Source organism: Pinus tabuliformis, chromosome J, assembly GCF_031772625.1.
Source record: "Pinus tabuliformis cultivar Carrire ecotype Pingquan chromosome J, CPIR1, whole genome shotgun sequence".
In the NCBI taxonomy this organism is placed as follows: Eukaryota; Viridiplantae; Streptophyta; class Pinopsida; order Pinales; family Pinaceae; genus Pinus; species Pinus tabuliformis.
Window position 1 is genome coordinate 1,338,322,873 of NC_142295.1, and position 72,089 is coordinate 1,338,394,961.

Genomic DNA, 72,089 nt, shown 5'->3' on the forward strand with positions numbered 1-72,089 from the left:
CGATAAGTACCTTGTGGATCTATTTTCGATCAGGTGCTCCAGATCTGGCATCCTGGTGAAGCTCAACCTTTGGAGACTGCACCCACATTGGCTCAGTCCTATGAAGAGAAAAATCTTCTTGAATTGATTAACAAGCATAGGATTTATAATTTCGGGCTTTGCTGTGAATTCCTTGGCAATTTTTCCAATCTACCCTTGTGAAATTCATATAGTAATATCCTGACTACGTTGAAGGGGGTGGGTTTCATTGTGTTGCATGTACCTAGTCATATTTGATTCAAAGAGATGGATGTTTAGGTAACAAAACCCCTCTTAGCTACAATTGGGGGTTAGAAACAAGGTTCTATTTTAAGGGATTACTTTGCCTATTTCTGTGTTCTATCTATATTGTAGTTAGTAGAAACCCCTTCCTAGTGTTGGCTACATTTAAATTTTCTTTGCAACTTAGAAATTTTGGGTCATCAAGGTTTCCCTTAAAGAGCTTAGAACAATACTTTATTCTTATTGCATGTCCAATATATTAATATGGGGCCACAATGATAGAGAAATGGAATTTGGATGAAGTCGGTGTTGTTATTTTCGAAAGAAAATGTGGTGGTTCTAAAGGTAGGTTTCTTCTCCTAAACAATGGTTGTCCTTAGCATTGTTGGAGTCTCTCTATGGGTGGCAAGGCTGGGGGTGGTGAGAGGGTATGTGCCCAAAGTTGGACTATAGAACGTGATTCTTTTTGGAATAAGGAATTACTAAGAGGGGGGAAATGGTGAATCAATAATTAAACTAATTTAAATTTTTAATACCAATTCTTATTTTCTCTTCTAACTTGGAAATCACCGATATGAGCATTCACAACTAAATACAGAAGAAACAAAGTAAGCCATTGATATGAACCCACACCATCAACATGAAAAATATACACACATGGACACAAGAATTTAACATGGAAACCCAAAAGTGAAGGAAGCACCAATTTCTTTGTTAATATGATGTAATCTAAGAACCTACTCAGTTACATCAATTTTTTTGTGAGAACTAACTCGCAGGAGGCATCAAACCCCTTCAAATCAACAGGCTGCCACTTTCCAAGAGGCACTGACCTCTTATGAATGCAAGCCACAACATGCTTCAACCAACTTTCATGTTTTAATTAGGGGAATTTTGAGGTCTAAAATGCCCCACCAAGAAAAATGTACAACCAAAATAAACTTTATAAGAACCAATAGGATTCAAGACGATGATGTCGACCATGGGGGATGATTCACCATTTTTTGGAGTAAAAAAGGTAAATAATAATAATAATAATAAAATAATAACACTACTTTTTCCACTCGTATTTTCAAATTATCTCCCTAAGGTTTTAATCACATTTCGATTGGGAATACCTGTTGGATGAAAAAATTATTTCCTCACCCAAGGAGTAGTAATGCTGCAAACTTTTGATGGACCTTGCTACATGAAAAATGAGAAATACATGAAAAATCTTATTGGAATCATGTTTTTTATCTATTTCTCATTTTTCGTGTAGTGGGGTCCATTGAAAGTATGCAACATGCATACTCCTTGGATGAGGAATCAAATTCTGCATCCAATGAGTGTTTCTTTTCAAAATTTGAGTAAACCCATAGTGAGATAAGTTGAAAAAATAGTTTTTTCTTTTTTCCCTCTAAAATTTGATGATCCAATCTAATATTATTTTATTATTTCCACTATTATTTTATAATTTCCTTGGGAGGCCCATTTTAGATTACAAAATTCCCCTAATTTTCATACAATTTTCAAACTAAGAAAATGGCTTCCACCTATCATAAAACACAAACAGCCCATTTTGTTGTCTCTTACAACTCATTCCTTTCTAGGCTGCATAGATTCTCTTACTTTCTCTCTTCTCTATAACTTCAACTCGGTAACACTCTCTTTTCTTAACACTTTATTGCGACCTCACACTTCTCACACATCTCAACCACCTACCCCACAACTCATACAACTTTGCACTATACAACTAGGTAGGCATAATTTTCCCAATTAACTATATCACCCCATACAATCCCACATTCTAGGCAATGGACTTTTACTAAGACAGGAAATTCAAATCCATCCATCGATTGCATTAGAGTACTTCAACTAAAATTAGAGCAATGCACAATAAATGAATTTAATTTCAAATAATGGTTCCTTCCACAAAACTAGTAACATTTATTTTTTTTCGTATGGCTCACATTGCTTGTTTAAATTGATTTACACAAATAACATGATCATTTACCATTCCATTCACTTTCTAAATAGTTGAAGGCCTACTTTATTAAATTTTGGTATGGTGTAGGGTGTACTATGTCTTTCGATACTCTCTTGAGAGGAAATGCTTCTTCTATTATGTACACTCCACAGGGCCTTGGGTCTTCATTAGCTACCTCACAACATTTCTTCCATTTAACACCAAATGGCACCAAGAGTACTTCATTTTTCATTCAAATATATTAGAGAGAAATCCCATCACTAAAATAATGTGCTCCGCCGAATCCATTGATTTGAAATCCTGATGGAAATTGATACTGGTTCATTACAGTTTAAAATGTGTTAGCATGTATTTAAAATCACCGTTAAGCAAAGCTCAACTTAAAATACATAGGAAACCTGAAAGGAAAATCAGCCACAAATAAAGAGAAATAACCAAAAAGATAAGATAAAATGGCACCAGCATGTTGATAACAGAGTTCAGCTAACCTCAATCGTACCTCTCCATGCCTGATATTTAATGGGGATGCCTTTTTATTCAAAAATTTAAAATCCTTCAAATGTGCATATAAAATTTCTTTAACTACAATCCAAACTGAATTTGTTGTGTTTTGCTCTGTCTCTAAATCCTATAGCAACTTTTAGATCTGAAAAAGGCTTCTTAATTTGTAGAGAACATCTCTCCAAAGTTTGGTTGTCTCGCTACCCCTGTTTGCATAAAAATCCACTTGTTGCATAAACATGCAACTCTTCCTCTTGTGGCACAATAGAAAGCTTTTATAATAAAATGTGAGAAGTCAGGGGATCAAATCCTGAACTCCTCGCCATGGTGGTGTGATAAGATACAATGCATATAATAATTTATTTTTACTTTTATGTGATATGGTTTATCATCATATCCATATTCTACTCCCATGTATCCTATCCCTCTGTATTAACCCCCACGTACCTAAATCCCAAAGCCCACGTTAAATTATGGTCTTGAATAAACCATGGAGATAAAAAATAAACTTTATAATATGGTATCACCACCGTATATTATGTTTCCATAAATATTAAACCATATGCAATGTATTAACCCGTTGACCTTGATTGTTTGTTGGAGGAGTTGAAGAGGAGTATGGATATCATGGTTCGAGCAATGATTAATATGTGCCACGTTAACATCCATCCACCATTGCATTGAAGGTATGGAAATGTTAGATACCATGGAGTCTCCAACAATGGTGGGCTCCATGTTTTTTTTTTTTATTACAATCCATATCATAACCAAAAAAATTATAATGAGTGAACATCCATCCACCATTGCATTGAAGGTATGGAAATGTTAGATACCATGGAGCCGCCAACAATGGTGGGCTCCACGTTTTTTCTTATGACAATCCATATCATAACCAAAAAAAATATAATGAGTGAACGTTATTTAACAAGCCACTAACGTAGCCAAATGGTAATTCATAGAGTTCGTTGGTGACAAGTCATGGAATTGAATCCCTCTGAGTTTGGTCGGTAACATAGAAAAAATCAACCAGTCCTATGAGGCCACATGTCACCCTCCGATAGGGCCACATGTTGCCTTGTCATTGGACCATATGCCCAAATCACAAGCTACCACTTGTCAACATCATATTCGTCCATCTTCTCCAATCGTTTTTTACCACTTGGAACCATCTTGTGATGGCATGTGGTGGCCTGGAATCATGAGTTGTGGAATGATGATCTGGAACTATGAGTTGACTTTGACCTATGGAACCATGTGTTGACCCTTTGATTATACCAATCGACTATGAATTTTTTGAGTTTTCCATGAAAACTTTGACTAAATTATTCATAATAAGCCAAACTTTTCCCATTCAAGTTCCATTAATATCATTCTTATGAGCTCTACACAATGACACTAGTTTTTCTTGATTTGGATGACTTTGAATTTTTTTCCATTAATCCATTTTGGATTAATTCAGCTCATTTCTTGATCATTTCAGATCATTCCTAATCATTCCTCCCCACTGGGACCTTTTGTACTGCCAAAATATTTTACTTGGTTTTGACGTTTAGACAATATTTCTCCACTTGTCCTATATGACCAAGCCATTTTGTCTTGTGCACTTGTCTCATCAAAATCCATTGTGAAACCACCATCACAACTAAAAACACATTGTTAGTTATTTGCATGTTTCCACATCTTTCTGTTTTTATTTCTTTCACCACCACCCATGTACAACACATTAATAGCGATAATAACAAAAAAGACACGAATTTTAACAAACCAATATGTTTACCCTTCTTCCCAGGTTTGCACGATAACACCTCATGTGACATTTTTATATCTCCTGAAACATAGCTTGGTCATATCTACGCGTTGCCACCATCTCGCTTTCTTGCTTCAGATCAACTTCTTTTCTCACTTTTGCAAACATGAGTGGTAAGATTTCACTTCTCATTCCCACTGCTAAAATATGAGTCTCATATTTGGACTCAAGTCCATGATTCTATTGTACTTTTCAATCCACTTCCTGATTTCTTTTTTGCTTTTTCTATCTTGGAACTGCTTAGGTTTTTTTTGAGGGTGTAGCTTCAAGCTATGTTCTCTATCATGACCATATGTATTCTAGTACGAGCAATATAGTCATAGATATTTTTTCTATTAAAAAAAACTTGCAATAATTTCTTCATACTTTTCATTCTCCCTCATGGTCATCATCTTCTTGTAGAAGTTTTTTCTCTTCGAGAACTTGGCAATGAAATGGTTAGATAAACCGGAAAAAGTGCATGATTTTCTATGCTATAAACTTTTCACATCATTAATCTTCCTAAAATGAAAAGGAATTCTTAAGAAAATAACTTTATTATACCTTGGATGATCATCTCTAGTGCATGCATGCCATGAATATTTTTTGTTCATTCTACCACATGACATCTCGCATCTCTTACTTCCATACGAATATTCTTTCTGATCTTCTTGCATGACTGTCGCATAGGAGGTATACATAATTTAATCTTGAGTGGCTAACACATATGACATCTTATCTGAATGTACATACATCTCATCATTTATGATTATATGAGGTATAGAAGAATTCTCTCCAGCTTTCTCTTTCTTGGACTTTTGTAGCTCGAGAAGCAATGTTCACTTCTCATTATTTGTGGCTTTGAGTAGTTTCTTGAGATCTGCATTTTCTAGTTAAAGATTGTGGTTAACATCCTCCAACTCTTGCATCCTTCCTCATTTCAAGATTTTATCCATATTAACTTTCATGAATCTTTCTTCACCCAGTGATCTTGCACACTTAAACCAAGCTATCAATAACCCACTCAGATGCCAATTGATCTGAAATCCCAATCAAATTTGATACTGTTTCATTAACTTTTAAAAGCTATTTGCATGTATTTAAAATCACTTTTAAATAAAGCTTAATTTAAAATATAGGAAACTTGAAAATAAAATTAGTAGCAAATAAAGAGAACTATTCAAACATATAAGAGAAAATGACACTAGCATGTTGATAACAGAGTTCAGCTATCGTCAAGCCTACCTCTTTGCGACCAGTCTATAATGGGGAGGCCTTTTTATTAAGAATTTTCAAAATCCATCAAATGTACATATAAAAATTCTTTAACGACAATCTAAATTATCTTTGTTGTGTTCTTCTCTGTCTCTAGATCTTGCAGCAAATTTTGGATCTGAAAAATGCTTCCTAGTTTTCCGAAAATGTCTCTCCAAAGTGTGGTTGTCTCACTGACCCTCTCTACATAAAACTCCACTTGCCACATAACTATACAACTCTTCCTCTTGTGGTGGAATGGAAAAAAATTATAATAAAATGTGAGAAGTCGTGGGATCAAATCCCAACCTCCTCACCATGGTGGTGTGATTGATCGAGGTGGATATTGGTGGCCACCTGCGAAGTCCACTTGGACCCCGACCATTGCTTCTTTCAAATTTTCAGTTTCCTTATTTGTAGCACAATTTACTATTTTTAGTAGTTTTTCAAGTCATGAACTTTTGGAGACGTTTTGAGGCCCTAAATGACATTTTTTGGGAAAACTGAGAGCAACATGGGTCCATGGACCGATGTTGCTCTTCCCAAAGTTGTAGTTCTCGGTTAGAACTTTCTAACAAGATACTATGCGCGTCAAATGAAGATCGTATGCCAAAGTTACGACCCTGAGAAGTTGATGTACCAATTTACCCAAACGGGGCCCACAATTTGGCATTTCATCTTATAGGGTTAGGTTTTTGGATGTTTAGGGTTTTCCATTGCTTCTCAACAATAAATAGGCCTTTGAGCCTCATTGTAACACAGTTCAGAGGCATGTAGTTGCCACATCTCTTCTTAGAGATAAGCTACCATCGCCCTAGCTGGTTTATTTCCATTACTTTTTGTAAGCATATTTCAATATTTTACATTAACAAAATGAAGTATTATTTCCACTGCATCTCTGTGTTTATGGTTATCTCTGTAATTTGTTGCATTTTTTTTAAATCTGGATCAGTGGTATCAGAGCGGTCTGCTTTTTCTCTGTTTTTCTTCGCATGTCCCCAACGAGGTCAGGATATAAGGAGTTAGGGCTTGAACTAGTCTAACCTTTGCAAGACCAACCTCGCAAATCCTGACATCCTCGCATGGCAGATGAAAAGAAAGATTAGGGGGCAAGAGATCCTATCAAAATCTTGCTCGAAGAATCCCTCGAGCGACAAAGGAATGTGATGATGGACAACTTTGCCCAGATCCTTCAGCGACTACCTAGGGGTAACACATTGGCTTCCAACAACTACTCTGGAAATGCCACACCATTTAAGGTACAAGTTAATTTTGAAAACCCCATATTCGAGGGTCAGATAGACAAAAATGTCATCGATAAATTATTAAATTTGCTAGAGAATTATTTTTTTGTTCATGATTTTCCTAGTTGGGAAAAGATTATTTTCGCTCTTCTCAAAGTAGGCCCCCACACCAAGGACTGGTGGGAAACCTACTACGAGCAGAAGGATGAAAGTACAGGATCACATTTTTTAGTCGCACCCACTTGGGATTCATTCCGGGATGCCATCAAGGAGTAGTACTACCCTGTCAAAAGCAATCAAGATCAATGCATAAGGTGGGCCATGCTACTGCAGGGAAGGGACCAAGACGTGTTGGATTTTACCAATATTTTCCATACCCTTCACAAAAAGTTGTGTATCAAGGATTCAAAGCAGCATTTGGTACTCAAATATCATAGCTTCTTGCACAAGTACATCCAGGAAGAAATAGAATTCATCAACATCCCCTCGCTCGACACAACATACCAATATGCCGTCAAAGGTCAAGAAAAATTTTAAACAGAAGAAGAAAGACTTTGGATCTGTGAATCTGAAGCAAGGGAAAGGTGCCCCCAAACCACAAAACAAAGGACAAAGCCAAGGCGGGGTGGCCAAAGACAACCCACCAAAGCTGCAACCAAAGAACAACTTCATTGAGCACATCCAACATATTCACTAACAGGTCCATGACATTTTGGAGAAATCAAATGCCAAGTACAAGTAGCGACATGATCAACATTGAATGCCACACAAGTTTCATGTTGTGTGTGGAGCATGATTGTTCAAATGTCTTTGTTTCAGCCGGATGTATACCCCAAGAAGTCTTGTACACCCCTCCACACGGGGGGGTGCAGGGGGGACTTTTCCCCCCCGCGGGGGTCTGGGGGGGCGATCCCCCCCAGCTGGGGGGTCTGGGGGCTAGAGGTCCCTCGGCGGGGGCTCGGGGGCAGCACCCCCAAAGCTAAAAACAAATGTAAACTTGCCTTGTAAAAGTATAGTAATTTCTAGTCAATCTGGGCCGTTCATTAAGCGGATGATCTGACGGTAGAACTTATGTTTAGCTTAGGGTTTTTTGCCCTAGAAGGCAATGCCTCTCTTTGTATGAGGGTATTGTATTTGAGGCTGTGAAACAGATGTGTATTCTGTGAGCGAGAAACAAAGAGGTGAGACTGTGAGAGAAAACAGAGGATATTACAACAGATTTGCTGTAGGTTGTGTCTCTTCATTTTGCTGGATAATAGAAAGGAAGGACTGGCTGTTCGGGGTGGATGTAGCCCAAATTGGGTGAACCACGTATATCTATGTCTCTCTTGTTTTGTGCGTTTTCTGTGTTTATATTTCTGCAATATTTTATGTGTTCCATTGCTCTGTAATATATAATTTTCTAACATTTCAGGTGGGCGACAAAGTATGGTTGCATTTGCAAAAGGAGCACCTTACCAGAGCCTATTGGAAACTCAAACCACTTTGATATGGTCCCTACACCATTACCAAGGCTATGGGAGACAATGCATTTGAGCTCAGCATCCCCCCATTCCTTTGCCTACACCCATTGTTCAATGTGGACCACCTTCGACCATACTTTCCATCATTAGTAGACGCATCCAACATTACATAACAACTCACACCCATAGAGTTAAAACCAGATTGCATGGAAGAAGCTGCAACTGATCGGATCATGGACACACAGATCAAGCACACTCGCCAGCAAAATATCCAATTGTATCGAGTTGTCAAACTAGGACAACTCCTTCACCAGGCCCAGCAGCTCACCAGGGACAAAGTTCAACAGAAGTTTCCTCATCTCATTGAGGAACTCCACACAATGGGGACCATTGCTTCCTAAGGGGGGAGGAATGATTCAGGTGGATATTGGTGGCCACCTTCCAAGCCCACTTGGATGCCCACCATTATTTCTTTTGACATTTTAGTTTCCTTAATTGTAGCATAGTTTATTGTTTTTAGCAGTTTTCCAGGTCCTGCACTTCTGAAGCCGTTTTGAGGCCCTAAACGACCCTCTTTGGGAAAAGTGGGAGCAACATGGCTTCATGGACCAATGTTGCTCTTCCAAAAGTTGTAGTTCCTGGATAAAACTTTCTAACGAATCACTGTGCACGTCAAACGAAGATTGTATGCCAAAGTTACGACCTCGGGAAGTTTATGTACCAATTTACCCAAACGGGGCCCATAGTTTGGCATTTCATTTTCTAGGGTTAGACTTTTCAATGTTTTGGGTTTTCCATTGTTTCTGAACAATAAATAGGCCTTCAAGCCTCATTTTAATACAGTTCAAAGGCATGTAGCCACCACATCTCTTCTCAGAGATAAGCTACCATCGCCCTAGCTGGTTTATTTTCATTGTTGTTTGTAAGTATATTTCAGTATGTTACATTAATGAAATAAAGTATTATTTCTGTTGCATATCCGTGTTTATGGTTATATCTGTAATATGTTGTGTTCCTGTTTAAATATGGATCAATGGTACGATATAATGCATATAATTTTTTAAATTTTTTATGTCATATGGTTTATCACCATATCCACATTCCATTCCCATGTATCCTTATCCCTCCTTATTATAATCCCATGTAACTAAATCACAAAGCCCATGTCAAAATATAGTTTTTAATAAACCATGGCAACAAATAAAACTTTATAATATGTATCACCACCATATATTGTGTTGCCATAAATATTAAACCATATGCAATGTATTAACCCATTGACCTTGATCATTCATTGGAGGAGTTGGAGAAGAGTTTGGATATAACAGTTGGAGAATCGATTAATATGTAGCATGTTCACACCCATTCACCATTGTATTTGTTATGATATAGCGGAGGTATGGCAGAGTTAGATATGGTGTAGCCATCAACAATGGTGGGCTATGCCTTTTATTAAGCCAATCCATATCATAATCACAATAAATGTAATCAGCATTGGTTATTTAACAAGCCATTAACATATCCCAATGGTAAGGCATAAGGTTTGTCAAAAGTAGGCGAGGGGATTGAATCTCTCTGAGTTCAGTTAGTACCATAACAAATTTTCAACCAGTCCTACGAGTCCACGTGTCAGCCCCCAATAAGGCCACATGTGGCCTTGTTCTTGGCCCATATGTCGAAATCACAAGCTCCCACTTGTCAACATCATATTGGTTCATCTGCTCCAATTGTTGTCTGCCACTTGGAAACATCTGGTGATGCCACGTGGAGGCCTAGAACCATGATTTGTGGAACCATAATCGAGAGCCATGTGTTGACTTTGACTTCTTGGAGTTTTCCCAAAAAGTTGTGACCTTTCATAACTTCTTCATATGAAGTTAGGTTTTTCCCACTCAAGATGCGTTGGAATCATTTTTTCGAGCTCTACATGATGGCACTTCTTTCGCTTTATTCTGATGAATTTGAATTTTTATCCATTAATCCCTTTTGGATTAATCCAGATCATTTATTGATCATTTTGGATCATACATGGTCATACATTTACCAAGATTTGTGAATTAGTAAAATATTGTTACATCATACTTAATTTCTTTATGTTAAAGAGATGCTTGAGGTTCCGAGGTAATTAAGTGCTTTGGTGGATTTAGCGAAGGTTCCAAATTTTGCAAGCCTTCAAGTTTGATGGAACAACTACCTAATATGGGCTTTACATAAAATACTCATAAAAACACCACAAAACATACCTCTAGGTGTGCTTTTTTATGTTGGTGAGGAGGTCAGCGGAAAAACAACTTTCCTACATTGTTCTTACACTTGCCCAAACTTGCTTGGAGGCTCGACAATCTCGAAGTTCTGAATTCTAGTAATTTTCTACTGCAAACCAAATATACATGAAACATTATCAAACTGATCACTTGACGAACTTTTAAGTCATTTCCACATCATCATCGTCTGACATGCTAACATTACCTTGGCCACATGGTGCCTCCTGAGTGGTCCATGTGTCACCCAAATTTAGCCTACTTGGCCAGCTGAAAGTGTCAAAAAAACTTTCCACGTGTCTTATTTATATGTTTCTATGCCATCCTATGCTTACATCATATACCATTATGGCTGCCGCATGTAACTAGTGCCACATCCATTGGGGTCAGGGGTCAAAACATTGTATTCCTATCAAACATGCCTAAATGACTCACTACCCATCTTGAATTATGTACCTAAGTCCCATTATCTAAGGCATATCAGCCCAATCGTACACCTGTGTTTTCTATAAAATGGCCTGACACTCAACTAGCCAAATAATCCTATGTCCCAGCTTGGTCCTAAGGTTTCCTATGTCCAAAATTATTTTAACAAATAAATTTCGCTGAAAACATAAGGGACAGATCAAACCATGAGCCTTGAAACCCTACCTTTTTACCTCTCTTATTTGCATACTTTGACCAATCATAACTCTTGGTCAAAAAGGAATTTTTCAGACTTCAACACACCATTAGAATGCTCTTTGTGATAACTATTCATTTATACCACTTCTAGTAGCATAAAAGCTTATCTCCAAATACAGAAATGCCTTTAAAGCCTAGGCTACGCAACCATCATAACTATAAGGTTTTATAGATTCTTTACATATTTGGCCACTATGATGATTATCTACCTAAGAGTGGAGCAACCATGTGATTCGCTATAAGATTACCACTCCTTGAAACTTCCATCTTTACCTGTTTGACATCAATGTTAGCCTCGTTGACATCAATCTCAACATATATGATGCCACCCCCATGCTAGCAATTCCAATCGTCCAATAGACATGTTCAATTATGAATAGGCCATGTGGCCATGCACAGAGCAAAGTCGTCCAAAGAGAAGAGAGGGAAGAACACCACGGGGAAGAAAAAAAGTTTGAGTGAGAAGGGTGGGCTATGACAGAGCTAGTAGAGGAGGTGGCCCTTTCTCCAGGTTGATTTGACCTTCCTCCTCCCTTTGATGCTTCAAAGTCTCAAATCTAAGACATCACTGACCTTTAGGATCATTTAATGTGACAAAATCACCATGATGATCACAATTAGACCATAAGCTTCATTAACGATCTTTAGTGTAAACAATGGAGCATTCATGACTGGTTGGATTTCATTCGACGAGTCAAAAGGAGAATGGAATAGAAAATGGAGCACATGGAGGGCACAAATGGAACACATTGAATCTCATGTGCATGTTGAAATTCAGCCTCTAGAGTTTCAAGGCAATGAAATGGATAACCCAACTCTAGACCATCTTCTTGTTCCTTAATCTGAGTCGGTTGTTTCTTGATTTTAGTGATCTTTTTGGCTTTCTTGCCTTTCCGTTTTGGAACCCTTTGTAAGTTTTGGAATTTTGTAATCAATTTCTATGTTTCTTTTCTGGCCAAGAAATCTAGTAGAAGTGAGGCTGGAAGAGCAGTAAAATATGGACAATTATGTTGTAATGTTTGCATGATATAATAGAATCTTTTTCATCGACAAACAAAATATTTTTTTTTTCCTAAATTAATTTCAACATTATAGTGCATATATTTATGTGTTTATTAAGTTATTAGGTTTCGATTAAGTCAGAATTGCATTGCATTTAGTATAGTTTATTGAGTTATATATTTCTATAATGGATAAATTTGTTTTCTTAATTTCATGCATCAATTTTGTTTTATCCATTTATCCATTACAGAAATATAACTTAATGTATCTTAAAGTTCATTTTCACTTGCACCTGAATTTTGGCACTCCCACCTTTCCATCCACATGCTCAAGCTTGGCATGAATCCATCCTACTCTTGGAAATCTCTCTCCATGACTCATCTACTTATTTATCTACCATCCTTTAATGCTTATCCCCCATCCCATCCTCACTCACTTTGGCTTAAGGCATTCCAAGCCACCACCATGTATGCATTTATGCCACTCACCATGACTACATTTTGGAGTATTCATCCTTCTATTTTTGTTAATTTTCTCCACGTTCAATCTTGTATTCGTGCATGATATTCTCCCTTGGCTTCTTATATCATTGTGCCTGCAGCTAATTTCGTCATCTTCTGACTGAAATAAATTATTTAGCAATATGGACGAGTTTATCATGATGGTCGTCAGTAGGGGCATTGCGACCCACCCATAGTTCCAATGATGGAAGAAGATTTGGCTCTTTTTCACAATGATATCCCTGAACACCTTTGACATCATGTCACATATATGGAAGCAGAGGAGAGTAGATGATTGGGAAATACTTTTTCATCCTTTCATAATCTCGTGTGTTCCACCTCTTGAATAAAAAATAATATCACAATAGCGTTGCCAGGAGGATTGTCAAAGTCAGTGCCCACACCAACAACATATATTCCTCCCTTTGCCATCTTTCCTATGACCTTGGTATGGAATTCCCTCAAGAAGTTCCCTCTTCTTCCTCTCCTAGTCCTCTTACCTCAATTTCAATCCTTCTTTGCTTCTATTTTCCATCCACCATTTACGCTAGTGCTGGGCATAATTCTATAGTTCATGGGTCATTGGGAAACTCAGTTTGTTCCATTAATGTCTGCTTTCTTGGTGAAAATTCCTCTCCCCCTTTCCCTAGTCCCTTTGGTTGTTTCATCATGGAAGAGCCTCCCAAAGAAGGCCCTTCCGACCATAGAAATGATGATGTTGTTGGTCCAACCAATGGAGAAAGTGCACATAGTCAGCCTGTCCATGCTCCCTTGGGCTCATGTGATAACAACCAAGCATGACCCAATGTCCTATTTGAGGTGAGAAATGCATTCAAGGCGGGGTGTCAGAATAGCCAAGAGTTCATGTGCCTTGAGCAGTGTGATTCCATTAGACATTTCAGTCATATCCACTTATGGATTTCACCCATTCATGTCATCCAAGGAAAGCCTCCAGTTGAAGCAGTGTAATAGTTGGGCCAACCCAAACTCTACAAGAAGCATTCCAAATTGTCATCTTGGGCATCTTCTCTTGCCTACTCCGAAGACAAGGCACCCAAAGTTTTTATCTCCATTTGCATCTACCTCAGACCCAACTTTTTCGATGAATCTCTCTGGCTTGAAAACTTCAACGTCCTCCCATGATTTGGGTTCCTCCCAATTGCCCAAGCATTCATGAGAATGAGAGTATTCTATGGGATTTTATAGCCCAACGCATCACAAGACTCAACAGATAAGTGGTGGTACAACAAAGGCCCCACTAGATGGATTCTAAGTGTTTCTTTCACCACAACTTGTAAATAAACGAGTCGAGGCAGGTCAAACTCGCATACCATGCGACCCAATCCAACGACACTCTTCAGTTCATCCTAAAGCTTCTTCATCACTGGCAGGTTTCTCAGCGCTTCTGACATTATCCAATCTATTACTGTAGGTGCCATGTGAAGAGGTTTTCCAGTACACAAAAACCCGCAAGTGTTGGTAAATGTTCCAAACCAGTAACTAGGATCTCCAAGGTGGAAATTACGGATTCCATAAAGGTGCGGTGATTCTTCCAACACCCCCCCTTAAATGCAACTTGGGGAAATCGAACAAGGGTCTAGGCTTTGATACCATGTAAATGTGTTGGAAAACCTCCACATGGTATCAGAGCCTGGACCCAGGTTCGATTCCCTCGAGTTGCATTTGGGGGGGGGGTGTTGGAAGAATCACCACACCTATATGGAATTCGTAATTTCCACCCTAGGGATCCTAGTTATTAGTTTGGAATGTTTACCAATAATTACAGGTTTTGGTGTAACGGAAAACCTCTTCACACTATCAGAGCCTAGACCTAGGTTCGATTCCCCCAAGTTGCGTTTGAGGGGGGGTGTTGGAAGAACCACCACACCTTTATGGAATCCATAATTTCCACCTTGGGGATCCTAGTTACTGGTTTGGAACATTTACCAACAACTACGGGTTTTGGTGTAACAGAAAACCTCTTTATGTTGGAAGAATCACCACACATCTATGGAATCTGTAATTTCCACCCTCGAGATCATAGCTATTGGTTTGGAACTTTTACCAACACCTACAAGTTTTGGTGTAACGGAAGACCTCTTCATGGTATCAGATCCTAGACCCAAGTTCAATTCCTCCGAGTTGCATTTGGGGGGGTATTAGAAGAATCACCCCACCTCTGTGGAATCCATAATTTCCACCTTGCGGATACTAGTTACTGGTTTGGAACGTTTACCAACACCTACGAGTTTTGGTGTAACAGAAAACCTCTTCATGGCATCAGAGCCTTGACCTAGGTTTGATTCCCCCAAGTTGTGTTTGAGGGGAGGTGTTGGAAGAATCACCGCAAAGAGGTGCACTAGTACTTTATTTTGCAGGTATTATAGCTTAGTGATCGAAGATCGATAGAAAAACAGAGTTTCCCAAAGCATCAATCCTAACATCATACAAGTATCATGAATGGAAGGACCAAGTGGCTCGATACCTTCGTTAGAAAGGGTTGTACAAGATGACCATGGATGCAGAAGCAGAACCCACTTCAGCCATAGAGAAATCTACGTACCTCAACTACATGGATGAGGCCCACGGATCCATATGCATGTGCATCTCCCTAGAGTTGTAGTTTCATTTATCTGCCTGCAATAATCCCAATGAGATTTAGAAAAAGGTTGAAGAACTCTATGGGAAATGGGATGAGATGAAAGGGCATCTGCTCGAAGTGGAGCTTCTCTTACTGGATCCATGGAACTATGAAAGAATTCAATACTTCTTGACCAAATATAATGATCTATCACTGCAACTCAAGGGTTGTGGAATTAACAAATCCAAGGAGGAGAGTCACCAAGTTCTCTCTATTATGTCAAAGCTTGAACCACAATAGTCCATCTTTGTGTCTACATTTCATTTAGTAAGGCTTGCAATAGGTAAATCCTACACTATGCCTTCTCTCAAAGAGTTCATGGAGTTCCTCACTTTTGAGTAAGATAAACTCATTGGCATGGAGAAAATCAAACCTCCAAAAGCGCATGCACTTGCTGTGCATGATGGCAGCCACAATAAAAATCATAGATCTGATTCAAATCAGAAAAATCAGCAGCAAAAACACAAGGGAAAAGCGCATTCCCATCCAAATAAGGAAGGATACACCAAGCGCTTCAATGACTCCTCCGGCTCCAGAAATGTGAAAGGGAAGAAAAGAGGAAAATGCACCTACTGTCACCAAGGATTCCATTCGGAATCCTCTTGAATGAATAAATAAATTAACCAAATGGTAGAAATCGTTTAGAAGCACAACCTTGGGGAGCACATCCCTTAGGGCGCCAAGAAGAAAACTGAGGATCCGCCACATGAGAAAGGTAACAATTTTCATGATTTGGTTGTAATTAACTCTTCCCCTGGTGCATGGATTATAGATTATGGTGCATAAAATCACATGGCTTCTACAAAGGAATTCTATTCTGATTTGGATGAATGCAAAGGACCTCCCATCGTCATGGGAGATGACTCACCTATTGAGGTCACTGGAAAAGGTAGAGTGTAACGTTTACATGGAAGCTTTGAAAATGTGCTTCATGTTCCAAAAATTTTGGTGAACCTGCTTTTAGTTTATCATATCACTCATTCCGGCACTGGAAAGAGAGTGGAATTCACTCCAGATGTAGTGACCATATATGACCTACATAGCAGCTCCAAAATTGCAACAGTGAGGTAAACAATGGAGCTAGACTGTATACATTTTCTGAATTTATTGAATCTGAATCCTCCTTATTGCTTACACATGCTGATGATAGTAGTAGGCTTTAGCACAAAAGGTTTGGTGACTTAAATTACAAGTATATGTATCACCTAAGCAAGCATGAGATGGTGGAAGGCTTGCCAAATATCAATTTCTCCAAGTGCATTTGTGAGGGGTGTGTGTCCTTGGCAAACATCCTAGAGAAAAGTTCTACACGGGCAAGACTCACAGAGCATCCTCTCCTCTAGATCTTATCCATAGTGATCACATGGGGCCTTTTCCTCATGCTTCCATCAACAAAGCAAGGTATTTTATTACATTTATTGATGATTTTTCACAGTATACTTGGGTGTATCTTCTAAGGGCAAAATCTGAAGTTTTTGCACACTTTGAAGATTTCAAAGCACTAGTTGAGACACAGTCAGAGAGAAACATCAAAACCCTCCATATAGACAATGGGGGGGGAATATGTTAACACAACACTTCAGAACCTTTTCCTTGAGTCTAGCATATAGTTGCAGTACACAGTTCCATTCACTCCGCAGTAGAACAGAGTTGCTGAGAGAAAGAACCGATATCTCAAAGAGATGGCTTCTTGCATGCTGCATGATTAGTCACTATCTCATAAGCTATGTGATAAATCACTTAATTGTGATAACTACATCCAAAATAGATCTCCTCATAGTTCTGTCATGGATTAGACCCCCTTTAAGGCTTGGAGCGGCACTAAACCAAAGGTCACCCACTTCCATGTTTTTGGATCCCATGCATGGGCCAAGATCCCCTCTCAAAAGAGGAAATCTCTTGATCCACATAGCATCAAGTGCATCCTTGTTGGATACCCTAATGGTGTGAAGGGATACCAACTCCTGATTTCCTCTACGAACAAGCTCATCATTAAGCGAAGTGTCCAATTTGAGGAAATTCTCTTGCATGCACCTCAATTGCCACATGCAAACACCTTTTATCTATCTCGTGACCAAGAGGATGACTCAGTACACTTAGATGCAGATACAAAGCATGCAAATGCTGAGGTAGATCATGCAGATGTTAAGACAGAGTCTTTAGAAAGAAATCCAATGCATGCATATGATGATCCACATCCAAACCCAGATCGGGCTTCTATCTGTGAATCAACTTCCCCTGTCATAAATCAAAAAACAAGGAGCTTACGTAAGATATATGAACAAGACCACCCAGCTGCTAGAAATGATCTTGTGGGGGATAATTCTGATCTAGGGAGGACTAGCTCAATGTTTATTGATCCTCCTATTGCCCTCACTACCACTGAACCAATGCCATCCTAGCATTGTCATTTGGTTCAGTCTTCTCATCCGTAGTCTTATGCTGAGGCTGTTGGGCATCCCTCTTGGGAGTCCCCCATGGAGGAAGAGTACAACTCCATCCTTGAGAACCAGACCTGAGATCAGGTTCACCTTCCTTCAGGAAGGAATATTTTCTAATGCAAATGGGTCTACAGGACCAAGAGTGCTGTAGATGGGCAAATCACCAGACAAAAAACCAGGCTAATAGCCAAAGATTCCAGCAAGTGCATGGCATTGATTATGATGAGACCTTTGCTCCAGTAGAAAAGATGGATTCCGTACGCCTTACACTTGCCATTGAAGCTACCCAAGGGTGGGAAGTACATCAGATGGATTTGAAGAATGACTTTCTTCACAGAGACCTATCTGAGGAAATCTACATGGAGCAACCACATGGTTTCATTCAGGATTCATCTTTGGTTTGCAGACTGAAGAAGTCTCTCTATGGCCTTAAGGAGGCCTTGAGAGCTTGGCATGCGAAGCTAGATTCGTTTCTCTTATCACAGAACTTCGAAAGATGTAAGTCTGATCTGAATGTTTACATGCTCAGGACACATGACTCTCTTCTTATCTTAGTTTTGTATGTGGATGATCTCCTGATCACCAGCAGCTCGGCTTCAGCCATTGCTACAGTCAAGAGGACCTTACATGATAGGTTCTTGATGATGAACATGGGTCCATTACACTTCTTTCTTGGTCTTGACATCAGCCAAGAAGCCACAGGTATCAAACTCTCCCAGGCTAAGTATGCACAAGATCTCCTTGAGAGATTTCACATGACTGACTGCAAGCCAGTACCAACTCCTTTTCTGTCTGAGGTCTACCTTGAGGATGGACGTGACACTCCATTAGTTGATAATACTTTCTATCGACAGTTAGTGGGGAGCTTACTGTACCTCACCCACTCCAGGCCATATCTCTTATATGCAGTAGGGGCAGTTTCTAGATACATGCAGGAGCCACATGAGCTACATTGGAAAGCTGCCAAGTGCATCCTCCGATATGTGTAGGGCACCATCACTTTCAAGATTCACTATGTAGCAGGCACTACATTGAATCTCCTTGGCTTCACAGATTCTGATTGGGTGGGCGACAACATTGATCACAAGCCCACCTCCAGATATTCACTCAGTCTAGGGTCTGGCCCTATCTGTTGGTGGAGCAAGAAGCAGGCTGCTATTGCTCTCTCTTGAACTGAGGCCGAGTACAGAGGAGTAGTCAACATCACCATTCAGGCTCTGTGGCTACAACACTTCCTCACTAAGATGGGTTTCTAGTTCCACCATCCCATTGTCATCTGGTGTGACAACCAGAGAACTCGCAAATTTTGCAGGGATCCAATACAGTGGCAGCAGACGAAGCACATAGAGATCCATATGCACTACATCAGAGACTTAATACATTATTGGGTCATTGATTTGCAGTTCTGTCCTTCAGCAGAACAAACTGTAGAAATCTTCACCAAGACATTCGCTAAGCAAAAATTTCACTATCTACGTGATCGTCTTGGAGTGAAGGAAACAGTTGCTTAGCAACTATCTTTTCTTCGTCTTTTCTTTTGATTACATTGTATTTTGAGGGGGGATTTTTCTGACGAGGTTTTCCCTCTTTCCTCAGTTTTAGTACAAGTCACACTATATTTTGGGTGACCTTTGGCCTTAGTTGCCAGGGCCCATTTTTTATTTTTCCCCATAGTGGTGTTCAGGGGGGGTGTTGGAGGTACTACACACCTAGGACCTTCATTACTAGCACATGCGGACACTTAGTTGGAGCATTCACTGACATGTAACGCTTCAAAATTGGAATTTTCACCAGATGGGCGCCTTTAACTATCCATGCATGCATGGGACTGCATGCAAGATCCTTTCTGCATGATTTACTCCCAGATTTTCTCCTCCTTTCACTCCACAACTGGCTAGCTCTCTCCTGAACTTGCTGTAGGTGTCAAGTCCTCTCACTGAACACTACATGCAAGATCCTTTCTGCATGATTCACTCCCTGATTTGCTCCTCCTTTCACTCCGCTACTGGCTAGTTCCCTCCGGAACTTGTTGTAGGTGTCAAGTCCTCTCATTGATCACCACTATGGCGTATTACCTTGGGATCTTCACCAAGTGATGCTATATCATGAGCACTGTAACCTATTTTCTAAATCAATAATTCTTTTTGTTCTTTTGGTTTTATTTTAGTGTTTTTTCTTTGTAAAGCTGTGTTTTCAACCTTTACACCAAAACCCACAGGTGTTGGTAAACGTTCCAAACCAATAGCTAGGATCTGTAGGGTGGACATTACGGATTTCATAGAGGTGCAGTGATTCTTCCAACACCCCCACTCAATCACAACTCGGGGGAATTGAACCTGATTCCAGGCTCTGATACCATATAAATGCGTTAGAAAACCCACACATATGAATCTAGCTAGTAAAGGTTGAACACACTCCTTTGCAGAGAAAAAGCCCTAAAAGAAAATCAAAAGAACAAAAAGAATTATTGATTCAAAAAAAAGGTTACAATGTTCATGATATTTCATCACTGGGTGAAGATCCCAAGGTAATGCACCATAGTGGTGATCAATGAGAGTTCTTGACACCTACAACAAGTTCTGGAGAGAAATAGCCAGTTACCAAGTGAAAGGACGAGCAAATCAGGGAGTAAATCATTCAGCAAGGATCTTGTAAGTAGTGATCAATGAGAGCAACATTCCCAAAGTTTTAGTTCTCGGATAGATCTTTCTAATGAGATACTGTGCACATCAGACGAAGATCGTATGCCAAAGTTACGACCCTGGGAAGTTGATGTACCAATTTACCTAAACTAGGCCCACAGTTTGGCGTTTCATCTTCTAGGGTTAGGGTTTTGGATTTTTAGGGTTTTCCATTGTTTCTCAACAATAAATAAGCCTTCGAGCCTCCTTGTAACACAGTTCATAGGCATGTAGCCGCCACATCTCTTCTCAGAGATATGCTACCATCTCCCTAGTTGGTTTATTTCCATTACTGTTTGTAATCATATTTCAGTATTTTACATTAATTAATTGAAGTATTATTCCTGCTGCATCTCTATGGTTATGGTTATCTCTGTAATTTTTTGCGTTCCTGTTTAAATCTGGATCACTCCTTGATAATGTGCTCCTCGATAACTTTCATCATCTTCTGACTGAAATAAATTATTTAGGAATATGGACGAGTTTGTCATGATGGTCATCGATAGGGGCATTGCCACCCACCCATAGTTCCAATTATTGAAGAATATTTGGCTCTTTTTCACAATGATATCCCTAAACACCTTCGACATCAGGTCACATATATGGAAGCATAGGAGAGTAGATGATTAGGAAATACTTTTTGGTCCTTTATTAATCTTCGTGTGTTCCACCTCTTGAATGAGGAACAATAGCAAAATAGTGTTTCCAAGAGCATTGTCGAAGTTAATGCCCACAACAGCCACATATATTCCTCCCTCTGCAATCTTTCCTATGATCTTGGTATGGAATTCCCTAAAGAAGTTCCCTCTTCTTCCTCTCCTAGTCCTTTTACCTCAATTTCAATCATTCTTTGCTTCTATTTTCCATCCACCATTTACACTAGTGCTGGGCATAATTCTCTAGTTCATGGGTCATTGGGAAACTCGGTTCATTCCATCGATGTCCACTTGCTTGGTGAAAATTCCTCTCTCCCTTTCCCTAGTCCCTTTGGTTGTTTCATCATTGAAGAGCCTCCCAAAGAAGACCCTTCTAACCATAGAAATGATGAAGTTTTTGGTTCAACCAATGGAGAAAGTGCACATAGTCAACCTATCCATGCTCCCTCGAGCTCACGTGACACCAACCTAGCATGACCAGGTCTAATTTTTCGTATGATATGTTATGTCTTATGTTTTTATCAAGGTCACATGTTAGAATAGCAATAACTACAAGCTCTCCAACAGAGGCTTTCCTTAACTCTTTTGGTTTTTACATTTTGGCTCTTTTAACTATAACAATGGAACATAAATTTCACTCGTTGGGTTCACTATCTAATTTCCCCTTCTTGAAGGATATGGTCTCTAGTCTACATTTTTCTATGGCACTTATGACCTGTCTCTTGCTAAGTATTTTTTTTTGTATACTTTATGGAATCATTTTTTGTTAACATGATGTAAATCATGTACAAAGAAAAAATAATAATTTTCATTAAACTAAATCATTATAATTTTTAAATAAATTTTATAAATTATCACTTAAAACTAAAAAATTTAATTGCATTTTTTTATATATATAAAATACAAAAAATTATAGGATCAAAAAGTTGTGTATAAAAAAATAGTTAAAATATTATAATATAAACCATTAATAGTAGCACCTTCTTCTTTCCTTTCTTACCATGAGTGGCTACATATATTGTCATTATTAAAATTCAAAAATAATTTATGACTTCACGTTTATGTAAATAATTGTATATTTTATGTTTATTATGAAAGTTTTATTAGTTTAATTTATATAAAATATTTTAATATTAATTTTATATTAATTTGATATCTATATAAAAAGAAAAAATAATTTAAAATAAAATAAGATAAATTTATTTTAATTTTGAATCTATTAAATATGAGGAATATTTAAATATTTTAACATTTAAAATATTTAAGATTAATTTATGTCGAATATATATAGACATCAATTGATGATCAACAGCAAAATATTTGTTTTAGAAAAGTCAAAAACCCGCATAATTAAATGACAAATGCTTATCAGCGGCCGACGAAATTTTGTTTGCGAAAACCCAATCATGGGTTTTGAGAAACTCCCTGGCCACCTCGGGAGAGGAAACGACTAAGGTGAGTGTTGACACCTAATCCTCTGTGATTGGGTGAATGTGGAATGTGAATAGTCATCAAGAAGATGAACTGATCAGTCACATTCATGTATATAACAATAGCTACCTAATGAAATAAATGAATCAGTTTTTCTGCCAAGTCTGGAGTTACTCCTGGTCTGACATGGTATCAGAGCCAGCTCCTTGTTTTAGCTATTATGCTCCTGTAACTCCTCTGTCCTGGCCTCTGCCTCTGCCTCTGCCTTATTCCCCTCAGTCCTGAAATAACCTGCCTCTGCCAGCGCTGCACATCTGTTCATACTGTCCAGACAGAAGCGCTTTGAATGCGGTATATGATATCAGTTGAATGCGTAAGGGTCTAGACGTTTTAAGGATGGATTGCTCGAAAGTTTTTTGAAGCTAAACGAAGGGAAGCTGCAGCCATTTTTTATTCAAAAGAATACTCGTAAGTGGCTTATGCGGAGAGCATACATTCGCCTCCATTCAGCGGCCATTGCTATACAGGCTGGAGTTCGTGCATCTTTTGCACGTCAAGCATATCTTACGAAAAAAAAAACAATTGCTGCAGTTAAAATTCAAGTATATTTTCGATGTGCTAGAGTGGTCCTGGTGTGACATGCAGTTAAATTTGTAGATGAAACTTGAAGCTTGTATCATAACATTTGAATGCAGTCTCTACCGTCACCCTTCCCATTATTGTTTAAAACGCTGATACGTTGTTCAGTGATACGCTGTTTATTTAAATCGCTGTCCCATTAGTGTTTAAATCGCTGTCCCATATTTTTTTGTTTAAAACGTTGTTGGTGCCGCTATTGTTCATTCAAAGCCTTGTGTCTGTAGCCAAACAAATAATAGCACATAACATATGTCTGTCTCTTACGCTGGTAAACGCCCGAATTCTTTCCAATTGCTATTTTCGACCACAAATTGGCTTGGTTTCTTCTAAATCAATAGCTGTGCCCTAAAAAAAAAATGGTAGAGCATTGCGGCTGGAATGTCGAGTAGGAGCTAGAGGCACATTGGGCTCTCATTCGATCCTCGCTGCTATCTTAATTGTGATTGAAGATCTCGGAGCTTCGGTGCTCTGTCTGAATTCGCTTGGCCGATTCTCGATAGAATCCACAGCGAATTCGAATGCAAAAGGGGCTCACGTATGCATTGAAAGTAATTTGCATTGAACAAACATTGTTTCAAGTGTTGGATGCTCGGAGGCTGGTTCTCTGAAACATTTTTTAAAATCAATTGTGCATGAAAAGTTACACTGACATTTTACATGTGCTGAAGTTTTTAATGTTGTGCTGAAGTTTTTTTTAAAAGTTGTCCAGCACTTTAGTAACATTGCCATATTTTTTATTACTGGCTTCAAGGTCTAGAGAATCAAAGGGATTTATGGTGATTTTTTAGTCTCTTCACTGAACTTTAAAATTGTAATACCGTTGCTGCTCCAACTTTGTAGAGCTCGCAGTTGATACCGTTGTTGCTCCAACTTTGTAGAGCTCGCGGTGAATGATTGATTATTTCCCACAGAGATTTTTTTTTAATACAATTTCACTGTATATCAGCAGAAGTATTTTTTTTCAGAATGCATTCAAACATCTCTATGGTAGGAATAGTTCTCACTGGCAAAGAGAACTATCCTGAATGGTCCCGAATGATAAAACACACCCTCATCTTCAATGAGTTGTGGAAAGGAGTGTGTGTCGGAGAAGGAGACAATGAACCAGTGCAGCCTACATCAGACAAAGAGCTCGTCATTTGGGAAAACAAGAATAGCAAAGCCTATGCATTAATTGCAGCATCTGTAAATGAAGAAGTAAGTCGCCATATTTCATCATATTCAACTGCCTTTGAAGCTTTACAAAAGTTGAAAGAACTCTATGACTCACATTCTGCACTTGAAGTTGTTCAGCTCATGATTAAACTCTTCACTCTTGAACTGAAAAATAATGATCCGCTTGCTCTTGCATCTGAAGTAAAGTATATAATGTATGATATTAAATCCACTAAGGTTGAGCTGGATATCCCTCTTATTGCTTTTCTCAAGGCACTCTATCCTACTTACTCCAATTATCTTGAGTTTCTACAAGAAAATGGAAATCTTAAAGATATAACCTTTGATTCTCTTGTGAAAAAGTTTGCTGAAAGAGAGAAAGCCTTTGGAAAGATGACAGTCCCTGAATCTTCTGAAGAGACTGTTTGCCTTGCTCATAAAGAAAAGCATCATGCTCAAGATTCTACAAGAGGAAGAGGTGGACAAAGAGGAAGAGGAAGATACTTCAAAGGCAGGGGGCAAACATTCTCAAGTAGAAAAAGCAGATCTGCATTGCATTCGCTGCAAACGAAATGGATCACATGATGCTTCTACATGCAAGCTACCATGGGACAAAATTGAGCAGAAAATAAATCGACAGAAAGGTAAAACTGATGATACAGACAAAGTTAAAGCACTTGAATCCGCTCACTCTATTGAGGCACAATGTAACATTGGAGTAAATGAAGATTTGTTTAATGCTTCACTTGCTTCTTCGAAAAATGATTGGTTGCTTGATTCAGGAGCAACCTGTCATATGACTCATAGGAAAGATTTTTTTGAAGATTTCACTGACAATGTTGATGGAGCAGTATACTTTGCAGATCAGTCAAAAATCAAGCCATCAGGGCTTGGCACAATCAGGCTTAAACTGCCTGGTCTTCCAGACTTTCTTCTGGATCATGTTCTATATCTTCCCATAGCTCAAGAGAAACTTGTTGTCCTTGGTCCACATCCGCCAGCAAGGTCACTCCATTCATATGTTTGATGGCAAGCTTGAGGTAAGAAAAGCATCTCACCACTCACTTGTCATGAGGGGAATAGAAGAAGAAAGGCTTCTCAAACTGTAAGGAACCTCGTCTCATGCACAACATTTCTCATATATTTCTCATCATGAAGAAGGTACACTTCCATCAAGTTTATTATGGCATGCTATATTTGGACATTTAAACTATGACAGTCTCCGCTTATTGAAGACAAATGGTGTTGCTGGTTTGCTTACAATTCCTAGGAAACATAAGCAATGTGATGCTTGCATTTTAGGAAAGCATAGAAAACAGTGTTTTCATGATTCACATTCAAGAGCACATAGGAAGCTTGAACTCATTCATTCAGATTTATGTGGTCCAATGCCTGTTCCTTCTGCAAATGGAAATAAATATATCATGACATTTATTGATGATTACACCAGAATGTGTTGGGTTTATTTATTGAAGAACAAATCTGATGCTTTTCAAACATTCAAGAATTTTCATAAATGGATTGAAAATGATGCACAATCTCATATTGGGTCTATTCGCACTGATAATGGAAAAGAATATACATCAAATGAATTTGAACACTATCTTCGCCAACATGGGATTAAACATCAAACAACGGTGCCTTATAATCCCCAACAGAATGGTGTAGCTGAAAGAATGAATAGAAAAATCTTGAATATGGTACGATCCATGCTCTTTTCCAAAAATGTAAAGATAATGTTTTGGGCTGATGCTATTCTATGTGCTGCATATATAAAGAATAGATGTCCATCTAATGCTATAAGAAACAAGACTCCTTATGAATTGTGGTATGGACATGTTCCTTCGGTAAAACATCTCAGGATCTTTGGTTCCACCTGTTATGCTTTGATACCAAAGGTACATAGAAACAAACTTGGTGCTAGAAGTCGTAAGTGTATCTTCCTGGGGTATTCAAACACCTCTAAAGCATACCGCCTCTATGATGAAGTAAATAGAAAGTTTGTTGTATCTAGAGATGTCATTTTTTTGGAATCATCCAAATCTCACAATGTTGTTGAGCGGCAACTTGATCGCTTGGATAGATTCGCAAAAACAAAATCATTTCGAGAATTTGATAATTAGATTCCACATCTTGAAGGGGGGATTCCTATACTAGATCAACATGTGGAATCTCCCCTGCATGAAACTCCAACAACGGATGATGCTTTAAGTGATGTAATTGATAGAATTGGGAGACTCAATCTTGATTCAGTCCCAACTCAATCAACAGAGCAGCCTGAACCATCTCAGAAAGGTCCCCCAAAGTGGCTAACAAAGACACTTGAAAGTGTTCATCCTGATGAAATTGGAAAAACAGGAACCAGAAATTCAAACCGACAAAATGGAGGTGATGTAGATGACTCTAATTCACCTATTGATATGGATGTTACTTATGATTGTGAATTGAACTTGTCTACAGATTTTGAACCAACTTCCTTCAAAGAAGCTTCTTCTCATGATGAATGGAAAGAAGCGATGAAAAAGGAGTATGATGCCCTCATAAAGAATGGCACTTGGAAGCTGGTTGATCCTCCATTTGGAACCAAACCAATTGGCTGCAAGTGGGGCTACAAGAACAAATACAAAGCTGATGGCTCACTTGACAAGCACAAAGCTAGGCTTGTGGCAAAAGGCTTTGCACAGAAGGAAGGGGTCGATTATGAGGAAACTTTTGCCCCCACAGCAAAATGGGCCACCATCCGGACACTCTTTGCACTAGCTGCTCAGAACGGTTGGAAAGTCCATCAAATGGATGTAAAAATTGCATTCTTGAATGGAGATCTAAAAGAGAATGTTTTTATGTCCCAGCCTGAAGGATTTGCTGTGAAAGGACATGAACATAAAGTATGCAAACTTGTGAAGTCCTTGTATGGCCTCAAACAAGAACCACGAGCCTGGTATGAAAAAATAACTGAGCATCTTTTGAAACTCAACTTCAATCATTTTGATCTTGATGATGCAACTTTATTTGTCAAGAAAGTTGGCAAAACAGTTGTATATCTTGTGGTATATGTAGATGATCTTTTAATGACAGGGAACAATGAAAGCTATATTGCATCCATAAAGAAAGAATTAGGAAAAAGTTTTGAAATGACTGATTTGGGCTATGTTCATTACTATCTTGGCATTGAAGTAACCCAACATCCAAAATCCATATTTCTTTCTCAAAAGAAATACATTGGAGATTTGTTAAACAGATTTGGCATGACAGAGTGCAATCCTCTTTCTACTCCAATGGAACAAAACTTAAAGCTCACATCTATTGAAGGAAAGGAATTTGAGGATGCAACAAAGTATAGACAGCTTGTAGGAAGTCTCATCTACCTCACTACTACCAGACCAGACATTTCATTTACTGTTGGAATCCTCTCGAGGTTCATGCAAAAGCCTTGTGAGGGACATTGGTTTGCTGCAAAAAGAGTTCTAAGGTACTTGAAGGGAACTCAAGACCTTGGAATCAAATATACATAGGTGGACGACTTCAGCTTGATTGGATACTCTGATTCAGACTTCGATGGAGACAAAGAAACTAGAGTATCTACTTCAGGATATGCTATGAGTCTTGGATCAGGAGTTGTCTCTTGGAGATCACGCAAACAATCAGTTCCAGCAGATTCTACAACAAAAGCAGAATACGTGGCAGCAGCTGAAGCAATGAAAGAAATTGTGTGGCTCAGGAAAATGGTAAAACAAGTACAATCAACTCCACTCATGATTGACAACAACTCTGCAATAAAGTTGGCCAAGAACCCAAAGTTCCATGATCGTACAAAGCACATCAATACTAAATATCATCTGATCCGACATCATGTTGAGGCCAAAACAATCCATCTTCGTCATTGTTCCACAAATGAGCAAATTGCAGACATCTTCACCAAAGCACTTGGAAGAGAAAAGCTTGAAAGATTCAGAACGATGCCACCAACATCCCTTCAGATTAAGGGGGGAATGTTGACACCTAATCCTGTGCGATTGGGTGAATGTGGAATGTGAACAGTCATCAAGAAGATGAACTGATCAGTCACATTCATGTATATAACAATAGCTACCTAATGAAATAAATGAATCAATTTTTCTGCCAAGTCTGGAGTTACTCCTGGTCTGACAGTGAGGACAAATCCGAGGCGGAGAGACATGAGAGGGCCATGTTTCATAGACAGCGTTGCCAACGCTTGGTGGGGAAGGTCTCCCAGCGTGTGAAGATTGCCGATAATGGGTAATGGGAAAGGCCCCGGAGGCAGCCTCCACTTCCTTCCCTTGCTCCATGACGCTACCAATACAGTTAGAAAAAGAAGAGTGGCAAGTTTAACATAAAACTCTACGCTCTCTGAAACTAGACACTGTTGCAATCCCAACTCCATCCCCTTTCTTTCTTTCGCTCAGCCAGCTACCTACAGTACAATCGACTACACAAAATCAAGAATATTACAGCATTCCTGTAATGTCGTGCATCATTTACAACTACAAGTAAGTGAATCGGGCAGTTTTAAAGAATGCCTGGATTCCAAAACCACGCTGATGTCTTTCTGACCACTTGCATTATTATTATTATTTAACTCCTCTGAATCGATAATAGGTTGGAGTTTCTTTAATTTCATAATGATCCCAAACCACGTGGACGACTTTATGGCCATTTAAATTATTATTTTTAACTATTATGAATAGATAATAGGTTGGAGTATTCTCGATATTGTTATAATACAAATTGAATTTCACTAAAACATGTTTCTTGAAATTAAATTTAAGTAAACTAATTCAAAACCTTACTTTAAATATTTTAATACATAAAATATTAAATGTAAATATACAAACAAACAAAAAACCCAGCTACAAAATATAGAAAGTATATATATATATATATATATTTTGAAACAATCAATATAATTTAAAAACAAAACTATTTGTTTCATCTCATTATGAAATATTGTTATTAAAATTTATTAAATTTGATGTTTAATGAAACTGTTTAACTTTAAAAAACACTATTTGTTTAATCAATCATCAAGGGCTGTTATTAAAATTGCATTAAATTTGATGTTGAATAGGACTCTTTATTTTTGCAATTGATTTTTAATCTCATTACATCGGATTTAGACCTATATTCTGCGCAAACTGAAACTTTAACAATTTACAATCATTTAATTATTTATATTTGATGTATCAATGGAGTTTTATGTCAAACATGTTCGTCTCAGATGTAAGCCATGCTACATTGTAACATGCTACATTGCAGTTGAAAAGTAGGTTATATTTTTATCTCTTATAATTTTAATAGTGAATATATATATATTTAAATATTAATATAATTATATATTAGTGTAAATATAAAAATTAAATAACTAATAAATATTTATAATATCAATTTATGATAAACATCAAAACACTTATTTTATACATATTATATTATCAAATAAAAAAACTTATAAATTAATTAAATTATAATTTTATTTTAAATTATTATTATTATTATTATCAATTAAATATATATATATATATATATATTATAAATAAAACAATAATCTATTTTATATATATATATATATATATATAATTTTATATATATATATATATATATATATATATATATATATAAAATTTTATTTAATTAAATACTCTTATTAAAAGTGAAATTAAATAAAATTATATAAAAAAAATCATTTAATTAAATACTTTTATTGAAAGTAATGTTAAATAAAATTCTTTATCTTTACAATTTACTCTTACTCTCATTTTTTAATTCATTACGTGACATTTAAATTTTAAAAATTAATATATATATATATAATTTTCCCTTGTAAATTCTTTATGAATTTTTGTCTCGTTGATACGTTTTCACATCCAGTTAAGTTAGGAATGGAGTTTGTGCAAGATGTTGGTCGAACATCAAATTGCTCTAGAACTTCTCATAAGGTAAGATACACGCCATGGGACATAGTAATCGACCAACCAAATCATGTGTCATAAAATATTCGCTATATTATTTATAAAAAATTACAAATTATAATATTACTATTAGCAATGACATAGCACACGGTAAACAAAGGTTATTTAAGATATTAATTATAAAAGATATATATTATAATATTAACGTTAGCAATTGTTTTACATGTTGTAAAGGAAAAACCGTAAGTTAGTAGCATATTTACGAATAGTATAAATGAGAATAGATGTGATATGTTATGAAATCTAGATATTGCTTAGTTTGAAATTGTTTCTTTAGCAACATAAATTAACTTCTCCAACAAAAAGGTAATAAATGTATTTAACTTTATAATAAGTTTACTTGAGCCTATATTAACGGAGACCCCAATTTCATGAGGTATGTGCTTTGCCATCTTGTTATTGTTGGGCTCCACATCCTAGTATAGTGTGGGGTAGATGTCAAGTGTAAATGCTTAACATTTAACAAATTTAATCTAATGTCAATGTCATCCCTAATTAAAAATCGATATAATTAGTATGTATGAACAAAATATAAATTCAACGTTGGTTTTATTAGAGAGTGCAAAGTGGAATTCTGTTTGTGACAAAGGGTGAAATAATTAAAATAAAATAATTAATTTAAGGTGGATGGACTCTATATTTCGAATATAATAGCTTTATTTTATAATATAATATAATATTTTTATTTTTTAATAAAATTACTCATTTTTTATTGGGTTGATAAGTGCTCTCCAACTCAAGATATTAGAAATGTGTCGTGTTAATGTAAAAACATTTTGGCTCAGAAAAAATAAAATATGGTAGAGATGTGTAACTTAATGTAACATAATATAATATACACATCTTAACTAGATGAAATTAAAATAAAAATGACCCTATAAAAATTAATAATAAAAAAATAAAGATGACCTTTATTGACCCATGGTATTAAGAATCCATAGTATTGAACCATGGTATTCATGTGGAATATAATCTATTTAAGGGAGGAATTAAACTAGCCTAGATCAATATTGGTTTGACGTTATATTTTTTTTTTGCAAGTGTGAAAGATCCTTTCTCTTCATTTCCAGAAAGAAGACAATGTGTATATACACATCCAACAATGTTAGATGGCCCCAACCCACCCACTCCAGAAAGAAGACAATGTGTACATACACATCCAACAATGTTAGATGGCCCCAACCCACCCACTGGCAAACTCAGTCTCTTGGCCATCTAACTGCATTGTAAGTCATCCAAAATTTAAAGGTTCTCAGATTGTGTAGGAGTGAAATATAAGTCTAAGTATCCTTAATAGTCCTAATAGATGTATATCTAAAACAAAAATTGAAAGGTTGTAAAGCTCTCATATGAACTTCACAAAATTTTTACAAAACATGACCATGCTAATCATCTTATTACTCAGCATACGAGTCAATAGTTGTCGATCTTTGGTGCTAGAACCCGAGAGCTCTGTTTGAGGAGCACAAGGGATGTGCTTCTCTCTCTATCTTAGGCAAACATTTTATTATTGGAATTGAAGCTAGATTAATTAATATTCCCGGTAAATTTTCTGGAGGTCTGAATCTGGTTTGGACGGCCGAGCAGAACTGGACACAATTACTTTTGCCACAATGTTCTTCTTAAGCTAGTATAAATAATCTGTTTGTTGGCACTGAGTATATACGTTATGAGAATGACAAGAGTCTTCGACTAAGAGTTATCATTCCTCCAAGTCCAAATCAATGATCTCATCTTGGTACTTTAGGTCTATTTCCGAAACAGTTATTGGTTGACAAACTCGGATATGCATAATAGAATGGTATGCTTGAACGGCTTCCCGATACTTCCCAACATTACCAGGGCGCCCCACACCATACCCTCGACCTTTGTTGCAACTTTGAGCTTGCCCTCCCTATCCTGTGTTCCTTTTGAGAGAGGATGTTTGAGACATAGGGTTAAAATGAAAACACGCAAGGGTGCCCAGAAACAAAACCAAAAAATTCTAATACCAACCATCTAGGAGCCCAACTGAGATGTTACCTAGCCCGTAGAGAGACAAATAGGCTTGAGAGCTTTACCAAGACAAAAGTGATATAACCTTGAAAATATGGGAAAATATGATACATAATAATAGTATGCAATAGATTTAGAGAACCTAAAATCTTCTACGTCTTTGACCCAACCTCAACCTAGTGGGTTGTATTTATTTACCTTCCGAGCCCATAAACCCTTTGAAGACTGGGTTATTCGCTCGACGAGGTGATTCTTCTTACAAGTAACCCATGCTGCTAGAAGAAGCTTGTATATCATTAAAGAAAATTGGTTCAAAATCCCATAAATCTTGAACACTGAATGAAGCCTCAATAATAATTTTTATATCATTAAAGAAAATTGGTTCAAAATCCCATAAATCTTGAACACTAAATGAAGCCTCAATAATAATTTTCTTGAAGCTCCCCTTCAAGGCGGGGACTTGCTGCGATGTATCCCTTGTTAAAATCTAAAAATAAAATTATCTCTTCAGGTTTATGTAAATAATTTTATATTTTATGTTTATTATGAAAGTTTTATTAATTTAATTTATATAAAATATTTTAATGTTAATTTTATATTTATATTAAAAAAAAAAAAATTAAAATAAAATAAGATAAATTTATTTTAATTTTGAATTTATTAAAGATTAAGAATATTTATAAATTTAATATCTAATATATATATATATATAAATATATATGAGAGTATAGACATTACTCTATGATAAACAACAAAATATTTATTTCATAATTTTTAATCATGTAAATTCATTTCAGATTTTATAATTTATAAATAAACTTTATAAATTAACCAGCTTTGTAAATTAACATTATATAGCTATTAATACCACCTACCAAAACACATCATAATTAATTTCATTTTTACAACTCCATATTAAATTTACAATATTACAAATACTCTACCATATATATTAATTTTACAATATTACAAATACTCTACCATATACGGTGAATTTAGAGTAACACTTTTTAACTCTCCAAAAGTGCTGAAGTTGTACATCAGAGTAACACTTTTTAACTCTCCAAAAGTGCTGAAGTTGTACATCTCCTTCCTACTATAGGAAATTATAACCTAAAACTAAATCAGAAAATTGATGTAATATTAAAGTAGTAACAGTTTAACAAACCTAAATGAAACCTATTTCGACCCGCAAGAGAAAAACGGATTTTCAACCCACGGCTCCAACCCACCATCGGGGAACGGTTTCTACCGGAAGAGACTTCTATTTCCACAGGTTTAACTCGAAACCCGATGTCCTATTTCAGGTTAGCAATGCATTCAAGGCGGGGTGTCGGAATAGCCGAGAGTCCATGTGCCTTGCGCAATGCGATTCCATTAAACATTTCAGTCATATCCACTTCTGGATTTCGCCCGTTTGTGTCATCCAAAGAAAGCCTCCAGTTGAAGCAGTGTAACAGCTGGGCCAACGCAAACTCTACCAGAAGCGTTCCCAATTGCTGTCCTGGGCATCTTCTCCGGCCTGCTCCGAAGCCAAGGCACCTGATGTTTTGATCTTCATTTGCATCTACCTCAGACCCAACTTTTTCGATGAATCTCTCTGGCTTGAAAACTTCAGCGTCCTCCCATGATTTTGGGTTCCTCCCAATCGCCCAAGCATTCACGATAACGAGAGTATTCTGCGGGATTTTATAGCCCAACACATCGCAGGACTCAGCAGATAAGCGGCGGTACAACAAAGGCCCCGCTGGATGGAGTCTAAGCGTTTCTTTCACCACAGCTTGTAAATAAACGAGCCGAGGCAAGTCAGACTCGCACACCATGCGACCCAACCCAACGACACTCTCCAGCTCGTCCTGAAGCTTCTTCATCACTGGCGGGTTTCTCAGCGCTTCTGACATTGCCCACTCTATTGGTATAGATGCCGTGTCCGAGCCACCAAGCAATACATCCTGCCAACATAAACATCACGATCATGATCCTACCAGTGTCAAATTATGTAAAAAAAATAACTAAACCTAATTTGATTTAATATCCATTCACGCGGTCCAATTTGAACTTACAAAAATAACCCCTTTTATACTATCTCGTGAAATCTGGAACTCGCTATCTTTATCTGCAGAGGCTGCAAGTAAGACATCCACAAGATCATGTGTGACTTTGGAATCATTCCCGGCAACGTGCTCCTCGATAACTTTCTCTAACAAATGATCTTGTGTCTTATGTAGCTTCTTTAGCCGACGGTTTAGACCTTGCAAATCCATCCAGTCCAAATAAGGTATGTAATCTCCAATATTAAATGAGCCAATTAACAGGAAACTTTCTCTGACCATTGAATTGAAAGCTTTCAAGTCTTGGTCCGAATAATTTCTACCGAAGGCCATCCTGCAGATTATAGCCGTCGAAAGGGATGACAACGTTTGGTTGATGTTTAAGGGACCAGAATCATCTGAATTAATAATAGAGCGAATCATAGCAGAGACTTCCTCTTCTCTAATAAAGCGAAAGTAATCTAACCGCCTGGAGCTCAGCAACTCCAAAGTGCACATCTTACGCAAATACCTGCAGTAAGGGCTATAGAAAGAAAAGCCGAAACTCGCATAATTATATGACAAATGCTTAGCAGCGGCCGACGAACCTTTGTTTGCGAAAACCTGATCATGGGTCTTGAGAAACTCCCTGGCCACCTCTGGAGAGGAAACGACTAAGGTGACGACAGATCCGAGGCGGAGAGACATGAGAGGGCCGTATTTCATAGACAGCGTTGCCAGCGCTTGGTGGGGAAGGTCTCCCAGCATGTGAAGATTGCCGATAATGGGTAATGGGAAAGGCCCCGGAGGCAGCCTCCGCTTCCTTCCCTTGCTCCATGACGCTACCAATACAGTCAGAAAAAAAAGAGTGGCAAGTTTAACATAAAACTCTACGCTCTCTGAAACTAGCCACTGTTGCAATCCCAACTCCATCCCCTTTCTTTCTTTCGCTCAACCAGCTACCTACAGTACAATCAACTACACAAAATCAAGAATAGTACAGCATTCTACAAGAAAGTGAATCGGGCAGTATTAAAAAATGCCTGTATTCCAAAACCACGCGGATGTCTTTCTGACCACTTGCATCATTATTATTATTATTATTTAACTCTTCTGAATCGATAATAGGTTGGAGTTTCTTTAATTTCATAATGATTCCAAACCACGTGGGCGACTTTATGGCCATTTAAATTATTATTATTTTTAACTATGATGAATAGATAATATGTGGGAGTATTCTGGATATTATTATAATACAAATTGAATTTCACTAAAACATATTTCTTAGAAAACTTTATGGCCATTTAAATTATTATTATTTTTAACTATTATGAATAGATAATATGTTGGAGTATTCTGGATATTATTATAATACAAATTGAATTTCACTAAAAACATGTTTCTTGAAATTAAATTTAAGTAAACTTTTTCGAAACCTAACTTTAATTATTTTAATACATAAAATAGTAAATATAAATATACAAACAAACAAAAAAAACCAGCTACAATATATATATATATATATATATATATAAAAGTTGAAACAATCAATATAGTTTAAAAACAAAACTATTTGTTTTATCTTTATTATGAAATATTGTTATTAAAATTTATTAAATTTGATGTTCAATGAAACTGTTTATAACTTTGCCATTTAAACTCAAAATGTATTAATAAAAACACACTGTTTGTTTAATCAATCATCAAGGGTGTTATTAAAATTGCATTAAATTTGATGTTGAATAGGACTATTTTTGCAATTGATTTTTAATCTCATTACATCGGATTTAAACCTATATTCTGCGCAAACTGAAACTTTTACAATTTATAATTATTTAATTATTTACTCATTTGTTTTGAATTCTTTATATATTATTTTTTTGGAATTGATGTATCAATGGAGTTTTATGTCAAACATGTTCCTCTCTCAGATATAAGCCATGCTCCATTCTAGTTAGAACAACTAAAATTATGTTATAATGTTATATTTTCAGATGAAGTCAAAGTCGAAGGATTAGGTTGATCAATGGCCTGATGATTTGAGGATGATGGTGGATTTTCGTAATATTTATTTCTTAATGACACCAGAACTTCGTTTTGTGGCTTTGTGATGGATAACACGAGTACTTGGGATGTGGAAGCATGGTCTGTTGCAACTAAACGTGTCTCCGGGTTTGGAAACGGATTAGTCAACACTGCAGATGTGTTAGAAGTCTTTAGAAGTTTAGAGACCTCTGAGCGATGTGGACAATCTCTTGTAAAATGCTCGTCATTACAGATTAGACATGGATAACGAGGTTTCCTTGCCAAGGTAGAGGAATCATATGATTTCTCTTGAGGGGAATTATCTTGTTTCTTCTTGTTTTTCCCCTTCTTCTTACCTCCTGGTTGCTTTTGATTTTTTGCTTTGTTAGATGACATGGCATTAACTTCGGAAGCAAGAGTGTTTTCTGATGCATTGGTAGTTTGATTGGTAATGGCAAGAGTTTGACCAGATGATCTTCCTACCATTTGCATGCTCGAAAAACCGATCACACCGTCACTAGCATGAGAATCCTTACTCGATTGTGGAGGAGGAGGAATAGAGAAAGTTGGCCGGCGTGCATTGGGAATCCTGTCGTAGAGCATGCGAGATTGCGTGTAAATCAAATCCAAATATTGGGCACAAGTAATTACTTGCTCTTCTGTGACAACTCCACCTTTTGCCACATCCTCGATGATTGATGGCAACAAGGATTTTATGAATCACTCAGCCAAAAGATGAATGTGAACATATGTCTTAACAATTCGACAACGATGCCGCCACTCATGAATATGATTTGATATATGGGTAGTAGTAGTCTATTTAAAGTTGGTTAGGAGTTTCGTTCTAGTCTCGTATCTGATAGGTAACTGGAAGTGGGTAAGAAATGTGGTGGCTAAAGTCGTAAAGTTGTCAAGAGAAGCTCGGGATAAATCAATGTACCACTTAGCAACCGAACCAGTAAGCATTCTTTGGAAAAGACGGAGTCTAACCAAATCATCATTTAAGGAGTTTGATGAAAACCACAAATGAAAGTTCATGACATGATTTGATGAAAATCCTCCCATGCTTTGGTGAAAATCCTCTGAACAATCATAGGTTTCTCTAAAATGATTTGATGTTTCACCTTTGTTAATACAAGCCATTCATAATGGCGGGACATGTATTCCTTTAAAGTTTTATTTTCATTATGAAAAGTAGACCATTCTCCTGCTGTCATTTCTTTGACAGTTTTGTAAGGTATGTGGAAGTAGTCCGGGATGTTATGTTTGAAACAAATATCACAGTGGAATCTACAATATCCTTCATGATAGAGTGGGTCCATTGCTATTTTGTTAACACCATAGTCAGCTCACCATTTCTGTAGCCAGTCGCATTGTTGATTTCTCTGCATTATCCCCATTGTACTAAATTTTAATTTAGTATAATGGGTTTCTTCTTTGTCATCTACATTCAGGAAATCCCACCATAGCTGTTTGTATGCTGCAAAATCATACATTGTGTCAGGAAAAATAAGTTTAGGATCTCCTCCTGACCATAATGCAGAGGTCTGAGTAGGCATAGGCCATACCAGATTCCTGGTTCGGTTGATGCAAAAATATTTTTCATAAATTCCTCGAAGGAGCCCTCCATGACACCATATGCCTGAGATATCATGAAAGTCTCCTTGAAGAGCATCTTCTACATATAATGCATCCCTTTTTTCCTTCGTGTAAATCATATCATGTATCCATTTACTCCATTTTGGATACACTCTTCTTTCTAGTACAAGATGTTGAATGTCAGTATGTGCTTGCAGATTAACATCTAGTACTTTTATATTTCTTAACTGCCATGTAGGCTTCCAATTTTCCCAGTATTCTTCCTAGTCCTGATTTTCTGGTATGGTGCACAGGACTTCTTGTTTCTGATTTTGGTCCCATTCTGTGACTATGACCATGATATGTTCTTGAGGCTGGATAAACTCTCTGCTGAGAAAATTAGGAAGACAGTTCTTTGTGCCCTCTATATGTTCGACTTGAAAGTCAAAATTAGCAAAGAGTGCTTGCCACCTAGCAAATTTTGCATCACCTGGTTTCTTGATGTCCTTAGTTAGTACTTTCTGCAAAGCTGAGGCATCAGTTCTGAGCAAGAAATTCCTATTTATTAAATGGACATTGAATTTGCTAATGCAGTTCCATGCCACTTTTACTTCTTTTTCAATTGTGGAGTAATTTTTCTCAGCAAAATTCCAGGTGCCTGATGCAAACTGGACAACTTGTTCAGTATCATTTTTTCTCTGCTTTAGAAGACCTCCCCATCCTATATTATTGGCATCTGCTTCAACAATATTGAATGCATTATCATCAGAGACATATAAAATGGGAAGAGACTTTACCTTGGCTTTGATGTTTTGAACAGCCTTGGTGTATTCTCTTGTCCACTAAGGTGGGTTATTTCTGAGTCTTTTATTCAGCACACTTCTATCTGTGGCACAATCTTTGTAAAAATTACTGACATAATTCAAACATCTCAAGAATCTCTGAAGCTGATTCGTGTCTGCTATTACATCTGGGAATTTGTCAGTGAACTCAAGCACATGCTTCCGTAGAGAGATTTGGTCATTAAATATGGTATGGCCAAGAAATTTGATAGTAGTCTGAAAGAATTTTATCTTTGTCTTACTCAAAACAAGACCATTATGTTTTACCAGCTGCTTAAATGTATGAACATGCTTAAAATGGTCTTGGATGTTCTTGGAGAAGATTAGAACATCATCAATGTAAACTATAAGCCAATCAAAATATGGCTTAAAAATTGTACTCATTACCTTCTGGAATTTTGATGGAGCATTCTTTAAACCAAAAGGCATGACATTCCACTCATAGTGACCTGTTGGGATACTAAAAGTAGTTTTGAACTTATCTTTTTTTGAAATGGCAACTTGCGAGAATCCTGCCTTCAAATCAAACTTTGAAAATATCTTAGCTCCATCTATCCTACTTAGTAGGTCTCTTTTGTGCGGAATCGGATAGGTATGATCTGCAAGAACAGAATTTAGAGGTTTTAAATTTATTACCAGTCTGGGGGTACCTCTGAATTGTTCTGCCCTTTTGTTGACATAGAATCCATAACAGTTCCAGGGACTGTCAGATTGCCTGATTAGATTTCTATTCAAGAGCTATTTGATCTCTTTTTCACAGAGATATCTGTAATCCTTACTCATAGGAATAGCTCTACTTTTGTAGGGCTTACCTATATATCCTTCTTTGTATGGGAGCTCAATAGTGTGCTGCTTTTGGTGCCATAATGCATTTGGTTCTTCTGAGAAACATTCGTCTTCAATTTGTTTCTTCAGTTCCTCAATTTTTCTCTTAACTTGAGGACCTTTAAGCTATTCTTCTACCTTAAATGTAGATTTCAAATCTTTCAGATCTGTCAGTTTGGCTTCTGCTTTGTCCAGGTCTTGGACAATCTGGACCATTGTAGAGACTCTAGGATTTGAGATATAAGGTAACTCAATCCTTTTTGTTATTCCTTTCGAAGTAGGAATAGAAATAAAATAACCAGCTTTGTTTTCTTTTAATCTAGTTGACCCATGTGGCTCAATAGCTGCTAGGAATATATTTCTTAGAACACAGTCAACTGGGATGTCTGCTACTGCAAATTTTAAATTAAGTGAATCCACCTTGTCTGGCTTCTCTTGATGTCATTAGAAGGATCTAGCTTTCCTTTCAAAAGAAGCATCAACAAATAATGGCTTTTTACCTGTATTTCTGGAAGAACTAGATTTGAGCTGGTCCATGAATGCCTTTGTTAGCCGGTTCTTCATTTCTCCATCTTCCATTGCTCGAATCTGAGAAATAATTTTTATCTCATCTTCTTCTATGGCGGCCATTAGGATTTTCTCTTTCTATGGTTTGAAGGTCATTTCTTCAAAACTGGAATCACTGTATGATTCAAAATCAGAATCATAATGCATTTGACAAGCACGTTCTTCCGGTTCAGGACAAGAACAGGATGTCATTTCAGAATCTGAACACTCTTGCATGTGTGCTTGTAATTCTTCTTGAGACGAAGAACTGAAAGAATCAAATGATGATTCTTCAAGTTGTTGCTGCTGGATTTGGTCTTTATTTACCACATTTGGGCAGTGTTCTGTCTTATGAGCGCGGGAACCACACTTCATGCATTATATCTATCCCTCTTGCTTGATATTTTTCCCCCTCTGGAAAGAGGCTTGGGACTTCTTCCCTCTATTTTTCTTAGATTCTTCTCCTTCTGGGCATCGTGAGGATGTGTGCCCAGTCTTGCCACTTAATTATGGCCAGCTTTTCTTGTGGGCTTTGCTAGACAAAAGCAGCCACTTTATAATAATGCGTACATCATATTTTCCCATAGGATTTACTTTTGAGGACCAAGAATCTTTGTGTTGATGTCACCTCGGTGTTACCCAAAAGCAATGATTCCATCTTTTTTGTATGATTCTCTACAATAATGGTTGTCCCCTCTCATTTGTTATAAATGAAGAGTAAGGCTCATAGCTAGGGCATTTGAATTTGGAGAGTCTTATAGTCTTAGAGTCTTAGAGATCTGAGAAGCTTGTGTATCAATGTGCTCAGCACTGGTAAGAACCTAAAGTGGCCAGATCTATTAGTAGTCTGAAGTCAGTCAAGTCTGTATATCAGTCAAGTCTGTATATTCTAAGGCAGAGCCTATCTGTTGCCAGGAAGCCTTCGGTAATTCTTATTCCTTTGTGAAAGGAAAAAGTCCGATAAATGCAACAATATTCTATCTCTGCAAGGAATACTCTCTGTGATATGTAATCTGTAATCTATATCCATTTCTGAGAAACAATATGGGAAGGCATTTTTTGCATTCGAATACCTGTGCACTTTTATAAATCGTCTATTGTGTAGTAGTTGTCTCATAATCTTCACTCGAAGTTCATTTGGGGTTCCCAAAGGATCGAAGGGACGCCAGACCATTGAAAGGCGAGGAAGTCGTGTGTAAGGTCGCAGAGCGTAAAAGATTCAAGTAGGTTCACACTAATTTCACCAGAGGTCGATAAGTGAAGACAAACGTAGAGACACAACAAGGCCAAGACAATAGAGAGTGACAACAGCATAGTGCATGGAGTTTGTGGCACTATAGCAGCACTGTAGCAAGCTTTGAGGAACCCCCTACTAAAAACTGGTATCAGAGCTAGTAATGTCCGGTTCAAGAGGTTGGTATTCTAAAATCATCACTCATATTAATGGATCCATTCAGGAATTCTGTATCCTTCCATGAATTAGAAGATAGAGAGTCATCCGCTATAGAGGATCCCCTTAGGGATATGTTTTTATCAAGTTCTAGTCGAGTCTTAAATCAAGCAGAACTTGAATATGAAGTGCCACAACCATCTGCTCGGTGGAAATTACCTAGTATCTCTGCGTCATAAGTTTATGATGATTTGTCTATATTCCATTTAAATGCCACCACTAGAATTAGTATAAAGGAGCCTATTAGTCAGATTCAGGAGAATTCTGACAATATTCAGTCTATCCCTCTTCTAAATCCAAAAACTTTACAGGCCAAAGCTAAAAGGTTAAAAACAAAATATTTGCACTTGGGATGCATAAGGATCAGGATCAACCCATTGACCCATCAAGGGTTAAATACTTTTGTACTAGCCACAGTCCAAGATCTTACTCATAATAAGTATATTAACTCCTTAATAGGAGGTATAGTTGCCCCTCTGTCACATGGCCCAGTATACTCTGACTGTTATACTAATTTTTCAGTTTATGTCTTTGATGAAATAATAGATCAGATCCTACAATTGTAGATCCAAACCTCAGGGTTTGATATGCACCAGAAAAGACATAACATAGCCATACAATCCAGAGGATGTTTTCGGCACCCAATACCTTATGGGCAGCCATACGCCATACACCCAATCGGGATTCAAAAGAAAGTGTCATTGTTCTAATAGATTCAAAGAATCAGAAAATAGAACATCAAACAATTCGGTGGAAAGATCTTACATTCCCTGAACACTGGGTAGTTTCCAATCCCAAACCTCTAGCACCAAAAAGAATAACCTCTGCTGATATCCAAGAGAATCAATCTTCTATTATTTTTTCTTTCCCTAGAAGATCTACTATTGATTACAGAGGAATTGAAAGAGCCTGCAAAAGTTCCAAGTTTTATAGAGATCCATCCACTGTTGATACCACTTGTTCTAGTTCAATTTCCTGTAGACATATTTCTTTCTTTGAATTTTCCCAGTTAGTCAATTTCAATTCTCTAGAAGTTACGTGCCCTGATGTAAATTTTCTGTAAATTTATGTACCCTTCTTGAATATGTTATTCACAAGAATCACCATCCAAGAACTGGAGAAGCTCCTCCTTCCACATCAGTCAATCCATGCCCGAACCCAAAATGTTTAGACATTCCTTTTCCTCATGAGCCAGAGTCTGACCATGTTCTAATGATGCATGAGATTATCACTCTAGAAGGAAAATATCCCAGATTGACATAAATGTTTAGTGTAATGAGGCCAGCCAAGCCCAAATATGGACTAGGCTATCTTGAGCAAGCAAAAGGCCTAATTCCTTCTTGTAGATTTCGTCCTGTTCCAGATGACTGTAAAATACTACAGTCATGGAAATGCACAAGTTCTTTACTCTGATGAATGGCTGTTTGAAATCAGAAATAAGTTCTAAATGGATGAAAGCCATGTTTATTTGGGACTTATTTACCAATCCAGAAGCTGAGCAGTTTGGCCTAAGTCATACTATTAAGGAGAAGAAGAGATTAGCTGAAGATTGGAAACATTATATGGAAATTACAAATTCTTGGATTTCCTTTTACGAATGGAAGAAAAATGTTTCCCCTGAAGTTGTGTTGACATGATCATCTTCTTCATCATGGCAGCAAAATAGAGACTCAATCTACCTTTCCTCCATACATAGGGATTATCATCGGAGAAAATCAAAATGCAGCAAAGGCAATTCCTTTGGTTCAGAAGGATGATAATGTCTTAGGCATAGATGGAAGGATCCAAAAGGCTAGTGAACAAATCAACAAGACCAACACAACAATAAAAGGTCTGGAGGTAAATACAACAAAGGTTGTAGAAATAAAGGAACTGTTTGACAATGTTCAAGTCTCACTAAATGAGGTTAACATAAACCTAAATGATGTATAGATATTATGCCAAAGAATCTTTAAACAAAATAGAGGAAGTGGAAGGAAAAATAGTAGATCACATAGATACTACTAAAAATCTGATATTTGGTTTAACTGAAAGGGTTGAAAAGATAATTCTGTCAAAAACAGATAAACCAGTTCCTACCTCTTTTCTCTAACAAAGAAATATAAAGATTCAGGATCCTGTTAAACCAATCTATAGGTTCCTGACACTATTCCCCAAAGAAGTAGCCACATCTTTAGCAGAAAATCCAGAGGCTACAGAAAAAGTCACCATTGCTTCCTTATTCAAGGAAGAAGAAGATGAAACGAAAGAATCTGAGTCTCAAATATTTCCCATATATGAACCTCTTGAAAGTAGGTTCAATAAATATCATGCACCTGATCTTGAAGGCAAAGGCAAGCTTCCTGAAGCTCATATATTTTTCCCTGAATCACATAGATAGTGGAATATTGATAATCTGAGTGTTTGTCAGATTAGAAAATTAATTGATATGATGTTCACAAAATATAAACTCATGTGTCTTAGAGGAAAGAGTGAGATATAAGCATGCAAGACTATTATTCAGTGTTTTACAGGAATACTTCTCAGGTGGTGGGAGACTGAATCATCTCCGACACTATTGATAAAAATGGAAGCAAAAGTACTTAAAGACGAAGCAGGAGATGTGATTCACAATTCAGATGGCTCAACTATAAGCAACATGATTGTAGCTTTAACCTCCATGACCTTAGAACACTGGTGTGGCTGTGAAACAAAGATTGTAGATAAGCATGAACTTATCCTTATGAAGCTCAAATGCCACAAGATGTCACAATATGAAGACTTTCACCGAGATTGGATGCAAAGAATCTATGAAGTGAAAGATTTGAAGAATCTTTTATGGAAACACGTATATCTTACTGCTCTTCCATCCAGATTTGTTGATTATATAAGGTTGCAAGAAGTTTTCTAGTTGCCATTTGAATCATATACTTGGGGAGAGATTTATTCTCACATTACAAAAGCATTAGTGATCTTATGCACAAGTTCCAAAGTAAACAAATCTTTGGAAAAACTTTCAAAGCTCCTAGACAAGAAGTCCATTTGTAGTAAATATGGAATTACAGTTGATGACCCTTTGGTCAAAAGAAGAAAAGCAAAGAAATAGGCTAAAAAGGAGTATAGACAAAATGTAAAAGGCTACAAAGATTGCAGAAAGCATTCTCAGCAGCCTAAAAGTCCCTCCTTTAAAGCCAGGAAGGGCTACTACAGGTATGTCCCTAGGACAAATTATTATAGACCCTCTGATATCCACTCACATACATATAAACAAGAAAAATGGAATAACCTCACTTGTTGGTTATGTGGCAAGATTGGGCACACATCCTCACGATGCCCAGAAGGAGAAGAATCTAAGAAAAACAGAGGGAAGAAGTCCCAAGCCTCTTTCAAGAAGGGGAAAAATATGAAGCAAGAGGGACATATACAATGCATGAAGTGTGGTTCCTGCACTCACAGGATAGAACACTACCCAAATGTGGTAATTAAAGACCAAATCCAGCAGCAGCAACTTGAAGAATCATCATTTGATTCTTTTAGTTCTTCGTCTCAAGAAGAATTACAAGAACACATGCAAGAGTGTTCAGATTCTGAAATGACATCCTGTTCTTGTCCTAAACCGGATGAATGTGCTTGTCAAATGCATTATGATTCTGATTCTGAATCATACAGTGATTCCAGTTCTGAAGAAATGACCTTCAGACCACAGAAAGAGAAAATCCTAATGGCTGCCACAGAAGAAGATGAGATAAAAGTTCTTTCTCAGATTCGAGCAATGGAAGATGGAGAAATGAAGAATCGGTTAACAGAGGCATTCATGGACCAGCTCAAATCTAGTTCTTCCATAAATACAGGTAAAAATCCATTATTTGTGGATGTTTCTTTTGAAAGGAATACTAGATCCTTCCAACAACATCAAGAGAAGCCTGACAAGGTGTGTTCACTCAATTTAAAATTTGCAGTAGCAGACATCCTGATTGACTGTATTCTAGGAAATATATTCCTAGCAGCTATTGAGCCACATGGGTAAGCTAGATTAAAAGAAAACAAAGCTTGTTATTTTATTTCTATTCCTACTTCGAAAGGAATAACAAAAAGGATTGAGTTACCTTCTTCTTTTGACCAAAGGGTCATCAACTGTAAGTCCATATTTACTGCAAGTGGACTTCTTGTCTGGGAGCTCTGAAAGTTCTCCAGATTTAATATTATGTATTTCTCTACTTACTTCTCCCAAGGTGAGTGAATGCACCTTGTCTGGCTTCTCTTGATGTCATTTGAAGGATCTAGTATTCCTTTCAAAAGAAGCATCAACAAATAATGGATTTTTACCTGTATTTCTAGAAGAACTAGATTTGAGTTGTTCCATGAATGCCTCTGTTAGTTGATTCTTCATTTCTCCATCTTCCATTGCTCGAATCTGAGAAAGAATTTTTATCTCATCTTCTTCTGTGGTAGCCATTAGGATTTTCTCTTTCTGTGGTCTGAAGGTCTTTTCTTCAGAACTGGAATCACTTTATGATTTGGAATCAGAATCATAATGCATTTGACAAGCACATTCTTCCGGTTCAGGACAAGAATAGGATGTCATTTCAGAATCTGAACACTCTTGCATGTGTGCTTTTAATTCTTCTTGAGACGAAGAACTGAAAGAATCAAATGATGATTCTTCAAGTTGCTGCTGTTGGATTTGGTCTTTAATTACCACATTTGGGCAGTGTTCTGTCCTATGAGTGCAGGAACCACACTTCATGCATTGTATCTATCCCTCTTGCTTGATATTTTTCCCCCTCTGGAAAGAGGCTTGGGACTTCTTCCCTCTGTTTTTCTTAGATTCTTCTCCTTCTGGGAATTGTGAGGATGTGTGCCCAGTCTTGCTACATAACCAACAAGTGAGATTTTTCCATTTTTCTTGTTTAGATGTATGCAAGTGGATATCAGAGGGTCTATAATAATGTGTCCTGGGGACATACCTGTAGTATCCCTTCCTGGATTTAGAGGAGTGACTTTTAGGTCGCTGAGAATGCTTTCTGTGATCTTTATAGCCTTTTACATTCAAAATAGTGCCGGGAACCTATTGATTGGTTTAACAGGATCCTGAATCTTTATATTTCTTTTGTAGAGAAAAGAGGTAGGAACTGGTTTATCTATTTTTGACAGACTTATCTTTTCAATCCTTTCAGTTAAACCAAATATCAGATTTTTATTAGTATCTATGTGATCTACTATTTTTTCTTCCACTTCCTCTATTTTGTTTAAAGATTCTTTGGCATAAGATCTAAAAACAGATGAAGTATACTGTACATCATTTAGGTTTTTGTTAACCTCATTTAGTGAGACTTGAACATTATCAAACTGTTCCTTTATTTCTACAGCCTTTGCTGTATTTATCTCCAGAACTTTTATTGTTATATTGGTCCAGTTGATTTATTCACTAGCTTTCTAGATCTTTCCATATATGCCTAAGGCATTATCATCCTTTTGAACCAAAGGAATTTCCTTTGCTGCGTTTTGATTTTCTCCGATGATAATCCCTCTATATGGAGGAAAGGTAGATGGAGTCTCTATTCTGCTGCCATCTAAGGTAGTCCAAGCATGTTTGGAAGATGATGAAGAAGATGATCCTGTCAACACAACTTTAGGGGAAACATTTTTCTTCCATTCATAAAAGGAAATCCAAGAATTTTTAATTTCCATATAATGTTTCCAATCTTCAGCTAATCTCTTCTTCTCCTTAATAGTATGACTTAGGCCAAACTACTCAGCTTCTAGATTGGTAAATAAGTCCCAATTCAACATGGCTTTCATCCATTTAGAACTTATTTCTGATTTCAAACAGCCATTCATCAGAGTAAAGAACTTGTGCATTTCCATGACTGCAGGCTTTTTATAGTCATCTGGAGTAGGACGAAATCTACATGAAGGAATCAGGCCTTTTGCTTGCTCAATATAGCCTAGTCCATATTTGGGCTTGGCTGGCCTCATTACACTAAACATTTCTGTCAATCTGGGATCTTCTCCTTCTAGAGTGATAATCTCATGCATCATTAGAACATGGTTATACTTTGGCTCATGAGGAAAAGGAATGTCTGAACATTTTGGGTCCAGGCATGGATTGATTGATGTGGAAGGAGGAGCTTCTCGAGTTCTTGTATGGTTATTCTCGTGAATGACAGATTCAGCAAGGGTACATAAATTTACAACAAATTTACATTCAGGGCATGTAACTTCTAGATAATTGAAATTGACTAACTGGGCAAATTCAAAGAAAGAAATATGTCTACAGGAAATTGAACTAGAACAAGCGGTACCAATAGTGGATGGATCTCTATAAAACTTGGAACTTTTGCAGGCTCTTTTAATTCCTCTGTAATCAATAGTAGATCTTTTGGGAAAGACAAAACAGGAGAAGATTGGTTCTCTTGGATATCAGCAGAGGTTATTCTTTTTGGTGCTAGACATTTGGGATTGGAAAATACCTAGTGTTCAAGGAATGTAAGATCTTCCCACTGAATTGTCTGATGTTCTATTTTATGATTCTTTGAATCTATTAGAACAAGGACACTTGCTTTTGAATCCCGATTGGGTGTATGGCATATGGCTGGCCATAAGGTATTGGTGTGCCGAAAACATCCTCTGGATTGTATGGCTATGTTATGTCTTTTCTAGTGCATATCAAACCCTGAGGTTTGGATCTGCAATTGGAGGATCTGATCTATTGTTTCATCAAAGGCATAGACTGAAAAATTAGGATAACAGTCAAAGTATACTGGGCCATGTGACAGAGGGGCAACTATACCTCCTATTAAGGAGTCGGTATACTTATTATGAGTAAGATCTCGGGCTGTGGCTAGTACAAAAGTATTTAACCCTTAATGGGTCAAAGTGTTGATCCCGATCCTTATGCATCCTAAGTGCAAATATTCTGTTTTTAACCTCTTAGCTTCGGCCTGTAAAGTTTTTGGATCTAGAAGAGGTATAGACTGAATATTGTCAGAATTCTCCAATAGACTCCTTTATACTAATTCTAGTGGTGGCTTTTAAATGGAATATAGAAAAATCATCATAAACTTCTGATGTAGAGATACTAGGTAAGTTCCATCGAGCAGACAGTTGTGGCTCTTCATATTCAAGTTCTACTTGATTTAAGACTCGACTAGAACTTGATAAAAACATATCCCTAAGGGGATTCTTTGTAGCGGATGACTCTCTATCTTCTAATTCATGGAAGGATATAGACTTCCTGAATGGATCCATTAATACGAGTGATGATTTTAGAATACCAACCTCTTGAACAAGACATTACTGGCTTTGATACCAATTTTCAGCAGGGGCTTCCACAAAGCTTGCTACAGTGTTGCTACAGTGCCACGTGCTCCGCGCGCTATGCTGTTGTCGCTCCACCAGCCACCAAGGTGGATATAAGATTGGATCATTTGTGATTCGATTTAAATTTGGTAATTTTAAATTTGATACAAATGGAAACTATCGATTCAGGTACCATTGAGCATACCCAGGATATGATGGAATTGCCTGAGAAATGCATCTTTGCATACCAATATACGGCATCTGCATTTGGTAACCTCGATAAGGTTGTTGTTGAACAAATCTGGCATAAGGTGGTTGTTGATAACCAGGTTGAATTTGCGGTTGTCCATAACGTACAAAGCCTTGTTGACCAGGACCTTGGTAAGCTTGATATTGTCCAAACCCAGGTTGAGCTTGTTGGGAATTTCAGGGTTGAGAAAATTGTGGCAGTGCTGCAGAAGTATTTCTATTGGCCAAACCTTTGACATGATGTCGGGAAGTACATCAGATCATGCACTGCCTATGCCATTGCCAAACCAACCATCATGAAGCAAGGCATTTATGCCCCACTTCCTACCCCTAATCGACCTTGGGAATCCATCTCCATGGATTACATGTCAGGTCTTCCTTCTACTATGCATGGAAACGGCTGTGTTTTTGTGGTCATCAACAAGTTCTCGAAGATGACCATTATGGCGGCCTGCAAGAGGAATATCACAGCAGAAGCCACTGCTAAACTCTTCTTTGAACGAGTGTGGGTACACTTTGGGATTCCATAGTATATCATCTCAGATTGGGACAACATGTTCCTCATATATTTTGGTCCAATCTCTAGTCGATGCTGGACACCAAACTCACTAAGTCCATAACCTTCCATCCTCAAAATGATGGCCAGACAGACGTTGTCAACAAGATGATCATACACATTCTACGCATGTACAACTAAAAGAATTCATGCACATGGGATGAGAGCCTCCCGTATGTTCATCACAGCTACAACCAGCCTCTCCATAGCTCGACTAGACACAACCCTTTTCACGTGGGCTTGGGATTCCAACCACTATGTCCCATTGATGTGGCCATGCCAATTGCAGCTACTCATGAAGATTCATCTCATGTCCAGTCTGAAATAGATAAGGAAAACAACTTCATTGAGCACATCCAACATATTTTCCAGCAGGTCCACAACATTATGGAAAAATCAAATTCCACGTACAACCAACGACATGATCAACATCGAGTGCCACACAACTTTCAGGTAGGCGACAAAGTCTGGTTGCATTTGCAAAAGGAATGCCTTACTAGAGCCTATCAAAAATTTAGACCACTGCGATATGGTCCTTACACCATTACCAAGGCTGTGGGAGACAATGCATTTGATCTCAACATTCCCCCATTACTTGGCCTGCACCCAGTGTTCAATGTGGACCGCTTTCAGCCATATTTTCCACCATTACTAGACACTTCCGACATTGCAGATCAACTCACACCCACTGAGTTAAATCCATATTGCTGTTGAAAAGTGTGCAACAAGAAATTCTTGTTGAGAGTGCAACAAGATGATGGAGCTTAGTGAAAAGAGTCGCCTTCACTAAGTGGGCCCGCAGGCTATTTTTGGCGCAAGTCTATTTTTAGACTATGTCTATTTTTAGACATATGGATCATGTCTATGGATTGCAGGTTTGCTGTTTATGGATGATTGGTCAAGTTGGGAAAAATAAATGGACTTCTATTTTTGATCAAAGTGTGAGTGATCACAGTGTGAGTGATCAAAGTCTATTTTTAGACTGGCTGTCAAAAATAGAAAAGTCAAATATTATTGTCTCATAATAATATTTGGACTATAAACTTGATCTTATTCTCTTGGAGCACTTCAGTTTGAGCTACAGAGGTGCCACATGCAGCTGTCAGAAGGAAATACGCTTTTCTTATGAGTCAGTTGAGTTGTTGCATGCATGACTTTAGTTAGAACTCAATTAGTTGAGTTTGGTGGAGTTGATTTTGCAGTTGATGGAGTTGTGTTCAGTTTAGCTTTGTTAAACTAGTTGTATTTAGTCTAACTGATCAATAGACTAGAGATGAATTGGGTGAATTAGTTATTAATTAATTCACAAGTTATTAACTCATAATGCAACTATAGAATACATCAGTTAACTCAGTTGCATGTCAGTGCATGTTCAGTTCAACAGGGACAGGTGGTAGAGAATCAGATTGCTATCAGTTGTGACTATAGTTGTGCACCAGATCTTGCACAATCAAGGGATTGAGGATGCCAATGAGTTTTCTCACGTATTTGCCCAGTATTGTAGCCTTTGCTCACATCCAACAAAGTGTGAGTGATTATTTTGAGGTGAAATACGAGTTTGGGAAGCCATTCTCATCAGTTCTTGAGCAGGTATTGAGCAGTGGAGGCAGGCAAGCAGTGGAATAGATTTGGAGATAAGATCTGAGTTGTATTGTGTGTAACGGGTGGAGCTGGTACTGGATTACTTGTGATAAGCATTGTACTTTGTAATGTTACATGATTCAATCAATATAATATACAGATAGTGTGGGGTTTTTAGTGAGATGCTTTCCCCAGGATACATACTGTGTTAATGAGTTTGATTGATGCTTCTATGTGTGCCTGTGAATGTTTCTGCTTCTGTAAATTGATGATCAACGTAGAGGAGATTATGTATTATACATGTTCCGCTTATAATTGTATGATTAGGATAATCTCTATGAATATGTGTTAAATTATTCAAAATTTCTACATGGTATCAGAGCTAGATGATTTGTAGAAAAAGTTTCTACATGGTATCAGAGCTGTTGATCATCTGATCTATTATTCAGAAAGTGTTTACATTTTATTTCTTCAGGCAAAGTCTATAATTGGGCCAGGTAGCCTCTGGATTCATCCTTCTTTTGGAAGGTGAGATATCCAATGAATGCCCATACAGTCAATCTCTGTACGAGAAATACTTTGTTCTCACGAATTTTAGATCCGGAAGCGGTTGAGTTTTAAGCTGATGGAATTCGAATTTAATTCCAAAGCAAGAGCGAAACTCAGAAACATTCAGTGTGAGAATGGAGACAGTATGCCCCAGTATCTCACGAAGTTCACCCAATGCCGGGATGACCTGGGAAGTGTGGGGGTGACTGTCGGATGAGGATGGTGAGTCTAGCACTCCTTGACCTTCCTAAGAGTTGGCATAGCTACCAAGACTCGGTGAATGGAAGGGAGAAACTGCCAAATTGGGAACGACTATGGTCGGATTTGATGCAGGAGGAGATTAGACGGCGCACCAGAGACGGTTCTTCATCCATTCAGGATGAGGATAACTGTGCCTTAGAGAGTAGGCGAAGAAGGGGAAGGGGAAGGTTTCTCTTTCCGAATCCGGTTCTTCCAATGATGGGAAGAAGGTTGACAAGGCGAAGGTGAGATGCTTTCATTGTCATGAGTTGGGTCATTATGCTACTAATTGCCCAAAGAAGAAGTCCAAGAAGGGATCTGGGGAAGGATTTGAAGGTGAGGCAGCCTCACTTGCTTCACAGTTTGAGTTGGACTTCACACTCTTCGAATGCATGGTTTCATCCATGGTGGGAAGTGGTTGGTTTCTTGACAGTGGAGCTTCTTTCCACATGACCGGTGACAAAAGTTTGTTCAGTACTTTGGAGGAGAAAGATCTCCAGATACTCATAGGGATGGGTAATGATGAGAAGTATAGTGTCTCAGGTGTAGGCACGGTTATTTTTCAGAGAGAGCATGGAGCTTGCCTTACCTTGACCGATGTCAAGTATGTACCAGGACTGAAGAGAAACTTGGTGTCGATCGCGATGTCGGAAGACAGAGACTATGATGTGGTCTTTAGTAAGGGAAAGGTTTTCCTTAGACACATCATCACTAGATAGGTGAAGCAGATTGGCTCACGGGTCAAGAACCTGTATGCTCTTGAGGTTCAAGATGCATGCAAAGCCTTGAGCAGCGAGGCAATTGATGGAGACATGGTGGTTGAGAGGGAGCGTATATTACCTCTCAACATGCAGAGCCAGAAGAAGTCTCAGACGATTGTGGAGGAGCCACGATTGGTGCAGCAGCTTCAGGAGGTTGTGGAGCAGCCACAACAAGGGAAGCTGAGAGGAGATCGAGTAGAGAAATCTACTCATTCAGAGACCTCCATCAGCGGGAAACTTCGAGCCAGGTGGGCTGAGAGATCGCATGCAGCCATACCTCCAGGTAGGAGGTGGGGTGATGTGGATTGATTGTCCCACGGAGGAGGGGCAGGATCCTTGAGGTACCCAACTTCTTGGATGAGACCTTGCTACGGGAGCCGCGATGTGTAGTAGCAGGAACTGACTGATTGGGTAGAGACAGATGCGGATGGAGCGGCAGAGAGAGCGACAGTGCAGGGAATCCCAGGACAGCGCATAGCTAGCAGGCTGTAGCAATGCGAGAGGCACAAGTGTTTTGCACAGTGCTAGGTGGCACAGAGAGGTGTGCAATGGTGCGAGATGCATGGAGATGTTGCAGTAGCGCAGATGTCAGAGAGGGAGCACCTGTCAGCACCAGGTAGAGCTTCAACATCAGAGGGTGTTTCTATCCCAACAGGGAGGTCAGTTGGGAGGTGCAATGCGGATGCAATGCTGGGAGATAGAACCAGCAGCAGCACGGATGCAATCAGAGATCAAAGTGACAGAGGCTAGAGCAGTCAGATACTGAAGAGCACAGAGATCCAGAGTTTTAGTCGACAGAGGCAATAACAGTCAAAGACTTTGATGACAGAGCAAGTGGACCAACCAGATGTGTTGCATGGAGAACATTCCAGAGTTACAGGATCGGGTTTGAGAGGAAGCCTTTCTTGTTGAGAGGGAGTGTTGAAAAGTGTGCAACAAGAAATGCTTGTTGAGAGTGCAACAAGATGATGGAGCTTAGTGAAAAGAGTCGCCTTCACTAAGTGGGCCCGCAGGCTATTTTTGGCGCAAGTCTATTTTTAGACTATGTCTATTTTTAGACATATGGATCATGTCTATGGATTGCAGGTTGCTGTTTATGGATGATTGGTCAAGTTGGGAAAAATAGATGGACTTCTATTTTTGATCAAAGTGTGAGTGATCACAGTGTGAGTGATCAAAGTCTATTTTTAGATTGGCTGTCAAAAATAGAAAAGTCAAATATTATTGTCTCATAATAATATTTGGACTATAAACTTGATCTTATTCTCTTGGAGCACTTCAGTTTGAGCTACAGAGGTGGCACATGCAGCTGTTAGAAGGAAATACGCTTTTCTTATGAGTAAGCTGAGTTGTTGCATGCATGACTTCAGTTAGAACTCAATCAGTTGAGTTTGGTGGAGTTGATTGTGTAGTTGATGGAGTTGTGTTCAGTTTAGCTTTGTTAAACTAGTTGTATTTAGTCTAACTGATCAATAGACTAGAGATGAGTTGGGTGAATTAGTTATTAATTAATTCACAAGTTATTAACTCATAATGCAACTATAGAATACATCAGTTAACTCAGTTGCATGTCAGTGCATGTTCAGTTCAACAGGGACAGGTGGTAGAGAATCAGATTGCTATCAGTTGTGACTATAGTTGTGCACCAGATCTTGCACAATCAAGGGATTGAGGATGCCAATGAGTTTGCTCACGTATTTTCCCAGTATTGTAGCCTTTGCTCACGTCCAACAAAGTGTGAGTGATTATTTTGAGGTGAAATACGAGTTTGGGAAGCCATTCTCATCAGTTCTTGAGCAGGTATTGAGCAGTGGAGGCAGGCAAGCAGTGGAATAGATTTGGAGATCAGATCTGAGCTGTATTATGTGTAACGGGTGGAGCTGGTATTGGATTGCTTGTGATAAGCATTATACTTTGTAATGTTACATGATTCAATCAATATAATATACAGATAGTGTGGGGTTTTTAGCGAGATGCTTTCCCCGGGATACATACTGTGTTAATGAGTTTGATTGATGCTTCTATGTGTGCCTGTGAATGTTTTTGCTTCTGTAAATTGATGATCAACGTAGAGGAGATTATGTATTATACATGTTCCACTTATAATTGTATGATCAGGATAACCTCTGTGAATATGTGTTAAATTATTCAAAATTTCTACAATTGCATCGAACAAGCTGCAACTAATCGGATCATGGACACATAGATCAAGCACACTCACTAGCATAATATCCAACTGTATCGAATTGTCAAAGCAAGCCAACTCCTTCAAAAGGGCAAGTGGCTCACCAGGGACCAAGTTTAGCAAATGTTTCCTCATCTCATGGAGGAACTCAATGCAATGGGGACCATTGCTTCCTAAGGGGGGATGAATGATCTAGGTGGATATTGGTGGCCACTCACCAAGTTTTCTTGGACCCCCAACATTGTTTCTTTCAGCTTTTCAGTTTCCTTAATTGTAGCACAATTTACTATTTTTAGTATTTTTTTCGGGTCCTGAACTTCCAAAGCCATTTTGAGGCCCTAAATGATGTTTTTTGGGAAAACTGGGAGCAACATAGGCTTTTTCAGGTCCCGAAGTTGTAGTTCTTGGATAGATATTTCTAATGAGATATTGTGCGTGTCAAACGGAGATCGTATGCCAAAGTTACGATCCCGGGAAGTAATTTATGCAAACGGGGCCCACTATTTGGTGTTTCATCTTCTATGGTTAGGTTTTTGGATGTTTAGGGTTCTCCATTGTTTCTCAACAATAAATAGGTCTTTGAGCCTCATTGTAACATAGTTCAGAGGCATGTAGCCACCACATCTCTTCTCAAAGATAAGCTACCATCGCCCTATCTAGTTTATTTCCATTTCTGTTTGTAAGCATATTTCAATATTTTAGAGTAATGAAATGAAATATTATTCCTATTGCATCTCTATATGTATGGTTATATCTGTAATTTGTTGCATTCTTGTTTAAATCTGGACCACTCTCCATATGGCGACAACCTAGTATGTAATGGATACATAGGTCTTTGTTGACTAGATTGCCCAATTTCATATTGATATGCATGATCAAATTGTTGAGTTCCCATTAAAGAAGAACCGGGTAAAATTCTAGTTGAGGAAATGGGTGATGACCATCGTGTAGAAGAAAACCCTGGGTGGGTTCTAGATAAAGATTGGTAACCAATCGAGACGGATGATTCACCATATAGTTGCAACTCAGATGTGGTAGAAAACATCGAAGAGGTTGCAACAGAAGATTCTGCCGCAACTACATCAGATGATACTGTCTGTGATGTTGACGATTGTTTAGCTATAGTTAACAGACCCAAAAGTTGTCCTAAAGAATCGACGGGTACTTGAAAAGAAACATGATCAAACAGAACAACAAAATGGGGAGTATGAGGGTAAAGATAAAGCCCTATTCCGAAGTGGAATGGGGTTCCAGGTGTAGAATCTTCTTCCAATTCTTCCTCAACATCAATTAAACCAGGTGGAAGAACTTCACCATCTAGTCCATAAAAGACTTCTCGTGTTGATAAAGTGGAAGTTTCAGTAGTTACTAATGTCTGAAGGGTAATCGGTTGATCGTCTTTCGGTAAAGTAACAACTTCTGAATGTTCAAATTCGAAGTCCAAATGTTCAGGTAAAAGAACAGTAGTTTCAGAAAGAGGTTCCTCAGCAAATTGAGGTTTAGATGTAACTTCTATTTGAACTGTGATAGGTTCTGGATTAACATCTAGTTGAACAGATTCAAGTTCAGAAGTAATTTCTTATTGAGCAACTTCAAGTTGAGGATCAACTTGTTGTTGAACAACTTCGGTTACTATTTCACTATGATCAGTGCTAATGTCCTTAGGTAATTGTGAGACTTCTTCAGAAACGGATGTACCAGAAATTGTTGGAGTAACTGGAGTCTCAATACTTATTGAAATAGATGATTCAGGTAATTTAGATGAAGAACTAGGAGTTCTTGATGTACTTGAATTAATTAAGCGAGACCGCTTTGACCGAATAGGTGTAGCTTCGAGCAGAAAAGGCAATGTACTCGCTATTATCCATGAATGACGAGGTAAGGGTTGATGTTCCTCCACGATTTCTGGTTAATTTTATTATCAAAAAAGAAATAAACAAAAAGGTGTAAGCTAGGCAAAAGTTTTACCAAGTAACTGTGAACCACAGAATACCTCCTGGTGAGACAATAAGTACGGGCAGTCAATCTGCCCAAATTCTATGTTCGGTGTATCACAGTGTACAGGGCGACCGACTCGGTTACCTAAGGATGGATAGAAACCTAGTGTTGTCCTCCCATATATACCTGAAGGTACGTGGAGGCCAAGTCTGCATAAGCACTCTCTAATGCAAAACCGCATAGTGAGAGCATTCCCATATACTTTACGTATTGTTACACCACCCTATATACCTGAAGGTATGTGGACAAGCTACGATATACTCACATACATGGAATGAGATATCACACTCGGGATGTATTGTAGACAAGTTAGCGACCACTTCTTTATTTTAAAACGCTAGAACACGTCTCTAGCCTAGAACCACTAACTGTTTTTGGTTAATGACAATGTTCCATTAGGTAAATTGATGTTAATTTTAAGTTGATCTTGCTTAGGAATTTGCCTTTCAAGTTCACCATGTGATGTATTCTGAAATTCCTAGGAATGCAACTATCATGAAAAGCATTTTTTCCATTCAATTTAACGATGAAAATCATAGCTACTAGGGATAGAACAATCATATTTATTTATTTTCGCTTTCCTTAATGTGAATATGAACAAAATGAAATATGCACATACAATCAATCAATCTTTAACAAGAACGAAGAATTTTACGACAGTTCTATTTTGAATGAAAACAAGACTTTACGACACTTCCTTTCGAGCAAAGATTAATCAAATATATTCTAACTTTTACTATAAACCAATAATGAAAAAGAAGACATTTAAGAAACATTAATCAATCAAGTCAAAGTAGGGCTAGACAAGGAGATAGAAACTTGTTCTCTCAGCCATGACATTCATTGATCAATCAACAATCAAACAAGCAGAGAAAAGTTGGCAAAGATGGGAAACTGACCCTAGGAGGATCAACGCAGCCCTGAATGGGAGACAATGCACTTCATAGCACTGTCCCTAAGCCAAGGGTGCTCTACAGTGCACTGTGTCCCTCACAAACCTACGCTCATGACAGTGAGCCATTTCAAAAGGCAATTTGACACAATTTTGACCAAATTTTCAATGCAAAAGCGCTGAAATACAATAAATGAAGACAAGTAGGGTCTTCAAGGATGTCCTACGAGGTGGATAAGCTACTAGGAAAGAGGATCTTCCCTAGTGGAGTCGCCAATTTGTTTTGGAGAATTTGGTATCTACGGATAAATACTAATTCCCTAGATAAGTATCCATATCTAGAACAATAGTTTAAAGTATTTTAGTCTTTTCCTATAAGCAATAGATAATATGAGAAGATGAGAAGAACTACTTGTAGTTCTGTTTTCCTCTCGTCTCCTTTGTATTGATTCTGTCGCTCCTTCCCATACTTAAGACGCTTGATAAGTACCTGTAAACACAAACAAGAAACAAAGAATCGATCAAAGAAAAAGATCTATTGAGTATAAGTGAATGGAATTAGATACATTTCACACATATAAGAATTATAAGACAATACAAACATATGGGAGAAAGGTTCAAATACTTTATTGAATAGAAGAAGTAATTACAACCATTGTGTCTAATTCAAAGTCATTCCTCCATCCTAGATCCCATCCACATCACATCAAAAGCATGACAAACCTATAGCATTACAATACTTGCTTCAAAGCCAATTTTCATAACAACATTATCTCCTTACAATTCAACATAAGCTAGCCCCCTAATCACTTAGATGAGTGGTCAATTTATAGGGAGATGAAGGAGGTTTTGTCATAAATGGTGGCATTGAATGGCCTTCCATACTTAGAATTAGTTCCATTGAGGAAGGGATGAGAGGATGGGATACATCTTAACTCATTCCTCATCCATTTTCAAGCTCATAGGAGTTGATAAGTGAGGAAACGTTCTAGATGACTCCAAAAGACAAGAATATTCCCCAAACCCTATGTGAATTTTTCTCAAACTCGCCCAACGCAGGTAAAAGGAAGCCTAAGTGCTTTATAGAGCACCATGGCATGGACTTAACTAATCTGCAGTGCACCCTTACATGGGCCTACCTGCGTTGGTCCCTCTAGAGGCCATTTCTGGATGTATTCAGGTCATGAAACTATTTGGGAAGGAGGCATTCAAAGGGGTGACTTATTTAGGGCATGTAGCAATTGAAATTAGGGTTTGATAAGCCCTAAAAACACTGATCTAGATGATGGGATTGATGTGACCACATGGATCTGTAACACTAGTGTTTAGAGGAATGTTTTCTATACATAGATTTCATGAAGCAGAGTCACGTATATACGCAATTTTCTGTGCCCGCAGTAGCGTATGTGTTTTTCTGATAGAAAATAGTGGACCAAACACAAAATGGATTTCTGACATGGGTGTTCAGTTTGATATTGATCATTACAATTTGCTGATATGATTTGTTTGTTTCTTTCTATTTTATTGATGAAGATGCCTTGATTAATGAATTATTGACAATTCACAAGCAGCACGGGTTCAAGGGGAGCATTATCCTTCAAAAACATTAAGCATTGTTGGCATCATGGTTTCTGAATCCAACTATGCTCTTAGATATTAATATCATTTGTTGTAAAGGTCATGTAATGACCTATGGTGTAATAATATGTCTCTTTCTGTCATAGTCTATTATGAATGAGTCCTTTTGGACATATGATGTAATTTGTAAACCCACGATGCATGGGAAGGATGGTGTAATAATTGCAATTTTTCAAGTCATGTATGAAAATTTGGTATATCCCCACTTGGTTGGGTGATTGATGTATGTATGAGTCATTGGTGATAGGAAGTTCATACTCACATAGTTGAATTATATAGTCATGGTATTATTTTGAAAAATATTTTTGCAGACTCTGCATATGCTCAAGGGGAGCATGGACAGTATAGTGCATCTCTGCATGTACTAAGGAGAATATCTTGGTCTTCCCTTTGCCCTTGATGTAAAAGGGGGAGAGTATCTTGGTGTTGCTTGATATATCTAACATGTTTTGAAGCTGGAAGTAATCAACACCAATATGCTTTCATCAAGTCCAAAGGGGGATATTATTGGCATTATGGTACGGGTGTTGTCCTTGATGGAAACTCACTCACAGGTTAGTTTAGATTTGATAAGCAGAAACTCACATTGTAATAGGTATATTCAGAGGTAACAAAGTAATGGCACATAAGAACACAATGATGGGATAAAGGATTTCAAATTAGAATCAAGTAGTTGAAGAAAAAGAATGTTTTAAGTTGCATTAAGTGGTATATACTGGTTCACCTAGTCCAAGTAGCGTATACAAGCAGGTTCACAAAACAAAAGAAGTGTATACATATGCATGCACACTCACAAGAAGAAAAGTGCATATGGGATGGAAAATTAAGATTAATGAATACCAAGGGTCCATACCATGGTATTAGCCTACAATATTGAGCGATATAACGATTGTTTGATCACGTCTATGAATACCACATGTTCTAAGTGTTGTTTTGGTCTGATCAAAGGGCTAAGTGTGAAAGTGAAAGGGTTTTTCATGAATACATCTATCTAAAGTATATTTTGTTAAAGGCCATGGTTATGATATGATTTGAAATATCTTGTGCACCCTTGGATACAATGTTGGATCAAGATCATGAGACCTGAAATGACTTATCATTGCATGATATGATAATGGATGGGTTAGATATAAATGCTAACACATGTTTTATCCTTTAAATTTTATGATTGTTGAAAATTGGCAACAAGAAATTGCTAAAAATAGAAGTTCTAAAAATAACACTGCTAAAAATAGCAGTTTGGGCATCAGTGCTGGATTGGGCAATAGGGAATGAAAAATGGAAGTGCTAAAAATAGAAGTTCTATTTTTAGCATTTCAAGTTGGATTCCTATTTTTAGACAGTCCCTGGTCTAAAATAGGAAGTAAAATTCGAATTTGCTCCTACTAGCAGTTTGGAATATTAATTAATTAATTCTCCATGAGTTAATTAGTTAAGGAAAATCAAACTTGAAGTCTTTGTGAGAACGTGCAATTATTTCTCCACTATTTGGGGAATGTGTCCTTGATTTGCTCCACTGATTGAGGAATTAAGGATGAGTTCTATATTGAGAGGATCAGTTGACTTAGTTTAACTTAGTTAAGTCTAGTTAGATTAATTTAACAAGTTGTTAAATTAATGAGATAAAGTTTGTTGATGCTTGCATGCATGTGATAACTATTATTTTCAGATAACTGTGTATTCACTCATGAATAACTGATGCATGTCAGTTCTGTCAAAGACCTAGTTTAGATCAAAGAAGGGACAGTGTACTATCAGTTGGATGAATATTTTTCCTATAAAGGAAGCTCATCCATGATGAGGATTCATCTCCTTCGAGTTTGTGCAGTTAGATCAGAGGTTAGTGAGTGTGTTAAAAGGCTAATTCACATAGGTGGCAGCACTGGACCCCATGGAAACTGCAGAAGGAAATAGGAGGCTTGGAGGGCAGAGGAGAAGGTTTATGAGAAGCTTTTGACTATCTATGAGCAATAGAAGGATTGTACTGAGAGCTTGGTAGCTTCTGAGCTAAGGCTTTGTGTAATCCGAACTATATTTCCACTTGTATGATAATACAGAGATGGGGTTTTAGGTAGGTGCTTTCCCCAGCTAAATTCTTTTGTGTTATGTGTGATTGATTCCTTCTTATTAGTTATATGTGTTCTTATTGATGTTGCTCATGGTTGATTAAGATTACGCTAAATTGTTTGTAGAAGTAGATCAAGTGTTTTGCTTTAGTACATTGCATTACTAGGTTGATCTACAAGTGGGAAATTTCTACATGGTACCAGAGCTAGCTAATTTGTAGAAAAAGTTCTACACAGTATCAAAGCTAGCTAATTTGTAGGAAAAATTGTATAGAATTCTACATGGTATCGGAGCACAGGTGATCAAGGACAGAACAATATACTGAGAGGAGATTTCAAAGTTTTGAGTTTTGGGCTGAGATTTTGCAAAGCAGATCTGAAAATGTCTGTACAAAATTTTTAGAAATAAATAGCAGATTTGGATTCCTTGCGGAAAAATACCCAAAACAAAAAAAAAACTTGTATTCACTTGAGGTACAAGATGCATGCAAAGTCTTGAAGAGCTAGGCAAAGGTTAGATACTTGGTGGTTGATAGGGAGAGTAAATTACCTCTCAACATGCAGTGCCAGAATAAGTCTCAGACAATTGTGGAGGAGCCACGATTGGTGCAGCAACTTCAGGAGGTTGTGGAGCAGGCACAACAGGGGAAGCTGAGAGGAGATCGAGTAGAGACATCTACTCATGCAAAGACCTCCAGTACGAGGAAACTTTTGGCTAGGTGGGCAGAGGGATCACATGCAGCCATACCTCCAGATAGGAGGTGGGGCGATGTGGAGTGATAATCCCATGGAGGAGGTGTAGGATCCTTGAGGTACCCAAACTCTTGGATGAGACCTTGTTATGGGAGCCCCGATGTTGAGTAGCGGGAACTGACTGATTGGGTAGAGATAGATGCGGATGGAGCGACAAAGAGAGCTACAGTGCAGGGAATCCAAAGATAGCGCAGAGCATGCAGGCTGCAGCAATGTGAGAGGCACAAGTTTGTTGCATTGTGCATGGTAGCACAGAGAAGGGTGCAACGGTGCAAGATGCATGGAGATGTTTGTTTCCAAGAAAACTAGTGTCCATTCAAAGCTGCTAGTCCCACTAAGACGGGTAGCTATATTAGAAACAAACAATTCAAAGTAACTTGTTTTTTCCTTTATGAGAGATAGATGAGAGAGAAGCAAAGAGTACCAACCTCAGTCTTTCGCTTGGCTCCTTGCTTGTTTCTTCTCTGCTTTGATAGAGCTTCGCCACTCCTTTCTCACTTGTCCCGCTTCAAAGAACACCTGTAGAGTCAAAGCAGCAAAATAACATCAAAGCATAGAGATATATAACCATAAACAATGCAGAATCAGATGTACATTAACCATACAAATTCATACACGAATACAAGATTCAGAAATATACAAGCATATGGAGGAAAAATCAAATAGATTTATTGATAGAAGTAGTAGAAGAGAGGATTACAACCCAGCTGTCTGATCCAACATCATCCTCTCAGCATGAAAGCCCTCTTCACCTCATAAAAATCAAGATGACCAAACAATACAATGTCTTAAAGAGAAACCAACAACACTTCCTTACAAGTTACAAAATTCTAACCTTTGGATCTCTAGGATGAGGGATCCATATATAGATGTTTGCAGGGGAGTGAGTCAGCTTCTAGGATTCTGATTAGTGTCATTTCACCGATATTTCTTGGTTCCACTTGGAGATTTCATGATCTCTTACTCATCCTTGGGCAAATTCAGAGAGGCAAGTGTCATATGAGCAGTTTCTAGAAGATTCTTTGAGTTTCCACCTAGCAAATTGCCTCTACCATTTGTCTGCTCTCTCTCATCGCACCCTACAGAAGGGATTTTAGTATGCATTGCACCCTTTGTGTGCTGCAGGTGAGATGCATTTCACCCTCAGCATGGAGCAGTCTGTATGGTCCAGGTTTGACCCGTTCTGAGCATTTTTTTAGGGAGAACTTCTATGAAATGATGTAATCAGTTGACCATGATCCTTTAGGGTATGAAACAACACTTTTAAGGGTTTGAGAACCCTTGGTTTATTGACATATGCGATTGTGGTTGCAGTGCCCAAATATGTCTATAACAGTTGCCCCCTAAATCATGAGGTCGTAAATCTTCTGATGTTGGGTGAAATGCTTTATCATGAGGATCCGAGGTTTTTCAAACTGGAAGGTGACCTATAATAAGATACAATACAGTACATTATCTTCATAATATTTTCATGATCTAGCTGAGGTGGGCATTCCCATGCTTAGCTTTATAAATTCATTTTCATGTACATAAGACAAACAATCGTCTGTGTGGCAGACTGATGATTACAGTAGAGCCATCATCCTTTAGCTTGGATGATTAACTGTGCAGCTATGGTGTACATTTGATGTCTTTATTTTCCTGAATATATCGTAGCCCAGATGGATGAAACTAGATCCAGGATCTTCAAACTCATTCAATCTTCACCCAAAGTATAAGTCGATCGATGTGAAAAGATGTTCTGATGTCGAACATGGAAAGACATCACCTGATTACTAGCCAATGATGTAAGCTGTTAACAGGTGCGAGAGGAATCACTGATAATGATAATGACCCTCAAGGTACTGCAGTACAATTCACGTGGTGTGAATACATGAGTTGATGACGAACACCACGCAAAATATTTCGGTCAAAGGCCATTGCTGTAAACCTATCGCCGGAAGTGAGGAACTTGCCATTGAGGCATGCAAGCTTCAAAGTACTGAAAGGATTGTTCCTAAGTCAACTTCTTGGATAATGAGATGATGTTGACAAGAAGTGACCTGTCATAGGAGGGCCTTAATGAATCTCACATCTATGACATAGAACGGAGAAAATGATTTTGTGGACGTGAAAACGATATGATGATACAAGGTTCAAGGTGGCGGTATTGAAAGAATGGAGCATGAAGGTATTGCAGCAGATGAGGTGTTAGCTGGGTTGGTGAATTCTCTGAGCTAATTCTCTCGAACATATCGGCAACACTGGAATGCATTGGTAGCATTAACCCCAAAATGGATGGTACAGAGGACCAATGGTGATACGATCGGTGAATGGAATAACCCAACCCTACTCAATCATGGTGATGGAGTGAAAGTTTCATGTTCAAGAGCGACCTGCTACCAATGAAGTTCTTCAAGTTTTCTTCCCTTTTTCCCTAGTCATTGCTGACCAGTACCTCTTTATTTTTGTCAAGCTTGATGAGGATAACATATGCTTGTTCTATAATTTTCCCTTCGGGCAACCCTGTTGCTATGTTTTAATGAGCCTAGCAATAGTGAAACTCTCTCTTGTCCGTACGGACAAGTTTGTCGCTATTGTTTTAATGAATTTAATGACAAAGATAACTCGGTCCTTTTTAGTTTTAGAGAGTCTAGAAAGAGATTGGAAGGAAACTCCAGTTGTCCTTTTTCATAGGATAATCCCTTAAGTCTAAAAAAGTATAAAATAATACAAAAGGGATGAATTTTCCGATCACTTTAGCAAGCCAAAAAAGACAAGCGCTCGATCTTTTTGTGTAATGATCCCTCAGGTCCAAAAAGATTTAAATATAGAAGAGGGATGACAATTCCAATCACTTTAATGAGCTGGAGAGGCCAATTGCTCGGCAATCTTTTCATATTTTATGAGTCTAAAAAGGGCTTAAAGGAGACTCGTTTTTTAGGAACGAGTGATGTTTTCAGATAACAACTGGTTCCAGGTAAGGTTGGAACTTTTTCAATCACGGTAATGTAAAGAAGGTGGCTAATAGAATCACTCGTCGCAGTTGTTCCTTAAAAGGGTAAACAATCAAGTGGAGGTGTATGATTGGCTAAAAAGGTGGAGGTGATGGTAAGAACATGACCAACACTCAAAAGATGATAGCATGCGATCAAAAAGGTTATTTACCGAAGGTGAGTTCATTTTTTAATGAGCTTGAAATCTGGTGGAACATATGCTCATTGCTAGGTTTATTTTTTAACGAGCTTGAACTTCGCGTAAACCTGCTCATGCCAGTTGTATAATAAGGATGTCTCTCATTAGCAGGTTCATTTTATATGGAGCTTGCCCCATGCGAAACTTTGCTCCGAGCGTTTTGTACGCAAGCTAGGAACAACCAACTATTGTCCCAAGGGTTAAAGAACTATTAAGGTTAGGTAGGATATTCTCTCGACGGGAAACATTTCCTTTACTTTGTCATTGCCGCTAGTCCCGGCAAAGGTGAATGGTTGACCAGACCAATCACCTAACTTAAGCAGTTGAAGTTAGTAAAAACTACGGAGTTAGAGTTACGTTGGTCACTTTTCACTTGATTAAAAAAGGTTTGCATGCCCCCAGGTATAAAGAGAAGTAGAGTTTCCAGGTTACCATATGGAAGTTCTTGCATTAAAGCAAGGTTGTTTTGTCCATGTAGCAGCCAAAACACTTCCTTGGCTTTGTCCATCGAAATAGACAAAGGTGAATGGTGGGAGCTTCCAATCACATAACCTTCAACGAGGAAATCTTATTCTAATCTGATCCCATTTTCCTAAATGGACGGGTGTGTCAGATTGGTAATATATCCTACGAGGAAACCTACCTTATATCTGGGGTTTTACTGCCAAATTAGACTAGGGTGCATGCCCCCTGGGTTTAGTCACATTGATTGAATCACTCGCGCTCATCAGGTGGATAGACTGGAGGTTGATGATACATTCCTTATGCAAAAAGACCATTTAGGGATGGCATTTGACTAGTAGTTGTGTTTGAACCGGGGAATGAAAGTTGGTCAATGAGCTAGACCATTCTGCCTTCATACAGGAAACACTTCACCCAAAAGAGTGAGGAAACAATAGCTCCCATTCTGTAAATTTAGTCACGCCCAAGGAGTAGATTGTAATCTAGAGGCCCTTGGACTACCATCACGTTTAGATGAACTGTTTTCCTTCTCAAAGTTATAGGCAACTTTGGAAGGATCCCTAACGGTCAACTGGTTCCTTTATTGAAGCCTGACAGATTTCGAATCTCAGAAAGAAGCGATGGTGAACCAAGAGCTTTCCAAGAATTTGAGGAAAGGATACTCATAGAAGCCCCTTCATCTATGATGGTACAAGCCATGATCATTTTGTAAGCTTGTACTATGATTCAGAATGGTACATTAGATGGTAGGAGGGGTCTCGCTAGTAGATTCCAATCAAAGGAAACGACTAGATTGCTTGGAGGAGGGACCGAATAAATGACCAAATGAATCTCTTGAACTGAGGAACTTCCCTCCTGTGGAAGAGGAATGGATAGATTGCCCCCATGTTCATCAGATTCTATGTTAACGAAAAGAATTTGAACAATGTCGTTCTCATTCTCTTTGGAGACTGTATCATCTGAAGGTGGACCTTCTGAAGACAAAACTAGGTCAACTGCTATCTCGACCTGTTGACTTTGGTTTGGTGTGGACTTAGAGGGCTTTTCTTCAATGATAGGTGTTTCGACCGACAATAGAGGTGTGTCAATCAGATTTTCAACTAGCGATGGGCTTGGCAAGAATTTCTTGTATCCAGGAGGAAGTCGCTGCGATGAAGCAGGATGGTTATCCAAGACTCTTTTAGCTTCATCTAGGAAAGCGAAATGGTGGAGGGCATGATCGCCTTCACAAAACCTACAAGGAAACTTAAATCTTCCTTTTTTCCCATCGACTTCATCTTCACTAGTTGATGGTGTATTCTTAACATGATCGACAGAGGTTGAAGACACCAGATTGTGCAAGCGGGGAGACCAGTCTCTCAAGATCCACGGGATGCAGGGAAAATCTCGATGATAGTGGTCTCCTTTGCAAATTACACATAGATATTTTGGTTTGGATGGTGAAGTGTGTGGATTTTCACTAGACGATGCATGGTTGCCCCTTTCGCCATTGGCTTCTTCTTCCTCTTCTCCTTCCCTTTCTTCTTCTTCTTAGTTACTTGGTTTTTAGTGTTACTGGTTTCACCAAGCAAAGAAGAAGAAGGAGAGGGAGAAGAGAACGAAGTGGAAGGTGGGGGAGCAACTTCAGTATCATCTGGTTGCTGATTTGATTACTAAGGATTTACGGTGTTTTGAGCGACAGAGGTCGAGAATAGCCATATTGGCACACCAATTGTGAGTCCTGGGAGGCACAATGTAGCCATGTGTGGAGCACCAACATCTCCCCATGAGGAGAAAGGACTAGGATTCCCCCCAAGGGGAAATCCTTGATTGGTGGACTCCATCTTCTCAACCTAAGACCAACGAGGGAACAATGATGTTATTCCAAATAAAATAAATTTTATGACGCTTTGACACAACTTGCTTTTTGAATTTTTAAGAGTTGAGAAAAAGCTAAAGATGACTCTAATCGCCTTCAATTTTTAATGAGCCTGAAGTGACAAGTGCTCAGATGGACCTTTTCTTTTAAGGAGTCTGAAAAGGAATGAAAGTGACTACTTTGGAAATCTAGACAAAGGGATTACCAAACCAATCGCAAAACTTCAATATACACCTTGGTGATAAATTATAGAGAAATTACCGAGGACTTTACGCATAGTAGTCAATCTTCCTGAATGTTGTGTTTAGTGCATTGTGATCAATAGGGCGACAAACACGACTTCCTAAGGATAAAAGATATCAGCCTATTGTGGTCTCCCAATATATACTCGACGATACGTGGGAGCACAAGTCCGTACTAGTACTTGTCGTATGAAAGAGGAGGAATAACCCAACCTACGATGAAAACAATAGTTACCAGGCTTTACGACGTTGGAATACATCTCTAGCCTAGACTTCTAGATGTTGTGCGTTAGGTTCCAAAGCGTTTTTATGTTCATTGAGGTTTATTCTATAGTTGATCTTTCTTAAGAAGTTTTCCTTTCAAGGTTCACTGCGTGATGTAGATGTACAACTCCTAAATATGCAATCTAAAATGATAAACAATCATGTATTTTCTTTTAGTAATGAAAATCCTAGCTACTAAGGAAAGGAGAATATGATTCTTTCAACATAGAGTAGAGAGCACACACTAAATGCACTTTTCCTAAATCAATTTCTACATGCAGTATCAATGCAAATGCACATGCATGTATTTTTTTTTTAGTTCCCTTAATGTGAGAATGATAAAAAGAAAACTAAGTACAAATCTGAACTACTTTTCTTCAAAACGAGACTTTAACAATTTCTTTTCAAAAAACGAAAGGAAGACTAAAATGATACTTTCTCTTTCGAATGGAAAACTGTTTTCGATGCTTCAAAGAATTGATAATTCGAATCAAATACAACGGAAAAATTGTAATCGACAATCTAAAATAGGAAGACTTTATGACACTCTTTTTCTTGACTGAAAACAATAGTTGCGGCACTTTCGAATCAAAAAACGATAGTTCGATTAAGCTACTATTTGCAAAGGAGGACTGTAAATGATGAAACATACATAAAAAAACATTCACAATTCCTTATCAATGGAGGCTGAATAATGTGAAGGAAGAATGTTTCAACAGTGATATACTGATCATAGACAACAAAACTACTAAATAGAGCTGAAAACAATGAAGAAAAAAACAAAATCTGGAGGCAGAAATAGTGTCATTCAATCATCGCACCTGTCCTTAAGGAAAACAGGGATGCATCTCACCTGCAACACATGGGAGGTGTGATGCATCCAGACTACCAATGAGAGATAGTGCGATGGTCCAGGGACGAGACTGAGCTTGGTTTTCACCCACAGTTTGCAGCTAAGTTCAGGGATTTAGGCTGAGCTTATGATAGACAGTAAACAAAAAGTATAGGGGCTGATCTAATGAGGTTATTGAGCTACCACTAGGGCACTTAGGATGTTTGCAAGTTAGATGTTCAGTTCATAAACCAACCCAGAGATTGACTAAAGCAGTGTTGATCTACTTTGCAGTTGCATAGCAAAAGTAGTTCGAAGGCTAGCTGGCTTAACTTTAGGCTCCATCTGTAGTTTATAAAGCAAACAATAGTAACAAACAAACAAACTATTCGCTCCCGAGTGGATTTTCCATTTTGTTTCCAAGAAAACTAGTGTCCATTCAGAGCTGCTAGTCCCATTAAGATGGGTAGCTATCTTAGAAACAAACAATTCAAAGTAACTTGTGTTTTCCTTTATGAGAGATAGATGAGAGAGAAGCAGAGAGTACCAACATCAGTCTTTTTCTTGGCTCCTTGCTTGTTTCCTCTCTCCTTTGATAGAGCTTCGCCACTCATTTCTCACATGTCCCGCTTCAAAGAACACCTGTAGAGTCAAAGCAGCAAAATACCATCAAAGCATAGAGATCTATAACCATAAACGATGTAGAATCAGATGTACATTAACCATACAAATGCATACACAAATACAAGATTCATAAATATACAAGCATATGGAGGAAAACTCAAATAGCTTTATTGATAGAAGTAGTAGAAGAGAGGATTACAACCCAGCTGTCTGATCCAGCATCATCCTCCCAGCATGAAAGCCCTCTTCACCTCATAGAAAGCAAGATCACCCAACAATACAATGTCTCAAAGAGAAACCAACATCACTTCCTTACAAATTACAAAATTCCAGCCTTTGGATCTCTAGGATGAGGGATCCATATATAGATGTTTGCAGGGGAGTGTTATGAAACCAGCTCAAGAAAAGATAGAAAAGATAGATCAACGCCTTAGAATTCAGCCTCTTCGAGGGGGCAACCTCCTTTACATTACATAAATGAACAATTCTTGGATGCTACAAATGACAAAACCTCCTTTCTATATATAGGAGTCTAGGGAGTCACAATATAATCCAGCCGACCTAACAATAATAATATAAAGCCACAAAAATAACAATAGAGGGATTCTATGGGGCACAAAAATAACAATATGGGGGTAATAGGGGCACAACAATATAAATAAGGGGTATAACTACAATAGTAATGGGGTAATCACTAGTATTATAGGGACCCAACATGCCCCTCTCCTTCAAAAAAGTGTTGTCCTCAACGCTTGAGTAGTTCTGGATACTTCTGCATAAAATTCTCATCCTCCCATGTGGAATCTTCAGCGGATAAGTTCTTCCACTTGATAAGATACTCTGAAATTGATCGATTTCGTAGCTGTCGAGTTCTTGTTTCTGTGACTGCTTCCGGTTCCAATATAATTTTTCCTTCCTCGTCAAGTTCTGGCAATATTGTTTGAATTGGGAGCTTGTCACCTATAACCTTCTTTAAACATGAAACATGGAAAACTGGGTGCAATCGAGAAGCTGCAGGAAGCTCCAATTTGTATGCCATAGTACCAATCTTTTGCAACACCTTGTACGGACCATAATACTTTGGTGATAATTTATTATCCTTCTTAGCTTGCTTTAGGGACATTTGCTTATATGGTTGTAGCCGTAGGAATACCCAATCACCTACATCAAAACTTCTTTCACTGCGATGTTGATCTGCCTGTTGTTTCATTCTATTTTGTGCCAACACGAGGTTATCCTTTAAGAGTTGGAGGACTTGTTGTTGATGTTCGATGTGATGTTCCACTGCCTGAACCTTAGAATTTTCTCTTAAATATGATGTGATGGATGGTGGTTGATACCCATAAAGTGCCATAAATGGGGTCATTTTTGTTGCTGTATGGAAGGAAGTGTTATACCACCATTCAGCCAGAGGCAACCATTTGACCCATTGTGTCTGTTTATCAGATACAAAGCAACGAAGATATCCTTCCAAACATTTGTTTACTATCTCAGTTTGCCCATCAGATTGAGGATGATAAGATGAGCTATGAGCTAACTGAGTACCAAGACAAGAAAATAATTCTGTCCAAAAATTTCCAGTGAAAATGGGATCTCTGTCACTTACAATAATCTTTGGGTTTCCATGTAGCTTTTGAACTGTTTCCATAAATGCAGTAGAAACTGTACTGGCTTTAAATGGATGTGATAATGCACAAAAGTGTGCATACTTGGTAAGTCTGTCAACTACCACCATGATGACACTCTTTCCCTCAGACTTGGGTAAACCTGTGATAAAATCCATTGAAACCTCCTCCCAACGTTGGCTTGGAATGGATAAAGGTTGTAATAGACCCGGTGTCTTAATTGTTTCAACTTTATTTTGCTGGCAAACCAAACATTCCGCCACAAACTTTTGAATATCTGATTTAAGGCCATCCCAAAAAAATTCCTTCTTAACCCTGTGGTAAGTTTTTAAAAATCCTGAGTGCCCTCCTAAGGGAGAAGTGTGCAATTCCATAAGAATCTTTTGTTTTAGCTGGGAATTCTTACAGAGGTATA

The 72,089-nt window shown here is 38.0% G+C and overlaps 1 protein-coding gene across 1 annotated transcript; it reads right to left on the minus strand.

Moving 5' to 3' along the window:
* Positions 1-33,475: 33,475 nt before the first annotated feature.
* Positions 33,476-35,603, minus strand: LOC149232297 (cytochrome P450 71AU50-like). The gene is made up of 2 exons (XM_089379391.1): positions 34,612-35,603; positions 33,476-34,500 (listed from the first exon to the last, which is right to left on the minus strand). The coding sequence occupies exons 1-2, from the start codon at positions 35,509-35,511 to the stop codon at positions 33,847-33,849; spliced, it is 1,554 nt and encodes a 517-aa protein (XP_089235517.1). The 5' UTR covers positions 35,512-35,603; the 3' UTR covers positions 33,476-33,846.
* Positions 35,604-72,089: the final 36,486 nt, after the last annotated feature.

Excerpts from the sequence above, each read along its gene's own strand:
- LOC149232297 (XM_089379391.1), bottom strand. The coding sequence starts at position 35,511 with ATGGAGTTGGGATTGCAACAGTGGCTAGTTTCAGAGAGCGTAGAGTTT. Across the intron at positions 34,501-34,611 it reads GTATAAAAGGGGTTATTTTT|GATGTATTGCTTGGTGGCTC; the intron begins GTAAGTTCAAAT and ends TTATGTTGGCAG.